Here is a 60,948-nt window from a genome sequence, read left to right on the forward strand (position 1 = left end):
CTTCACGAATATTAATTATAATATTGTGCTACTTAAGGAGTATCAACAAACTATTTCTAATAAATAGATCTTTGATTAATATTCTTCTAGAATATTAATTATAATGTTGTGCTACTTCAAGAGCAATAATATGATAGAATATTAATTTAAAATTTATGATAGAACAACACAAATATATAATCAAGTTAAAGAATATTAATTACCATGCAAATAAAGAATAATTACCAAATAGATTGGATATGAATTTATATTTTTAAATTAATTACCAAACATGTATTAAAAAAAATCTTAAAAAGATGTGTTTTATAGTTATTCTTCACCATAAACATATATTTTACATCCATAAAAATTTAAAGAATGAATTACATCAATTAATACATCTAATGCTACACGTATACATGAATTAAAACAGGGTGTTCAATTTTTTTTTGCCTCAAATTGACCTAAAATTACACGAATTCAAATTCAAAAATTGAAAATATGCAGTAGTGCTGCATAAAACCATGTATTAAAGATGAATTCATAAGCATCTAATGATTGCCATGACATAAGCATATAATGATTGCTACTTCATGAAATTGATTGCCACATATTAAAGATGTAAAATCAAAAGGTAGAAATTGATGAATTGTAGTGGACAAAGCAGCCTCCAAATTTTGATTGGTACCATGAAAAAAAATTGGACGTGAACTGGACGAAGTTGAATTAATGCATACGTATAGATAGAATTCACTTGTTGCTAAATTAATTTTGATACACATGATTATGTTTATAAAAATTATTACCTTCTAACTAATTTACTTTGATTTTGAGATAATCGTGTTGATAACATGTTATAAAATTGAAGAAAAGAGAAGAGAACAGAGAGAAATTAATAGACTTGTGTGTATTTTATTAAGGATTAAAGTCTTGTATTTATAGGGCAGAATTAGGGATACAACATTAATAATTTCTAAAGCTGCATGAATATAATTGTCATCCACCTCTAAACCCTAATAAACTTTTCTTTTACAACATATATCTATTTTTTCTCTATTTTTGATTATATAAATAAGACATAAGACGAAATTCATTTTATTTTATTTTCCTAATTTCATGAAAGGAAGGGAAACAAAGAAGCCCACAATATGGCATATTTCTTTTTACCAGAATTACACTCATCAGTTATCCAGTCATGTCCCTGAATTATTCGCCTATACCCAGTTTCATTTTGCGTCCTACCACTTATTTTCATACCCTGGAAACCAAATCAAAATCTGAGATTTTGAATCCCAAAGTCTACTACACCATTGCCATTGTAAATCCCCACTTAAATCAAGTGAACCCAATCCAATCGTCGAAGCCTTACTTGATACTAAGTGGAAGCAAGTCGAGTACTCTGCCCTAGTAAATAACATCACTTTGGTCCTTGTGCCTTAAAATGATTATATGCATGTTGTGGATTTTTCAAATTAAGCATAAAGCTAATGGAACTATAAGTGAAGGCGTTGAAAATTAAATCCAAACAAATAACTTCCTCTGATTTCTAGTTGACCTTTTACATGAAGTGGTTCGACAATTGTTGAATCTTTAAACTAGCATTTCGTAATTACCGATTAGAAGGATTTATTCTTAGTCCCACAAACACTTCATAGTGGGGTGCACTTTCTTCCAAAATTGATTCAAATCCTAGAGAACTAAGCAGCCAGCGTCTCAAGAATCATATTCTTTGCTTAATATCTACATCTTTTCATCTTTGAAAAAGCATCTTCTTGATGTAAAAGCTTGTAAATGTCACATCAGCACGCAAAATTAAAAGAATATGGACAAATTCCTCCCAGATATGTCAGCCTCAAATACGTAAAAAACCATATAAAAAATCCTCAGGCCTTCATTTCACCTTCCAGGATTCTGTTTTGTTAATCATCTGATAGCACCATGAGTGGCACCTATGGTAATTTTACGCCACGAGAAAATCAGCAGCGTGGATGGGATGAATGGAACGTTTGGCAACCATATCTAAGTGACTCTCGTCCAGCATGGAGATCTCCGGTTAGTGCTCCCACAAATTTGGATTTTTTCCTTTCCAGAATTTTCTTAGCTACATTTATCATGGTGTGATGATGATTTTCTCAAAATATATACAAAGAAACTAGTAATAGAAAAATACTTGTATCCATTTTATACGGTCATTTTATACAGACTCTGGTCTGGCAAGAAGAAATCTGTTTAGTATCCTACATCTTTAAATACTTTGTATCCATGAAGCAGCTAGTAAAAAAACAATTGTTATTGATTTAAATTCTTCCAGCGTGTTTGCTCTAAAGCAAAGCTTCATTGTTTTGATCTGTATCTAGTATCATCAAGCACCTGCACCAGATCCATGGTGGTTGATTGAGGACAGACCGACAGGACGACCTTCTGGCTTAGCCAGGTATGATCCCCTGCCTTGTGTACCAAGTTTAGGATTTAAGAATAGGAATAATCGTCCTTTTTGTGTTAATCAATAATAAAGATGCAACCTGGAAATGTCGTAATTAATCTTGATTTGTTGCAAATTTCCAGAAAACCAGAAACAGTATATTTTTTTTTAATTTTTTTTTTTTTTGGTTGGAAGATCGTGCACCAACATTTTTTCCCCCATAGCCTCAATACAACTACGACTGTTTTACACCATAAATGAACTAAAAATTCTGTTCAAAATTGTTCAAATAAGTTTATCTGAATCTGATTAATCAGTACTCAAAACTAGATTTTAACAAAAAGAAAATCAACCAGAATGAAGGATAAAAGCATAAGAGGGTGATCGAATAAAGATAGATTGATGCTAACAAAAAGTCCACTTCCTTTTGCAGTTCTTCATCACCAGCGCCTACGCATTCTCCTGATTTATTTCTAATTGGGAATGGCACATCAAGAAATACCTATTCGACGCACAGACAGCCAGTACCTGATTCTCCTCCAAGCTACTACGAACCACGATACTCACCAACCTCTGAGCTGGAGTCGAACTTTACAAAAGAAGAACAAGAAAAGGCCTTGAATAAGCTGAGAAAAGTAATGATTAATCCGCATCTGAGTAATATAGTGAGGAGAATGGAAATGAAGTATAAAACCGATGGCAAAAACCAACCCAGCGGAAGTGGTAACTTTCAGGACGACGATGGTAAAAGGTGCGCCATTTGCTTGGATGATTTCGACTCTAAACAGTATGTGATGCTCACTCCGTGCAATCATATGTTTCATGAGGAATGCATTGTGCCATGGGTGAGGAGCCAAGGGAAGTGCCCTGTTTGTAGATTTGTGATTTCTGAACGAAATGCATCGTCCCAAAACAATAGCAGGCGCGTTGCACTTGAACGGGATTTGATGTCAATTATATGGGAATTCAGAGCTCTTTAAGGAGAAATCGCAGACAACCTAATGACGAACTGAATGTTCATCTGAAATGAAAGGAAAAATCGATAAAAATGTCTGATACATATGTTAAAATACCGGCTAGTTGCCATTGTGATTCCTGTCAAAGATTTACAGCTCCGAAAAATATGAAAGTAGTATAAGCAATAATTATTTTCAGTGTGATTTTCACGAGCTTTTGAACCACCTCATAGAAAAACTTAAACTGCTAAGAGTGAAGACAAACTTATTTATCTAAATGATGTCTTGAGCATGCCCCTCATGTGCCAAATCATTTTTATTTTTTCAAAGATTTGATAGCTAGCAACACTCTTATTCTATGTTTAACTACCTTATGCAAAATTTAAGCTAATAGATGGACGATTAAATCCATCACAAGATCGTTGTTGATACAATTTGTTGAAACTAAAACGGTGTCCGCTTGGAAATCCAATTCGGCAATATCCAATTTGATCCCGTTCCAATAAAAATAGATCCGACCCAAGTAACAATGGAAATTCTACGGAAGGAATCGAAAGATTCCATTTACAGTGACATAATCAAATCAAACCTGACTCACTGGTCGTGCCTCGCTCCAATCTTGTTCCTTTTCTACTTCAGGAAAAAGTATTTGTAGTATAAATTTTCTTGCTTCACTTTCATGCTTTCTTTTCCGGTTTCAAAAGTATTTAAATTTAAATTCAAATAAATTATTCTAATTATTGATTTAAATGATTGAATATAAAACTAAAATCCTAAAATCAAATTAAAATTTGGCTTTATAGCTAGACTAGGCAACCAGTTAAATTTTTAATGAAATCAAACTCAACCAAATAGTCGAGTCCGGATCTAGTCGAGTTCAAATAGTTTGTGAATATATATATATAGTAAAACCCTATAAAACAACAATGTTGGACCCGAAATTTTTTACTAATTTATCGATAAATGAGTACTTATTAATTTATAGAGTATTTTATATTTTTATAACTTGTATTTATATTTAACCTTAATACATGTAGAAAATTTAACAAAAAGAACATTGAATTTGGTGAAATTAAAAATTTGGTCTTAGAGAAAACATACAAGACATGCACACACGTGCTGTTGACCTCAGAAAATATTGCCAACAGATGTCGGATCCACTCGCGCACACGTGAGCGAAAGTCCAACACATTAAGACACGTGGACTGTCTAAAACGGAAAGATCAAGTGCGTGGGAGTAATTCAACGGCGTGGGACGAGAGCGTTTGGAATCCGGCGGGATTGTTCGTGGATCGATTGTACAATAATTACCAATCGGTGTTTGTGAATGTGTATGTAAATATGCGTAAATTCGTATTGTGTTGCAAGATAATAAGAAAGAGAGAGTAAAGTGTGGTTTCTTGTATTGATTCTTGCATTAGCCCTTCTATGTGATACATGGGGGAGTATTTATAGTGGTACATGTAAAATGGTAGCCCTTGGACGAGGTGGCACGTGGCCTCATCTCTTTAGCTTAAACGTCTAATTCTAGACATCATCCTTGACTAGCTAGCTTGCTGCGCATTTATTGCCTATGTAGAACCCCCATACTAGTGATAAGACTTAACATTTATACTTATGACAAACGTCCTATCAATTATTCAAGTAAGATCTTTATGCAGAAGATCTCTTGGGAAAAGTGATCATGGAAGATGCTCCTTTATGGTTCCGAGGCTTCTGCTTCGGCTTTAGGGCTTTGGCTACTTTCACATGGCCTCGGTATATGGGTCTCGGAAGCTTCAGAAGAGGCTAATATATATGAGCCTCAGCATATATTGGCATAGGCATCTGTCGACCATGGTTGGAGGGCCTCGTTTATGCAAATCACCTCGGCTCCAGTGCCACATGGTTCGGCATGAGTTGGCTGTGGGCCCTGATGGGTTACCCAAGTGTGCAAACACGTAACAATAGTCCCCCAAATCCAAGTATAGTCATTTATGTAATACGAGGACTTCGGTGAAGTAAAGTTAATTAGTTAAATCGAAAGAAATTTTTGAACCCTAAATAATAGTCCCCCAAGTCCAAGTATAGATATTCATATCATGGTTGGAGTTAGAAATATGCTATGGTGTTCTGCTGAGGAAGCCGAGGTGGTTGAGAACTGAACCTGCGAGGCTTGATGGCTGAATGATAAAGAGAAAGCTGAGGTGGTTGGTGGAAACCGAACGGGGCTTTATGGCTGAATGATGAAGAGGAAGTCGATGTGGTTAAGAATCAAACATGGGAGGCTTGATGGCTGAATGATGAAGAGGAAGCTGAGGTGGTTGAGAACCGAACCTACGAGACTTGATGGCTGAATGATGGGAGGAAGTCGAGGTAGTTTGGGAAACCGAACTTGCGAGGCTTTGTGGTTGAATGATGAAGAGGAAGTCGAGGTGGTTGGTGGAAACCAAACCTGCGAGGCTTGATAACTGAATGATGAAGAAGAAGTCGAGGTGGTTGGTGGAAACCGAACCTACGGGGTTTTATGTTTGAATGATAAAGAGGAAGCCAAGGTGGTTGAGAACTGAACCTGCGAGGCTTGATGGCTGAATGATGGAGAAGAAGCTGAGGTGGTTTGGAAAACCGAACCTGCGAGGCTTTATGACTGAATGATGAAGAGGAAGCCAAGGTGGTTGGTGGAAATTGAACCTACGAGGCTTGATGACTGAATGATGAAGAGGAAGTTGAGGTGGTTGAAAACCGAACCTACGAGGCTTGATGGCTAAAATCTGAGGCACGTTGACAATAATTGTTCCTCGACAGTTGTGCCAATGATTTGATGTTTTACGCATATTTTCGAGGAAAGGTGGCTGAACCGTTAAACTTCCAAGGCGCCTGCTGTCGTCGAACTAAAGTTGTAATCATGAGAATAGCTGGAGCTTCTAGAAGCAGACGCATTGGGGGAGGTGTGTGGGAGACACGCTTAAATCTGAGGCATAGGTTTGAAAAATCATTTGAATACTATGCCTCGAATTTGATTTAGAATGAAGGGTCTAGATTGGATGGGCTTTGAACAAACGGTTGGAGTTCGTCTTGGCCCTTTATAAAAGGCGAGAGACCCCCATTTTTCTGGATTTTCTACCTTTGCAATCTGATTTTTCTTCCAAAGCTTAAGTTTTCCAGCGTTGAAGCTGTTTGTTCCCTGATTTTTCGTCACCATTCTGTTGGCGTAGTTATTCCCGTAGGTATTTTCACAGAAAATCCCTTCTATTGCGTTAATAGTCCTTTCTGAAATGGAGTCTACCTCGAGTAGGAAGTTGGTCACTGTCGTGTCATTCGGTCAGGGGGCTAGTTACAGGGGGACTCTGAGATTGAGCATTATGCTATGATCGAGGAAGTAGTATACTACAGTGAAGAGTGGGGGACGTCTAAAGTCCCTTCGAATATGACATGGAAAAGGCTGGAGAAGATTAGGGAGAGGTACTCTGTACCTCATTATGCAGAGATGTTAGTACCTGAGACCCATGAGTGAGCTTGCTATCCGAGGCCTGGATGCGTGGCGGTGAGCGAGTACCTGTTTAAGGTAGGTATGCGTCTTCCTCTGCACCCCTTCTTCAGGGCGGTGCTGAGGAACTTTATATTTTCATCGACCCGGGTTCTACTAAATAGGTGAAGCCAATTGGTTGGCTCGTACTTCCTATGGAAGGAAGTGTCACTTGGGGAGGACATGCCTCTCCACATCTTCATGACCCTATTCCAGCCTAGGGTAATAGGTAAGTAGTCAAGGGGGTAGTATTACTTAACTCCTTGGGGGGCTCATGCACCATTTGTGGTGGGGCTGCCTTCTTCCATTAAGGGGTGAAAGGAGTCGTGGTTTTGGGTGAGGGGCAGGTGGCAAGCGGTGGAGGAGGACACAGCCCTGGATTGCACAATATCGACCGAGTACTACGAAGCTCATGAGTCTCCCAGCCTAAGTAGTTTGCATTTTGTATTCAAATTTCTTTTTCTAACTATTGAGGCTTCCTTTGCAGATAGCAATACGAGGTTTGAGTTGAGCAAGGAGGAGTTTGAATTGATAGAGAACATTTACAAGAGACCTCTGAAGCTTCGCCACTTCAACCACCTCATCGATCGAAGTCGCTACTTCCTTGATTTTGAACTGATGGCCTCCAAGGGTAAAAAACTCCTATACTTGTGTATTTCTTGCTTTTTGTTTTGATACTGATGCATTGACATGTTCTGCAAACAAATTCAAGAGGAGAGAATACCCAGCCCCTGACATGGCCTCTATACTTAAGGCCACATCCACTGTGGAGGCGAGGCCCCTAAAGCCAGGGTCGACTGGTGCCAAAGAGGTTCGGGGCAGTGTCGAGCACCTCTCTAAGGACAGCAGTTCAAGGGCTCCCAAAGAGGGGACACCTCAGTGGTCGAAGAGGGCCAAAGAGCTTTGGGGGAAGGAGAAGGTCCCCGAGGAGCAGAAGAAGAGGAAGCTGGTGCACGTCACCAGCTCGTCAGGAAATTTCGGGACCTTTGTGTCTTATGAAAGCAAAAAAGTCACTCAGCCAAAGCTTCTTGAAGCCGCCTCGAAAGCGGTAAAGATTGAAATGGTTCGATGAGCCGAGGATGAGGAGGCTAAGGAAGAGGCTGAGAGGTGGGAGGGACGAGGTCACCAAGCAGAGGCCTACGAGGGTGCAAGGAAAGTCTCCGAGCTTCCTTGCTGGAAGAGAGGAGGTTCTGGCTCCACCTTTGGTGGAGGCTCTACCACCTAAGATCCAAAGTGCTACAGAAAGCTTTTACAAATTCTGGATGGATCAGTGATAGTTGCATGCCTCCTTATGTGACGCTATGGACTTGACAAGGGTCCTCGTGAGCCAAAGTGTGAGGACCTTTATCCTCGAATTGGAGTGCAGGGAGGCTCTTACTGACTTTCAAACGAGGACCCAGTCCTCGGAGAAGAAGATGTCCTCCCTTGCAGAGGAGCTAAAGGGAGCTAGAGCCGAGGTAGAGGAAACGAGGGCCCAAAAATTTGAAGATGCGGCCAAGCTGGAGTCTGCCTTGGCCCAGATCGAGGCGTTGAAGAAGGAGGTGTATGAGTCCTAGTGTGAGGTGGCCTCCTTGACTAAGAAAGTGGAAGCTTCCAATGACCACCAGAAGGTGATTGCCGAAGCCTTGGAGAAGGCAAACTTGGAGCTAGCTGGGGCCCAAGATGCCTACAAGTTCTTGGAGGGTCAGATAAATTGGTATGTTGATGAAGTGACCAAGGCAAAGGAGGAGGACAATGTGGCGAGGGAGGAGGTGGTGAAAGACTAAATTGCCAACTTTCACAATACTGAGGAGTACAAGGGCTTCAGCCCCTGCTGGAGAAATTATGCTTATGCCGAGATGATGGAGAGGGCTGAGGAACTCTAACCAAATCAAGAACTGTCACAGCTGAGGTCGGAGTTTGTGGATGAAGTGCCTCAAACCCCAGCTGATGAAGCGGTGGAGATGAAGTAGCAGTGGCAGAAGAAGGAAGTTCTGATGCTCAGGCTGCGGAGGCCTCGGCTGCTGAGGCACCTCCATCATTGTCCCAGGCTTAGGATAGTTTTCTTTTCAGTTATTTCTGATGTACTGGCGTCAGGGCCCCCCCTTTTGTAATCTTGATTGAAAATCAATATAATATCTTCTTTCATTTAATGTTGTTTTTCTCCTAAGTGCATTGGCCTCGTCAAACAATTGAATTTAATGTTGATTGAAAAACTAAATAACTTTAACTTGGTATCCTAACTCCAATCACTTGAGCAAGTAAATTGTACGCAAGCCTCATGAGCCATGACCAATATTGGACTTAAGCAAATGAATTGTACTTAAACTTAATAATTGTAACCTGAATGGATCCTAACTGGACCGTGTTTCAGCCGAACTGGGAATATTGCCGTCTGATTCGAAAGGTAGTTCCGTGAAGCTAGTAGTGGTTGAGCCTTGTGAATCAATGGGTATAAAAGTTTGTTTTGTTGAGGCCTTCCAGAGTCTCGGAGTTCAAACGAGGTGGCTCAGAGATGAGACGCTGGCCTCTTTTCCGAGGTGACGACGCTTCTCAACATGGTGGATGGTTCAGTCTTGCTGAGGCTTCTCCCAGTGGCGTTCAACCTCGCTAAAGGAAGGCAAGTGTATGCTCCTCGGAGTTCAAACGAGGTGGCCCAAAGATGGGACGCTGGCCTCTCCTCCGAGGTGACGACGCTTCCCAACATGGTGGATAGTTCAGCCATGCTGAGACTTCTCCCAATGGCGTTCAGCCTCGCCAAAGGGAGGCAAGTGCATGCGCCTCGAATTTTAAACAAGGTGGCCTAGAGATGGGACGCTGACCTCTCCTCCGAGGTGACTACGCTTCCCAACATGGTGGATGGTTCAACCATGCTGAGGCTTCTCTCAATGACGTTCAGCCTCACCAAAGGAAGGCAAGTGCATATGCCTCGGAGTTTAAACGATGTGGCCCAAAGATGGGACGCTGGCCTCTTTTCCGAGGTGACAACGTAATGCGACACATGAATTCAATCATGGATAATTTTATTGAATCATGGAAATGTTACATAAGCTAGGAAAGATCATCTAGCGAGGTAGCACATTCATTGATAATAAATTCAGGGGTGCTTAATGTTCCATGGACGGGGTTGTGCCTTGTCGTCCATGTCTTCAATCCAGTAAGTCCCGGGTCAGATCTCTTCTCTGATTTTATATGGACCTTTCCAGTTCGGGCCCAGGGAACCGGTACCAGGATCCTTTGAGAAGAGGAAGACTCTCCTAAGGACCAGGTCATTGATTCGAAATGACCTTTTCTTTACCTTTGAGTTGAAGTACTTCGTCATCTTTCTTTGATTTGTGCTGAGCTTCAGCTGGGCATCATCTCTCCTTTCCTCAATGAAGTCGAGGTTGCACCTGTGAAGCTCATCGTTTGTTATCTCACTGAAATGCAGACGTCGTGGAGATGGAAGTCCGACCTCGACGAGGCTCATCGTCTCAGTCCCATATGCCATGAGGAAATATGTTTTCCCTATTGGAGTTCTTGCAGTGGTTTGGATTGCCCAAAGAGCCTGTGGTAGCTCATCCACCCAGGCCCCTTTTAACATATCAAGCTTCCTTTTGAGGACGTGCTTGATTGTCATGTTCACAGCCTCAACCTGGCCATTTGGTTGTGGGTGGCAAGGAGTGGAGAAGTGCTTCTTGATACCAAGTTCTTCACACAAACTTCTGACTTTCTTATTGTCGAACTGTTTACCACTGTCTGAGACGATCGAGTAGGAAATCCCAAACCGGCATATGATATTCTTCCACAAGAATTTGGAAGTGTTGGCTTCTGTAATTTTTGCTAGGGGTTCAGCTTCAACCCACTTCATGAAGTAATCAATGGCCACAATTTTGAAGCTCGCAGCTCCTTTGCTTTTTGGTAGAGGACCTATGAGGTCCACACCCCACTTCGAGAAAGGCCAAGGACTGCAGACCAAGGTCAAATCTTGTGATGTTGTCATTAGATAGAAGAGAATTGTTGGCATTTGTCACATTTTCATACAAACTCGAGGGCATCTCTTTTCAAGGTAGGCCAGTAGTACCCCTGCCTCAGTATTATTTTGTGCCAAAGATAGACCTCCAGAGTGGTTTCTGTACGCACCCTCACGGACTTCTCTTAATATGTAAGTAGCCTCTTCTCCTCCGATGCATCATAAGAGTGGATAGGAGAAGCTCCTCTTATAGAGTACATCGTCAATGAAGAGGAAATGGGCTGACCTCCTCCTTAGCTTGTACGCCTCATGCTTGTTAGTGGAAAGTACCTGGTCCTTGAGGTATGCCATGATAGGCTGCATCCAGGTAGGAGTTCCATCGACCCACATCACATTGGGGGCCTCAGTTGACGGCATGAGGAGGTGTTATATAGGGACTACTGTGAGTAGTTCGGAATCTTTGCTACTTGCAAGTTTGGAGAGTGCATCTGCATGTGCATTTTCGATGCGGGGGATCTGGATCAACTCAAACTTTTCAAAGAATGGGATGAGGTTCATCACCATTTTCAAGTAGGAGGCCATTGTTTTGTCCCTGGCTGAGAAGTTACTGTTGACCTGGCTAACGACCAGCTGGGAGTCACTACTGATGAGTAGTCTCTTTACTTGCATTTCTCTGGCTAACTTGAGGCTTGCAAGAAGTGCCTCGTATTCTGCTACATTGTTAGTTGCCTTAAACCCGAACCTCACTGTCGAGTTCAGCTTGTGACCTTTCGGGCCGATGAGGACAACTCCGGCACCTAAGCCGGTGTCCCCAGCCGACCCATCAATGAATAAGTTCTACGTAGGGGGCTCGGCTTGTTCCATGATTTTATCTACCTCGGGTAAGTTAGCGAATTTTGCCACAAAATCAGCCAAGGCTTGGCCTTTGATGGCTGCCCTAGCCTTGAACATGAGGTCAAATTCACTTAGCTCCATAGCCCATTTCAATAGTCTTCCTGAGGCATCAGACTTTTGGAGTACCTGCCTTAGGGGAAAGTTTGTCAGCACATGGATGGTATGGGCTTGGAAGTAGGGTCTCAACTTTTTGGAGGCCATGATCAAGGCCAAAGCAAGCTTCTCCATATCGGGGTAGCGGGTTTCCAACGATTGGAGTGCTTTACTTGTATAGTAAATGGGGAGCTGGGTGGTCCCCTCTTCTCAGATTAGAACCGCACTGATGGCCTCATTGGAAACGGCCAGATACAGCTGTAGAATTTTATCGGGCTTCAGTTTGGAGAGGAGGGGGGCCTGCCCTAGGTGCCTTTTCAAGCCCTGGAAGGTTTTTTCACATTTCTCATTCCATTGGAACTTCTTCCCAGCTTTTAACACTTTGAAAAATGGGAGGCATTTCTCTGAAGCTTTGGAGACGAAGCGGCTAAGTGCGGCCACTCGCCCAGTCAAGCTTTGCACCTTCTTTGACTTTTGAGGGGACCTCATCTTGCATAGGGCCTCAATCTTCTCAGGGTTGGCTTCGATCCCATGTTGGTTGACCATGTATCCTAAGAATTTTTCGGAGGCGGCGCACTTGAGAGGGTTGAGCCTCATCCTATATCTTCTCAAGATTTGGAAGGTGCTGTTGAGGTGCGTTATGTGGTCCCCAGCTTCCAAACTCTCTACCATCATGTCGTCTACGTAGACCTCCATTGTCTTGCCGATGAGGTCTACAAACATTTTGTGATGAGCCTTTGATATGTTTCTCCAGTATTTTTCAACCCAAAGGGCATCGTCTTGTAGCAGTAAAGGCCTCGGTCTGTGATGAAAGATGTGTGTTCTTCATCGGCCGAGTGCATGAGAATTTGGTTGTAGCCAGAGTATGCGTCCATGACGCTCAATAACTCGTGCCTAGCCGTGGAGTCTACTAGTTGGTCAATCCTTGGAAGTGGAAAGCTGTCCTTCGGGCAAGCTCTGTTGAGGTTAGTGAAATCGATACACACCCTCCACTTGTCGTTGTGTTTCTTCACTAAAACTAGATTGGAGACCCATCTCGGATAGGTGGCCTCTCTGATGAAGCCATTTTGGATGAGCTTCTGAACTTCTTCCTTCAGGGCCTCGCACCTCTCAGGATTGGGGGCTCTCCTTTTTTGTCTATGCGGGGCAACCTTAGGATCAATTTTCAGGTGGTGGCAACTGACCTTGGGGTTTATGCCTACCATGTCCTCATGCCTCCAAGCAAAGATATCGAGGTTCCTACTTAGAAAATCCTTGAGCTTTTCTTTCAAAGTGCTGGATAAGCCCTTGCCCACCTTCAACAATTTGGATGGGTCTTGAGGGTCCACCGAGAAGCTCTCAAGTTCCTCAACTGGGTATGCTTAAGGTTATGCAGGGATCAATCACATCAATGACCAATATTTTCGGATTGGGTGGTGCGTCAATCATTTCGACATCTTTCGGTTCGACGGGAGCATCACCTGGGACATCAGCCATGACAACGTCGGCGATAATTACATGGACGTCTTGGGGCTCTACATTTCTGATGGAGTTTAGATAACACTCTCTTGAGCCTTTTTGGTCGCCTCTCACCATTGCCACCCCATTTTTCGTTGAGAATTTCATGCGTAGGTGGTGAGTGGAGGTGATGGCTCCTAATTCTTTTAGGGCTGGCCTACCCAATACTCCGTGGTAGGCCGATCGACTGTCGACAACGAGGAATTTCTTGAAGTTCATTGTGGTTTGGGGAGACTCCCCCATCTCTACTACGAGTGTGATTTTTCCTCTAGGAGTGATGTTATCTCCGATAAATCTGTACAAAGGAGTGGTGGTGGATATTAACTCATGGTCCAGTATCATCTTGTCAAAGGTGGATCCGAATAGAATGTTAACGGAGCTACCATTGTCAACTAACATTCGTTTGAGCCCATTTCGGGCTATGACTGCTCTTACCACAAGTGCATCGCAGTAAGGGTAGTTAACTCATTCGGTATCCTCCTAAGTGAAAACAATAGGTGGAACTTGATTCCTATGGGAGCTGTTGTCCACAATGTAGCTTGTCAGATGGAGGTGTTTTGCCTTTCGGGCATAATTCCTTTTGGCGTTTCGCGTTTCACTGCTAACATACAGACCTTCGAATATGGTATCCACCTTGTGGATAGGGGCCTGATCTTGAACTTGTCGATTTCTTCAGTGTCTGCACCCTTTCCTGGGCCTTTCTGCATCACGCTCCCTTCGTCGCGGAGAAACATCCCTTTGACGAGGAGTAGCCTCTTCACGCCAGGTCAATTATCGTACCTAGGCAGGGGCCTGTTCACCTGGGGTGATTCATTTCTGTCCCTAGGGGGTTCCTGCCTAGAGCGGTGAGCATAGTCTCGGCAATCTGTTGTGTCGTGTTCATAAGACCAGTGGTATACACAGTATCCAGTTAGGTTATGATTTGACCTATTTCTAGGTCTCGAATCCCAACCTCGGCCTCTCCCCCTACGTGATCCTTACGGAGTTTTCATCTGTTGGGTGTCAATGACTGGGTTGATATCTTCATGTGCCAGTGTAGGAACGGCGTTAAGAGTGGTGGTGACAAGTGCTTGCCCAGAACTCTCATTACCAGCTTGGTTCATTTGGTAGTCCATCAAGTGGGAGGTCGGCCCTTTAGCACGCTGCCTTTGAGGAGGTGGGAGACCTCTACTTGCCCTGTTCCTATACTCAATCAATTCTTCATTGATAATCTCCCATCTCATCATCTCGAGTAGGACATCATAGGTGGTGGGGTCTTGATTTTGCACGTCCCTCCAGAACAAGGTGTTTATGACCTCCTCTCAATGCAGATAACGCCTCACGGTCGGTGACTTGCACACAATATATCATCTCATCGGTGAAACATGATAGGAAGCTTTTTAGGGACTCCCCATGTGCCTGTCTCATGTCTTGAAAACGTTAGATGGGGGCCTCTCCCTCTTTGCTCACAACGAACCTCTTCAAGAAGGTCGTCTTGAATTCGGGCCAACTTCTTATACTCCCAGGTGATAACCTACTATACCAAATTTCAGCTGCTCCGCTAAGTGTTAAGTGGAAAGGTCTGCATTTCACAGCTGAGGTGGTGCCCCTTAGGCTCATGTGAGTTTTGTAAGCATTCAGGTGCTTCTCTGGGTCGCCTCTTCCATCATACTTTGGTATCTTTGGCATAACATAGTGGTTCGGGACCTGTGCGCTCCTTAGTTCCCTTGAGAATGGCAGGTTTTCATCGTCATTGTCCAAGTCACAGGACCTCTACTGCTCATCTAAATCATTTTCATCGGCCTCATACCTTAGTTGTTGGTATGAGATTTCGGGACGGTTCCTAGCCTCTTCCTCCCCTCCTTTGGCGCCTATTTCTAGGCGGAGCAGCACGGGGGGCATTTTCATGCCTTCCTTCCGACTGTTGAGGCATTGGAGGTGGAGGCGGTGGCCTTGTCCATGGCTTGTGATGTTGTTGTTGTCTGAGCCTCGGTTCAGCGAGGCTAATTCTGTCAAATACACTGTCTAACCTCCTATGTCTTTGCTCTTGCTCATACGGAGGTGGAAGTTATCATTGTTCAAAGGGACCTTGGTGGGTCAGCCAGAAGCGTAGTTGGAGGAAACATCAACTTCCACTTCCCTTTCAAATGGCTTTCTACCTCGGCTATAGTCCGGCGAGGTAGCCCTATGGCTTTGAACTTCATCTTCTGCCCTTGAGGGGCGTATGGAGGAATAGGGAAGCCTCCTTGGCCCTGCATTTGGGCCATGAGTTCCTTCATAGTCATGTTTTGGCTAGTAATATCCCTCATATTAGCTGCCATGGCGGCCATTTCTCTTAACAGCCGAGCGTCGCACACATTCCACCCCTTCTATGGTTGTGGTGGGGTGTATGCCAAGCTATTGGGGCAGCTGCTGGACGGGGGCACATCAGCATTTTCTTTTACCCTCCTAGGGGGTGTAACTTCCTTTGAACTCATTTTCTTTGTGTCTTACCCTTCAGATTTTGCTAAGTCGTGGGGCTTCGTCTTTTTCTTTTTCAAGGACAAATCCTTTTTCAAGGGGGATGCCCAAATGCTCCTCTTTAATAAGCTTTCACCACAAGGTTGTTCGTGGTTATGGTATAGCTTCCCACGGATGGCGCCAATCTGTTGACCTCAAAAAATGTTGCCAACAGATGCCGGATCCACCCGTGCACACGTGAGCAAAAGTCCAACACACTAAGCACGTGGACAGTCTAAAACGGAAAGATCAAGGACGTGGGAGTAGCTCAACGGCATGGGACGAGAGCGTTTGGAATCCGACGGGATTGTTCGTGGACCGGTTGTACAATAATTACCAATCGGTGTTTGTGAATGTGTATGTAAATATGCGTAAATTCGTATTGTATTGCAAGATAATAAGAAAGAGAGAGTAAAGTGTGGTTTCTTGTATTGATTCTTACATTAGCCTTTCTATGGGGTACATGGGGGAGTATTTATAGTGGTACATGTGAAATGGTAGCCCTTGGATGAAGTGGTACGTGGCCTCATCTCTTTAGCTTAAACGTCTAATCCTAGGCATCATCCTTGACTAGCTAGTTTGCTGCGCATTTATTGCCTATGCAGCACTTCCATACTAGTGATAAGACTTAACATTTATATTTATGACAAACGTCATATCAATCATTCAAGTAAGATCTTTATGCAGAAGATCTATTGGGATAAGTGATCATGGAAGATGCTCCTTTATGGTTCGGATGCTTCAGCTTCAGCTTCAGGGCTTCGGCTACTTTCACATGGCCTCGGTATGAAGGGCCTCGGAAGCTTCAGAAGAAGCTAATATATATGGGCCTCGGCATATATTGGCATAGGCATCTGTTGACCTTGGTTGGAGGGCCTCGTCTATGCAAATCACCTCGGCTCCAGTGCCACGTGGTTCGGCATGAGTTGGCTGTAGGCCCCGATGGATTGCCCAAGTGTGCAAACACGTAACACGTGCAATAACGAGGAAACATTAATGTGCTTGCATTGACTTCGATATGTCAAATGAAGCATGTGCATTGTAAAAAATTTACTTTGTACAAATTTTAAAAAAGGAAAAAAAAAATATATAGATATATATATATATGTCAAGTGTAGTACGTGCATTGCAAAAATTAGGAATGAAATTGAGTTTAGTTTGAGTGCAAGGAAAAAACAAAATTTTAGATGCATATTTTTGAAAAATAGGTGAATTCAAAAAATAAATATTGTTAAATTAAAATTTTGTTAATTTGTATTAGTATAAATTTTTATGAATTTAAGCAATTATTATATTATATATATGTTGGAATTATAAAGGATTTCACAAAAAATTATTATCTTATGCATTTAACGTAATTATTAATTTAGTAGACTGATCAAAGTTAGGATCGAAGAATTTTATTATTTAAGTGATATTATTAATTTATCAAACATTCATTTATCAAATTTTATTGTATATATAATGAAAAAAAAAAAAAAAAAAAGATTCTTGACGTGGCCTCGTTCCACCTGCAAAAACCTCAAACTCTATCCACAATCTTGATATCAAAAAAGCCTTCAAATCTCATTCACCGCTCAATGAAACATTCAATTGACTGACAAAGTGAATTCTCTTAATTTACTAAAAACTGAGAGAAAAAACAGTGCACAATGAGTGCACTTTCAACACAAATTCATCTTCTCAATCTCCCTTTAAGATTAATTCTTCATGTGAACTGGTCAGTAGTCACTCCATATCTGTGTCTCCTTCAGGTAACTTATAATGCCTTTTTCACGCAGTACGAAACTGTGTAATTTGATTTCCATTTTTAGTGTGCTTTCAATTGGATTATAATCTCCTGCAGTTCTTTTCACCCAAACAGAGTTCATTTGTTAGAGGCCAATTTCGGAGTAGACACTTCCTTAAACTCAGTCAAGCTCGCCGACTAAGAAATAATGCAGGTAAACTGATTTTGTGTATTCCTGAATAGTATGACTGTTCTTCTTTTAAGTCATTATCAACCTTATACTTGCAATCTTAAACATAATCTATATAAGCTTTAGTCGTTTGTCAGTGCACACGAATTTTGCCTTTATGCTATGTTCATTGCTTTATAGATAAATAGAGAGGTTGGTTCAATTCTAGGGCTACTTAGATGCTGCCTATAAAAGGTGAGCATAAGTGCCCTTTAGGACCATCCTAAGGCACTAAGAAATTTTTATTCCAGTCTTGGGTGATACTCTGGTCTCGGTCAAGAGCACATATTTTGTCCTCTTCTCATGGTAGTGAATTGATTCTGGAGTTTTTGTGAATTTAGTTATTGTGCTGATTTAGAGAGTTTGTTCCAGCACGAGTTTTGATTGCATTACAAAAATAGGACCTGCCATGATTGGCCATAAGACAATTGTCCATAAATTTGAGTTTTCTCAATTCTTCAATAGTTCTTGGTATTCTTTATGAATTAACGAGTCTCGTTGCCCAGTTTTCAGGTGTTGTTTAGAATCGTCAAAAAATTAGATGGTTGTTTGTGTATTCGTCGTTTTCCTAAATGCCACCATGCATCATACTTTGATTTATGCATAGCATTAATGTTGAACTTTCTGATGACTTTAGGCGCTGTCGTTTCACCAATTTGTGTATTGCCACTAACTGAGGATAATGTTGAGAAGGTATTGAATGATGGGAGGCCTGGCCTAATGGCTGATGGAGGGAATGTGGTTCTACATGAGTTCAATGGTATTAAAGCTCCAAGGAGCTTGTCGGTCGTGCCCAAGTTTCAACAATGACCCTGAAAATGGGGATTGAAATCGACCGCGTGATAAGATCCCAGAAATAGAAGCAGCAGAACAGATAGTTGACACGGAAACTGGTCTCGTGTTGAATGAAGAAAACGTAGAGAAGGTAACGGAAGAACTCTCCCTAAATTTGAAATATTTTTTCAGTTTCTAGGGGAAGATAGACAGTGCTAAGAGATTAAAAGAATACATTACAATAAAAGAAAGCAGATTGTAATGCATAATTGCATCATAATTTTTTTTACTGAATTGAGGATGTCCCCAGGATTGAAAAATCACCATATTTTTCCTTCTGTCTTTTTAGATTCCGATAATTGAATGGAATTTTGTGAAATTCCTTAGCCTTATACAGATAGCCAGGGCAAGCATGTCGAAAGTGACTTGAGCTAGTAGAACTAATAAGTCTGACCATATCAAAATAAGTAGCACAGCCAGTGGCAGAGCCTCACTCTTGAATTTATACTAAAGGTTGGGTACCAAGAAGTCCGATGTATTTTGCAACGGATATCTAAAGATTAAGATGAAGTTGGAGAAAAAAAAAGTGGTTAGAATTATGTAGAAAGGACAAAATATGAAAATAATACTGAAGGTTGGGTACCAAGAAGTCCGATGTATTTTGCAACGGATATCTAAAGATTAAGATGAATTGTGCAAATTTTACACAAAAAAGGGTGGGGGTGGGTGGAGAGAGAGAGTGTTTTCCCTGTTTAGTTACTGCTGCAAAAACAAAACTAGACACTTCATTACAAATGCCATGTTCTATCTTGTGGGGAAAAGATTTCAATTGCAGGAAAACAATAAAACGAGAACTGATTATTTTCTTAGAGATCAACTTTTACTAATTTAGCTTGAATGTTGAATAAAGGATTATTATTTTACTGTTCACTTAGATTGTGATTTGTATTTTACAAACAAAAAAGTTGTACAAATGCTTATGATCCTTCTGGCGTTTCTGTTTTGATTATATTAAAGTCGTAACATAACTTACTCAATATCCAGATTCTATCGGAGATTATACCTTATCTGGGTGGCACAGGTGGTGGAGAACTGGAGCTTGTTCATATCGAGGATTTTATCATAAAAATTCGCCTTAGTGGACCGGCAACACGAGTGATGACAGTCAGCGTAGCTCTAACCCAGAAGTTAAGAGAAAAAATACATGCTATTGCAGCTGTCCAGTTGATATACTGAAATAGTTTCATAAGAAATGAATATTATGAACGAGTAAATTCAAACATTTTCATAGTATCTGTAAAGTTAAGAAGCAGTTCTTGGAGGATAGTGGCTGTGATCTCAATCATCAAACTCCTACACAATTAGTTCTTAAAAACAGTTTGAAAATAGATGTAAATTAAGTCACCAGAAGAAGGTCCATTGCCTTGAAGAAATGAATTCTTTTTGCATTGCAAGATAATTGGCAAACATCTTATACTCTTTCCTCTAGTTATGTCTAGCTCAATGTACCAGTACCAAACATATATATGATGCTCGTACTTGCAACACGAGACTCATTTTGTTCCATTATGTTACTCAGTACTATTTAGTCGAGCATTTTGTAAGCATCAGAGAGATTAATTAGCAGGGCAATTTCAAATATTACTTTATACAAAAGATATTCAGATGGAGAGTTCCTTCATTTTAAGCTCTTTCGCCGGCCTATTCTTCCGTTTCACTATATTTGAGAGTTAGTATTGCACTGCCTCGATCTAAATTTTAAGAGTATGGCCACCAGTGGGCCAAGCCGAGCTTCCCATTAGACGAGAGGGATTGGCTCATTGACCAAGGGCCTGCCCATCACGAGCCAAGCTAGGCTTGCTCTTGAGCATTTCAATTTTTCATTTTAAGAACCCGTTCAATCCTTTTCCGAGGAAATAGTGGCCAACAGCCGGTTGACCTGGCCAATTTTTCAAAGAGGCCTTTGACCAGTTAAAAAAAAAAGGAAGATTATTTAAACCAGTGAAACCAACAAAAATCAAGAGAAACCCTATCTTACCCCTTGCAAGGAAAAGGAAGCAGAAGGCGAGTGGAAAAGTACTGTAGCACAGTCGACCCAGTCACCGACAAAGAAGGAAAAATAGGAGACCCAATTGGTCATTTCTCTCTGAAGAAGGTAAGATTTTTATACAAAAAAAAACCATGTTTTTATTTTTATTTTTGGAAAAAAGTATGATTTATATATAAATGTGTTGAGAAATCCTTATGTAAATGTGGAATTTGGGTTGTTATTGTTTGGGAAGGGGTGGAGATCGCCGAAAATGGAGTTTTCCAACGATCTCCATGGTAGGAGACGGAAGGGGTCGGCTGGGCACGACGTCTGGGCACGCCCAGCCGGCCCGGTCGCCCAGTCAACTGGGCACTGGGCCGGTCGGCCCGATTGACCCAGTTGACTGGGCCGGCCGTTATTTTGGGCCGTGGGCCTTTTTTTTTCCTTCCGTAATTATTGAAGTTAATTAAATAATTATTAATGGCTTATATTGTGTTCTCTAATATGTAATTATTTATTTGAATTGCTTAATTTGAATGTATATTATGTATTTAAAATTATTTATTGTAAATATAAGATGTAAATGTTATATTATTTATCGAAATATTTATTAGTTGCTAATTTAGATTAATTAATTATTTTATATTAAGTAATAGTAAAAAATTAAAAGAAATAATATAATATTAAATAATTAATATATGTAAAGAATTTAAATAAATATTTAAACATTTGTAAAATAATAAAAATAAGCAATTAAATTTGAAAATTAAATTAGCAAAAAAATTAATTTTTTGAAAAGCAATTAAAATAAATTTGTAAATATGAAATAAGCATTATGCGTAAAGAATTAAAATTAGTATTTAAACATTCATTAAAATTAAAAAACTAAATAAAGTGTTAGAAAAATAATTAAAATATTAAAATAAGCATTTAAAAATAAGTGTTACTAAATTAATTTTAAAAAATGAAATATTAAATAAGATATATATAAAGAATTTAAATACATAATTAAAAATTTGTAAATAATTAAAATAAGTTTTAAAACTTCCTTAAAAATAAATAACTAAATTAACTGTTAGAAAAAAATTAAAATAAACAATCAAAATAAGTGTTATTAAAATAATTAAAATTAAGTGTTAGAAAAATAATTAAAATATTAAAATAAACGATCAAAATAAGTGTTATTAAAATAATTAAAATAATTAATTACATGTTAAATAAGTAATATGCATAAAGAATTTAAATAAATATATATACATTTGTGAAATAATAAAAATAAACAATTAAATTAGGATATTAAAATATCAATTAAATTAATTTTTTACAAAGCAATTAAAATAAATTTGTAAATATGAAATAAGCAATATGCGTAAAAAATTAAAATAAGTGTTTAACATTAATTAAAAATGAAAAAGTAAATTAACTGTTAGATAAATAATTAAAATAAGCAATTAAAATATTAAAAGAAACGATCAAATTAGCAAATTAAGTATATGGAAAATAGTAATTTACGTTCATTTTGTTTATTCCGTTATCGGTTGGTTATTGCATCTAGTAACAGTGTGTTAGTATATATTTTTAATATTTTTGTTTATCGAACATCATTTGCATAGGGTTCTAATATTTGAAATTTTGCAGGATGGAATATCATCTGGACGACGCTGTCAGACAGATCCCTGGTAAAGTTACGTCGAATTGTAACTTTACCAGCTTCGCTTTGGTATTAGATTTGTTGGATGACGATCACGCAGACATATTACGTCGATCATGCTTATGGCCATTGTATTCGTTGCATGATGTATAGTGGTCTGGGCAGCTGCTCAATGCCCTGCTATGTCGCTTGTTGAAGTTAGTTGACGGAGACGTCATCCATTTTGATATTGGGGGCAAGGTAGCCACGTTCTTCATATTTGAGTTTGTCCTCGTCACTAGACTGTGATGTACGGACGATGCAGAGGCGAGTGCCTGTGTTCCGAGGAACAAGAGGCTGTTGAATGAATATTTTCATGGACAGACGACGGTTACTCTAGCGCAGTTAGGAGATGCATTAAGGAGATGTGATCGGATGTCTGATAGGCTGAAGTTGGGCTTGGTGCTTATCATCGAGAGCATACTCCGGTGTCATCATAAGAAGACATCGATTGACATTTTCCATTTGGAGGTTGTTGATGATATTGATGCCTTCAACAACTACCCATGGGGCTGGAGATATTTTCTTGATACATTACACGTGTTTAGGAGAGGGTTTTCAATGCCAAAGGGGGATAAGCCCGAGCGCAAGTACGATGCATATGGACTGCCGTTGGCGCTGTAGGTATATGTTTAAATTAATGAATTACCTACAATTTTTTTATTGAATTCTATACATAATAATTGTAACTGTTTCAGATATGGGTGTACGAGACTGTCCCCATCTTGGCCAGTCGGTATGCGAGGAGAGGAGAGACACGCTATCCTCGGATGCATAACTGGCGAGCACAAGACAAACCGCTTGCCAGACAATTATCGGCTCTCCTCGACGATCCTGAGGTACGTATTATACAATTGCTATTTATGTTGTACGCCCTTTTACAATCTGAATACATAGTCATTAACTGTGACATATCAAAATGATAGCTTGAAGTTCTCACTGAATTGGCACCGTCGATCGAGGAGGAGAGTCAGTTTTATATTCGCGAATTGCCTCTTCGTACTGCGCATGACGATCGGATGCCTGAGTCCAGGACGGATCGAGATAGGGTATGTTACTGTGCAGGCCAAGGGTGCTATCACAGTACGTTCTTTCTCCCTTTACCACGGAGGCGAAGAGGAGAAAGTTCGTCGATGGGACGCACCCGAATTTATTCAGGGAGGTGGACCACGCCAAGTGGAGAGCCTTTGAGACAGAGTGGAGAGCACTGCAGCCTGGGTAAGTTTTGTATTTTATATAATTAGTATAGTACGCAGACGCTGACACATGTATACTTCTTATAACTAAAAATTATGTTCTTATTTTTTCAGGGCCAGCAGCACGATTGCTGAGAAGACGATCTCAAATGCTTACAAGTGGTTCCATGGCATCACCACTTCGGGGGTTTGGCTCGCCGACGATGTAAATGAAATAAAAATATTGTTATTTATTATGTACGTTCAAAATCAATTTTTTGAATGAAATTCATAGATTAACTCCTTTCTTTATTGGTGTTTCTTGATGTAGCACATCGACATGAGCATGGATTTGCTACGAGATCGTGCTGAAAGACATCTAAAATCATTCAACATTCCTGGCAGACTCATATTGAACACCGAGTTCATCCGTGCCGTTGACATTGAGTACCAGTCGTTCCAAGCTATGGGTCGCGAGTACACGGTGCCGGAATATATGATAGAATGGGTCGTAGGGATGTGGCCGAGTGTCGGTGGAAAGCCATGGGATGGCTGTACGCATATGTACATGCCAATATGTGTGAATCATCACTATATTGCAGTGGAAATCCTATTCGCTGACTCCACGATGTATGTGCATGACCCCGAGCATTCATGCCTGATACAAGACCAGCTCGAGTAAAATCTAGAGTCGGTGTCTGTGATCGTTCTCATGATGGCTAGACGAGCGAATATCACTGTACATGACAGATTGGCCACCGTGCGGAACACGACGACGGCGAGGCAGCAAATATTGTAAGTGTTTGTAATTTTCTTTTTGCCATTTACATCTTAGGTTCTAACTAAATTTCGATGTGCTAATACAACATTGTTTAATTGTAGGGGTAATTGCGGCATGTTCGTCATCAAGTACATAGAATTTTTGAGTGTGACACATAAGGTTGATGCAATCAACCAGGCATGGATACAAAATTGGAGAAATAAACTAGCATGTGATTTATTTGAATTTAATGGGAATCCGTAAATAATTGTACATATTTTTATATTTATTTAAACATTGTACAGTTCATTCATTTATTTGTAATTACGAAAGAATTGTAAAATGTTAATTATTTATGTAATATTTAAATATTTATTTTACAATGCAGCCTACCGTATAATGCAGTATCTAGAAAAAGTTTCGATTTCAAATAATTAACATAAATAATATGCATAACAAATGAATGTAATGAATGAAATGTTTAAAAAAAATACTAAATCTAATAATTCACATAATTAATATGCATAAATAATTAATGTCAATGTTATAAATAATTACATTGCCAATAGTTATTAAAATTATACATCCGTTACATTGTCATGCAGAGGAATCTGACTTGTATAATATCTTCTAGTATGCCCTGTTTCACCGCACCTACCGCACTTACGAGGCTGGGAAAACTCTTCGATAGATGGTATTCTAGACGTACGTGTACATCCAGGAGTACGTGATCCAACTGCTGGTGGCAACAAGTTATTCAGTGATAGAATGTGGTCGGGCACTTCCACTCGACTTCATTTGGCACAGGAAATATTGTTTCCGCATATGCTGCTCTCCAATAATCAGTCATGTAATACACACTGCATAAGGTGTGTGGTGGTAATCCTCCATGCATAGCGACTGCCACTGCATGTGTACATGGAAAACTCTCAAACTGAAACCGTCTACACGTGCACGTGTTATCATTCAAGTCCACAATGTATCCAAAATTACGTGCACATCTCACGGAGAAGCGAAATTGATCCAATGGTTCTACATATACCTTTCTTGCCACATCTAGAGTCTTAAAGAGCTTATCTTCTTGAGTCGGGGTTAGTACACTTGCACAACTCTGTGATTCCTCACGTCGATCATGAAACCATTATTGTAGCTTGTCACGAATGTTCTCAATCATTGCAAGAATTGGTGACTCTCGATCTTTCTTGAATAAAGCGTTAAGCGACTCCGCATTGTTCGACGTCATCATGTTGTATCGACGTCCTGAAAAATGTGATCGTGCCCAATGTTCAATCCCCATCTCTGTTAGGTACTCCCATACAGCATGCGATTTACTGTCTATTTCGACCATGAACTTATCAAACTCTTCAAAACTGTAGGCCTCTGCAGCTCTCCTAAACAACGCAACGACGTCATTGCCTCGATACCGGGTCTTCAAGTTTCCCTGTATATCGTACATACAATAACCATGATGTGCCTCTGGGAAGACTTCGACGATACCATTTATTATTGACTACCCTCGATTAGTTACGAATGCAAGATTTTCGACATCTCCAATTACTTCCCTCAACTTCGTGAAAAACCAACTCATCGCTACATCATTTTCTCCGTCGACTATGCCGAACGCAAGAGGGTAAATTTGGATGTTCGCATCTTGACATGTTGCAATAATCAACTTGCCCCCATATCTCGCCTTAAGGGTTGTACCGTCGACTAAGATTAGGGGTTGCATTGCATTTCGAAATCCTCGAACACATTGTCCAAGGGCCATAAAGAAATATTTGAAACGATTTTCGTCATCTTTCTCAGTAAAAAATGCTGACCCAGTATTAATTCTTCCCATGTTATAGCAATACCTGGCCAATGTAAATAAAAATAATCATAATTTAGATAATATATTAAATATTAAATGAACAGAAAAATAAACAATTCAATTAAATAATTAATTACATATAAATAAACAATTGAAATTAAATAATTAAAATTTAAAATAACAAAGAAATAAACACTTAAATATTGAAATACCTGGCTAATTTAGCATAACTCTCCTCGGTCAAACCCATCAAATCCTCCAATGCACATTCTTTAGCCTTCCAAGCCTTCTGATAGCTCATGACCACCTCGTACTCTCATTGAACGTCATTAATGATGTCCGAAGGTCTGTAGATCGTTCGTGGATCCTGGAACTTGTGCATTATTTCTCGACCAATGAACCATGATCGGGCCTGCCTATGATCATTTCGACGAATACCCACTTCGCAAGTATGTTCCTGTGTATACTTACGGACTACAAAGAACTCATTCGTGTCCATCTTAGTCACTCGCAAACGCCAATGGCAACTGTCGTTAGCGCAGATAATTGTGTACGTCAACTTGTTTGATTTCTTCACTTTAAACTCGAAGTTATGTTTTAAAGCAATCCGGTGCATAGCTTCTTGCAATTCTTTCTTTGATTCGAATTATTGCTCGACATATACATCTTCATCATCGGGAACTACACGCGAACAATTAGAGGACCGGTTCGGCCTGTGAGCTCCCACCCAACTCATGTCTCCTACGGGATAAAGCAATCAAATCCTCGTTTGTAAATGTGTTTTCATTCTCGTTGTCTTCAACTATCGATGGAATTCTGTGCGTAACAGTGTGATCATGGTGAGTAGCAGTGGTCTCAGGAATAACCACATCATCTTCATGAACAATCATTTACATTATGATTTTCTTCATTTGAAACTTCGTGTTCACCTTCGTGGACATTCTTCCCCAATAAAGTTACGCAAATAGGAGTCGACTTTCGGCCTTGGTTCAATTTAATTAGATGTTTCATTTCTACTTCAGAAGTAACTTTCGTAGGTGAAATTGGAATGATTGAATGCTTATGAAACAAAAATCTCAATTTCATATCGTACTGAGAGGGATCGACGTTAAGTATGTTTTGTATATCACTGTACATTTCTGCAAACGATGTACTCATTGTTATAAAAATTGCTTTAACCCCATCTTCTTCACTCGTCCATTTCCATTCCCACTGAGCTTTTTCATTCATTTGAAATTCACTAAAGTAACAAATTGGGACACATGCTGATGCCATATTTGCCACAAATTAAAAATAAGGAATTAATATATAATTTTTAAATTGTTCATTTCATAATTAATTTAATTTTATACTTTAAATAATTCATTGATTATTTTAATTGTTTCAAAAATATTTATTTCAATTAATATTAAATATTCATTAATATTTATTTCAATAAACATATATTAATGAATAAATAAATTCTAAAATCTGAAAGGGGAGGAGAGGGGAAAAAATAAAAAAAAATAAGCCGGCTCGGATAACTGGGCCGGATGGAAACATTTGGCCCAACTTTTTTTGTCCGTTTCATCTGGAATTTACGCTCAAATTTTTTATTTTTCCCTTTTTCAACGAAATAATGTCTAAATATTTATTTTACAGACACCTATAAATTTTTTTCTGTAAAATATATGCATACAAAGATAAATTTTTTTGTTGTTTTTGCTATAAAAAAATTATACATCTGTGTTTAAATATTGTAAAATTTATCTGCCTTTGTCAAAAAAAAAAAAGATTTAAAGATTCAAACAGTAAATTTAACTAAAATAAAATTAAAAATACGTATTTACACTAACCAATTTTCAGTGCTGACTGTGAGTATTGTTTCTTTGTTGAACCTTTGATAATTTTGAGAGATTTCAATATTCTAGCAGATGGAAGGAAAAAAATTCTTTTTTACTGTATTGGAGAAACTGATAAGTAAAACTGATTTTGAAATTTACGTATGAGAGTAACTGAATTTATTTAAACTTTTAAGGGTATTATTGTCTTTTCAAAAAATTGATATACTTTTGTAATTGTGAAGCATAAATAAGGTCACAATTGTCTTTTTATTGACAAGAGGCCAATGTGGTGAATACAAAAAAAAAATAAAAAATAAAAATGGTCAAACTGGAAAATTGGTTGTTTGACCAAGCCAATTTAAAAAATACCCCATTCTTTTCCTGTGCCACTCGTCGCTCTGAATAATCAGCTCTATATAAGTATGTTTTGGAATTTGTAGAAAAAATTTCTAATTTTATTATTATTATTATTATTGAAGTTAATTTTTTCAAATTGTATGTTTAATCATAAAATTAAGCTCAGTTCTGTTGCTGAATTAGTAAAGATTGATATTTAATGTCATTGGCACTCAAGTTTTTTTGTGGTTTCGACTACTCGGAGATTATAAAATAATTACACAATTTAGTTCGATTTCATTGTAATGAAGTTAATTTGTTTTGATTACTCGTGTAGTCGTTTTTTTTTTCGCACAAGAATTAGTATCAGTTCTGTAGCTGAATTAGTAAAGCTCGATAATTTGACGTCATTGAAACTCAACTTTTTTCGTGGTTTCCGCTAATTGGAGATAATTATAATAAATAAAGCATGTAATCGTTATCGGGTATGCTTGATTCAGCGGTTGGCACAAGAATTAAGTTCGGTTTTGTGTTTTTTTCTTTTCTTTTTTTCTTGCTTTTGGGTGTCTAAACAGTAGAACAGGTAATATGAGATTAGCAGGAGAGGAAATCGATGTTGATTAATTTTTACATATATATATATATATATATTTTAGTTTTTAATTTTTTTTTAATTTTCCCTTTCTAATATTATAGTAAAAAATAATTAGTAGATATTTATTTATTCTTATTAATTTTTTTTGAGTTGGGAACTATGAGGAATTTCTGTATTTGTATTTTAAGGTGGAGATCCAATAATTGTGAACATTATCGTTGCATATTCAATCTAAGCCTTTGTTTTCACCCATTATTTGGAGAATTAAAGAGCATTGAATAGTATTTTTTTTGGAGAACATGTGGTTAAAAAGTAAGGAAACTTTATTGGTTTGTGTGTAGAATATTTTATTATGTGAATGTGTGGTGGAGAATGATAATATGCAACTATAATGTTCACAATTATTGGATCTCCAACTTCACCACGATTTGAATGTTTTGTTGGCCATAAGTTGCTTGATTAATATGAAAGATTCTGAAATATATATTTTTTTCTATCTTTCCATGCTCTGTAGATCATTGGTTTTTATATAATTTTAAGGACGTATTGACATTCAAAAGTTTGTGGTTAATCAAATATAGTGTCTTGGTGCCTTTTCATTTTGGCATTGACATTGGACCTCATAACAAATATATCTGCAAAATATTGTGAAAGGTTTAATTAATGATCTTGTGATGTATGCCTTGAGTATTTTTATGGATTTCAAAAGTTTATATTATGTAGAGGAATTTAAAATGGCTGCAACATCGGCATGTGTAGTATGAAATGGTTTATTACACACAGTACTCGAACAAGTTTGAGCAAGGAAATTTATGGAAAGCAGTTTCTCCAATCGACTCACCTTCCATCATTGAGCAAGACATCGAAAACAGTCACAGTAAGAGCATCAACGGATCAAAGGCCAAATGAAGGAAGAAGAGCCTTTCTAAAATTGTTGCTTGGAAATTCTGGACTTATTGCTTCTGCATTACAAGGCAATGGAAAAGCTTTTGCTGATGAGCAAGGTGTTTTTAACTCAAGGATGTCTTATTCGAGATTTTTGGAGTATCTGGATAAGGATCGGGAGACAAAAGTAGACTTGTTTGAAAATGGAACCATGGCAATAGTTGAGGCTATCTTTCCAGAGTTGGGCAATCGAGTGCAGAGAGTTCGTATACAACTCCCAAGACTCAGCCAGGAGCTCCTTCAGAAGTTCAGAGAAGAATATTGACTTTGCCGTCCACAATGCTTAAGAGGACTCTGGTTCTCTTTTATTCAACTTGATTGGAAACTTGGCCTTCCCTCTTATCTTGATTGGGGTCTTTTCCTTCTCTCAAGATGCTCCTCTGTAGAAATGGGTGCCCTGGTGGGCCAGGTTTTTCCCTTGCCTCTGGTCAATCAAAGGCTAAGTTCCAGATGGAACCAAACACTGGTGTAACATTTGATGATGTAGCTGGAGTAGATGAAGCAAAGCAAGATTTTATGGAGGTTGTAGAGTTCCTGAAGAAGCCTGAGAGGTTTACTGCTATGGGTGCACGTATCCCTAAGGGAGTTCTGCTTGTTGGTCCTCCAGGTACTGGAAAGATGTTGCTAGCCAAGGCAATTGCTGGGGAAGCATGTGTTCCATTTTGATGAGGACATCCCAGTTTTAATTATTTTAGTTGGACTTTTATTTCTTAGTTGGACTTGGGTTATTTTATTTTTATAAACTTGTGTATTGGGCTTGGCCCTATCTTTTAGGTTTGCAATATTTTCAGTATTTAAACCTATTTTACATTGTTATTGAGACGATGAATTAGTTGAATAAAAGTTGGCTGTAGCCTCTGTGCTTTCTTCCCCCGGTTTTCCCTTCTTCTCCTCTCCCCTTTCTCCTTCTTATTTTTTGTTATTCATTCTACATCAAATTGGTATCAGAGCCAAACCTGGTTTTCAATCTCATTAACAGAAAATTGGAGTCAAAATTACCATGGACGTGATGCAAGATGTGCTGTTCAACACCATAACTCCCTGTCCAGAAGGTAACCCATCCATCCTCTCCAACCCACACACAAACATCTAACCCAATACATCATCACACCACCCAACCGCTTTCTGCAACTGCAAATCCCCATAAACCATCTGCAGCAATTCGCCAACGGCAATTGAACTCCCCACATCATATTCTCCACACCTCAAACCGGCTACCGCAAAATCCAAAAACCGTCATCCTCAGACAAAAAAAAAAAAAATCAGCCGCTTTCTTCATCCATTACAGATACTTCACCCAATCCCTAACCCAACTGTGGCAATCAACTGCCGAGTTTTTCCAGTAATGGCCATCCAAGCCCAACTGCCGAAAACAATAATACCGTAACCGCCTCCTCCAAACCCGACCCGATTATCTACGTCTCATCTTCTCTACTAAACCTTAACCCTACAACCGCTGCAAAATAAACGCGACACCCACCTGTAGTCAACCACCATATTATCTTCATCCAAAACCAGAAACGGAACCATCTCTCTAACTACGAATTCTGACTTCTGCTAGTAAATCGGCGCCCCACATCGTTGAGATTCTCCTTCGAGCTAGCCAACATCCCAGACGCCAACTCCCACAGCTTTCAATCGGGTTGGTTTATGAGTTATGGGTTTGGGCTTGATTGGTTTATTAGTTAATCGGGTTGGTTTATTAGTTATCAATTGGGTTTGGGCTTAATTTCAATCGGGCTGATTTATTTGTATCACTTGGGTTTGGGCTTGACTTCAATCGAGTTGGATTTATTAGTTATTGCTTGGGCTTGGGCTTGATTGAGATTTTGAGTGTGATGTAGGCCCAAAATTTGTGAAATGGGCTCATTTATTATTTTGTTGTTCTGATTTTGTATTATTTAAAACAAAGAAAAGAAAAGAAAAGAAAAGAGCAAAAAAAAAATAATTTTGAGAATTTCCAGACATTCTTTTACATGTACATTATTTTCTCGACGAACACGGAATTTTCTATCTTGGTATCTCAGTGCTTAACAGTTCAGAAAGTGGAGGCATTCGACGCTAGGACGACTCAGGCCAACTGAACTCAAGGAGCCTTTGCGCCTATCTATTTTCAGTGACACTGTTACTATATTTTAGAATTGCATCATTTAATTCTTTGTGTTGCTAATATTTTGATAATTTAGCCTTAAATCTATTGGATTGAAATTCACGAGCCGACCCCATTGTTCACTCTTTTACCTCACGTGACTAGACCTAGCATTTGTATCTTTGCTTTTTTATTTTATTGGCATTAGTAGTATTAGCTTGCGATCGAGCCATACGTAATCCCTACAATAAAATAAAATAATAATAATAACAATAGATAAATTTCAGTCACTATTTTCCCTACTGGCACTCGTTGGTTGTTGATCTCAGTAGGCACTTCACCTAACTTGTGTTACCGTGTATGCAATTGCGTAGTGGTCGCGTTACTGCCTCTAGCTCTAGTACTCTTGCCATGGACCCTTCCCACATTGAAGCTATCACCCGACAGTTGGCACAATTACAAAATCAATTAACGGCTGTCCAAACTGAGTTAGCCGCTACTCGTGAGGAGAATAGAGCCCTAATCGCTAGGGTAAACACTCTTGACCCAACCCAATCTCTCCCTCGCCACGAGGAGCGCCTTTTTCGAAATATTAAGTTAGATGTCCCTACATTTGATGGTTGTCTAGATCCTAGTGTATTCAATCAATGGGTTAGAGATATGGATCGCTTCTTTGCCTGGTATGGGGTCCCTGGAGATCGGAGGGTACAATTTGCCAGTTTGAAATTAACTGGCACAGCTCAACTATTTTGGGAAAGTGTTGAGGACCTCCTAGAGAGGTGTCATGCTCCCCCTGTTGGGAACTGGGATGAAATGAAGTGTCGCCTTAAAGAAAAATATTTACGTCAATCTTACAAGGGCAACTTGCTGGATCAATGGAACGCACTTACGCAAGGCAGTCGACCTGTGACCGAATATGTTGCTCAGTTTGACGAGTTTAGAATGAGATGTCAGGTCGTTGAGGATGAAGTCATGACTTTGAGTAGGTTTAGGCAAGGCCTACGGGATGATCTTAGACGTGAGCTTGTTCTTAGATGTGTCACCACTCTTGACCACGCCTACTATTTCGTTCGAGATTACGAGTTAGTGACTAGGACACTGTACAGAAGTCGTAGTGACTCCCCCGCTACAACCTCTTCTGCATCCGCTCCATCCCCTAAGTCTATTCTAGGATATCCTCCTTCTAATACTACCCCTACATCGGATAGTAACGGTAGAGGTTCTGAGGTTTCAAGAACGTCCTCTCTTTTGCAATGCTTCAATTGTAAGGGTTTTGGTCACATTGCTTCTAAGTGTCCTAGCCGAGCCCTAGTTTTGAAAGAGCGTGAAGGTATAGTTGACGAGCCACTAAAGGATCAGGTTTATGAGCCTAAGTTAGAAGAGTTTGATGACTTGGAGGATAGTGAAGATACCTTCTTGGGTTGTATCCAGGCTAGTCCCCTTATCCCACATACGCCTAGAGTCGGTGTCATCCGTTGTACTCTTACCCAGCCTAGGGATGCCGATGATTGGCGCCGTCATGCCATCTTCCACACTTACATCAAGATTAATAATAAGGGCTGTAAAGTTATCGTGGATAGTGGCAGCTGCATTAATGCGGTTTCGATGGCTACTGTATCCCGTCTAGGGTTGAAGTCTGTTCCTCACCCTCAGCCATACAGCGTCTCTTGGGTTGATACCTCCTCCATAGCTGTCAAGGAGCATTGTTTAGTCCCTATCCAGTTTCTTGAGTATAAGGACAATATATGGTGTGACGTCATTTCAATGGACGTCGGGCACATCATCTTATGACGACCTTGGTTATTTGACCTAGATGTAACCATCTATGGTCGATCCAATTTCTCTTCCTTCGTGTTTAATGGAAAGAAGATTCACCTTAACCCACTGCCTCCGAAACCTGTTGGCCCACTAAAAATGAAGAAAAGTGTGGAACGAAAGGGATTGCACATCATTAGTCCTACGGAGTTTGAGCATACACTTGTTGGTGACTCAGTTGTGTTCGTTTTGGTGGTCATGGAGGTCCCATCACACTCCACAATAGAGAGCCCTGTTGAATTCCTATCGATCCTCCAAGAGTTTCGAGACGTCTTCCCGGAGGACCTACCTGATCATCTACATCTACTAAGGGATATTCAACATGCCATAGACTTTGTTCTAGGGGCATCCCTCCCAAATTTGCCTCATTATAGGATGAATCCTACCGAGCACGCTGAACTTCAAAGGCAAGTGGATGACCTCCTTCACAAAGGATTCATTCGTGAGAGTTTAAGCCCGTGTGCTGTCCTCGCCCTATTGACGCCCAAAAAGGATGGTTCTTGGAAGATGTGTGTGGATAGTCGCGCGATCAATAGGATTACGGTGAAGTATCGTTTTCCCATTCCTAGACTTGACGATATGTTAGACATGATGGTTGGTGCCACAATCTTTTCGAAGATTGATCTAAAGAGTGGATACCATTAGATTCGAATTCGCCCACGTGGTGAGTGGAAGACCGCATTTAAAACGAAAGATGGTCTTTATGAATGGCTGGTCATGCCTTTTGGGCTAAGTAATGCACCAAGTACATTTATGCGGGTAATGACACAAACTCTCGACCTTTCATGGGAAAGTTTCTTGTTGTCTACTTTGATGATATCCTCATCTATAGTAAGTCTAAGGAGCAACACCTTGACCACCTCACACAAGTCTGCTCTACCCTTCGTGCAACTAATCTATATGCTAACGTCAAGAAGTGCTCTTTCTTCACCAATATAGTCATTTTTTTGGGTTTCATTGTCTCTTCGACAGGAGTATCTGCTGATCTTGCTAAGGTTCAAGCGATTATTGACTGGCCTGAGCCTAATGCTATTCATGATGTCAGAAGCTTTCACGTCTTAGCTACATTTTACCGTCGCTTTATTAAGGGGTTTAGCACTATTATAGCGCCTATCACAAAATGCATGAAGAAAGGAGAGTTTCGTTGGACACAAGAGGTGGCTAAGGCCTTTAAGTTAGTCAAGAAGTGAATGACGGAGGCTCCTGTTATGCGCCTTCCCGATTTTCCAAAGTCTTTGAAGTTGAATGTGATGCCTCCAGGGTAGGTATAGGCGGAGTCTTAAGTCAGGATCGTCACCCTGTTGCCTACTTCAGTGAGAAGTTAAATGAAGCCAAACAGCGGTACTCAACTTATGATAAGGAACTGTATGCAGTGGTCCAGGCTTTGCGCTATTTGCGCCACTATTTGTTACCCCAAGAATTTGTCCTTTATTCGGATCACGAGGCTCTCCGTTACCTCAACTCCCAGAAAAGATTACGTTCTAGGCATGGTCGTTGGGTCGAATATTTGCAGGCCTATTCATTTGTTTTAAAACACAAGAAGGGCGTAGAGAACCAAGCAGCTGATGCATTAAGTCGCTGTGTCTCCCTTTTGTCGATCATGAGTGTCAAGGTCATCGATTTTGAAAGACTTAAGGAGGATTACGAGGCGTGTCCCGATTTTAAAGATATCTTTCTTGATTTACAAAGGGGACAATCAGGCGCCACAGATGACTTTCGACTTGAGGAGGGTTATCTCTTTAGAGTTAATAAATTGTGCATCCCTCGAACTTCAGTGTGAGATTTCATCGTGTGGGAAATTCATGCGGGAGGATTAGCCGGTCATTTTGGACGTGATAAGACCATAGAGGAAGTTGAACGTCAATTCTATTGGCCTAGCTTAAAGAAAGACGAGGCTAAGATTGTTAGTACTTGTAACACTTGTCAATTGAGTAAGCAGAAGAAGCAGAACACGGGTCTATACACCCCTCTCCGTGTCCCTAATTGTCCTTGGCAAGATGTTAGTATGGATTTTGTGTTAGGAATTCCACCCACCCCAAAGAAGCATGATTCTATTTTTGTGGTTGTCGATTGCTTCTCAAAGATGGCTCATTTTATCCCCTTTAGCAAAACGTCAGATGCGTCCAAGGTTGCCCTGTTATTCTTTAATGAAATTGTCAAATTGTATGGGCTTCCCAAGACCATCGTGTCTGATAGGGACGTTCGTTTCACTAGCCATTTTTGGAGAACTTTGTGGCATAAGATGGGTACCAAATTGAAATTTTCTACGGCCTACCATCCTCAGACTAACGGTCAAACTGAAGTAGTTAATCGAAGTCTTGGTAACCTATTACGTTGTCTGGTCCGGGAAAACTTTCGAAATTGGGATTTGATCCTTCCTGTAGCTCAAATTGCGTATAATAGCTCCATAAATCGTTCATTAGATATGAGTCCATTTGAAGCCGTTCATGGGTACAAGCCTAGGAAACCGTTAGATCTCATCCCTATGTCCCCACAGGCTAGAGTGTCAGTATCAGCCAAATCATTTGCACAACATCTTCGTGACTTGCATATTGAGATCAATAAACAACTTGAAGCTAGTAATGCAAAATATAAACTCCAAGCTGATTTACACAAACGACATATTGAGTTTAATATTGGGGATTACGTTATGGTTCGCATTAGGCCAGAGCGGCGTCTACATGGACCCGCCTCTAAATTGCAAGGTTGTAGTGCTGGTCCTTTTAAAATTTTAAAGCAGGTTGGTCCAAATGCATATATTGTTGACATTTCACCACACCTTGGTTACCACTCTACTTTCAATGTTGAGGACCTTGTAGTTTATAAAGGCCATTTCATTCCCTCGGATGATCCTCTGTCATCTCCTTTTGTAGACCTTGATCCTGATTCTTTGGCTCCTTCTAACCCACTACCACCTCTCACAGCACACAAAGAAAAAATTGATGCTATTTTAGATGAAGAAACTGTGCTCACTAATGATGGAGAGGTTCAGCGCTTCCTTGTTCGTTGGGTTGGTCGACCAGATTGTGACTGTGCATGGATCTCCAGGGAGACACTACAACAATTGGATCCAGATTTATTAGTTTTATCGGAGTCAGCAGGATCTTCATTGGCCCATATCGCTTCCCGTCCACCCGAGGGGAGTTGGTGAGGACACCAGGTTCAGACCGCCACTGACGCATTTCTACAGATGCCGGAAGAAGCTTGCCCAGCCACTCAGCCTATGGTTGGGAGATTGACGGATGCTTATGATGATATAGCCACTCGACAGGGTCGAGTTTTCTCTCCGACCTTGGGAGAATTGATGAGGACATCCCAGTTTTAATTATTTTAGTTGGACTTTTATTTCTTAGTTGGGCTTGGGTTATTTTATTTTTATGGACTTGTGTATTGGGCTTAGCTCTATCTTTTAGGTTTGCAGTATTTTCAGTATTTAAACCTATTTTACACTGTTATTGCGATGATGAATTAATTGAATAAAAGTTGGCTGCAGCCTCTGTGTTTTCTACCAACGGTTTCCCCTTCTTCTCCTCTCCCCTTTCTCCTTCTTATTTCTTGTTATTCATCCTACATCACATTTTTCTCAATTTCAGGTTCCGAGTTTGTTGAGATGTTTGTTGGTGTTGGTGCCTCAAGAGTCCGTGATCTTTTCAAGAAGGCCAACGAGAATGCTCCCTGCATTGTATTTGTCGATGAAATTGATGCTGTTGGGCGTCAAAGAGGAACGGGAATTGGTGGTGGAAACGATGAAAGGGAACAGACTCCGAACCAGCCATTGACGGAAATGGATGGTTTTCAAGGGAACACTGGTATTATTGTAATTGCGGCAACCAACTGTGCAGATATTCTTGACTCTTCATTGTTGAGACCTGGAAGATTCGATAGACAGGTAAAGATACATTTTATGTTTGTCTATAATTTTAATGTTCTCATACTGATGCACTTTTTAAACTTCGTACAGGTAACTGTTGATGTCCCAGATATTCATGGGAGAACAGATATCTTAAAGGTCCATGCTGGAAATAAGAAGTTTGATTCTGATGTATCTGTTGAAGTGATAGCCATGAGGACACCTGGTTTTAGTGGAGCAGATGTTGCTAATCTCTTAAACGAGGCTGCTATTCTGGCGGGTCGACGTGGAAAATCTGCAATCTCATCTAAACAAAATGATGATTCAATTGATAGGATAGTAGCCGGAATGGAAGGGACAGTTATGACAGATGGCAAAAGCAAAAGTCTTGTAGCATACCATGAAGTAGGCCATGCCATCTGCGGGTAAGTACTGTAAAGAAGTTCATCTATGGAATTAATTTTTTTTTTTTTTTTTCATACCTTAGCAATTTGGCATTTTTATCGTCTTGCTTTTTAGATATAATAGTTAAATCTTGAATCAATCTTATGCTGTGGTTTTTGTCTCATGTTGTTTGTGAATTGTGAGCTGTAAACTAAATTCTCTGGCTGTCTTAATATCACAAACCGGGCCACACCCTAGGCTCCTTATGTTACAGTTATTGCAAATCATGGCTTTCTCACACCTGGCAAACATCTTACTGGACCAAACCTACACGCTTTTCGGCACAAGCGTTTGCTTGGCTGAATACTTGAAAATTTTGCTATTATTATTTACTAAGCTCAAAAAAAATTTATTTCCTATCTTGGGTAAACAATGTCTGGGCTTAATGCATGTGGCAGCTTAGTATCTGAAATTTAAATAACACTCTATCGTTATGTTAGTAGAAGTATAAACGAGAAGTTAAACATGCTTTACTTGGGAATGCATGTGATCACACTTAAAATATAACCATTTATACGTTATTCTTCCTTCAGCTACAGCAACAAACTTGGCGTCAAATAAATTTGGGATAAGCTATAGGAAACCTTCTTGGTCATTCCAGTTTGTTCGTCCACATCTACCGAGAGATTAAGGTAACTATTATTAGAAACCGCTACAGGCCAAGATAATTTTTAATCTACACCTTTCTCTCCTAATTTTCTATACCAAAGTGTCATCACTCATATGAACGAGGGCCTCTTTAAATTGGTGCAAATTACGACCCAAGCAAATTCTTCCTTCTTTGTCCTCGACATCACCTCCACTTGGTGTTATATATTTCTCAATTCTTATCTTATCCATTTTATTATTATGACCCGGCATCCTAGCATCCTCATTTCTGCTATATACATTATATGAACATCTCTACCCTTAACAGCTCAACACTCAGAGCCGTAAAACATAGCTGATCTAATTAGTGTTCTATATAATATGCCTTTTAACCCTAGCTAGTGTTCCGGAATAAAGCTGTTTTTTTTCCCCCAATCATGTCCCTCTGAGTTGCGTATAATATGAAAGTTCAATTCATATACTTCAGGATATAGATTCTAGATTTTTTTCCAAAAGCAAGTTCGGCATCCTATATTCTTTGTTTTTAATATAATCAGGGTACAAAATTATCCAAGTTTTGCTTGTGTTGTCGTGCAGAACACTAACTCCAGGGCATGATCCTGTTCAAAAGGTCACTCTGATACCACGTGGTCAGGCTCGTGGTTTGACCTGGCTCATTCCTGCAGATGACCCTACCTTGATATCCAAGCAGCAACTCTATGCCAGAATTGTTGGTGGGCTAGGTGGAAGAGCTGCTGAAGAAATCATATTTAGTGAGCCTGAGGTGGCTACTGGAGCAGCTGGTGATTTACAACGGATTACGGGTTTGGCCAGGCAGGTAAACATTCTATTTCTACTCCTTGTGGTCTAGGATTCTGGAATAAATCATTAACTTTCTGGATTATTAACTTGGTCGCTTTATTAAAACGTTATGTTTCCTTGGTAGATGGTTGTCACTTTTAGCATGTCTGAACTAGGGCCATGGTCGCTCATGGACTCCTCGGGTCAAAGTGCTGATGTCATAATGAGAATGATGGCAAGGAATTCAATGTCAGAGAAACTTGCTGAAGATATTGATGCTGCCGTTAAGAGGATTTCAGGTAGTGCATATGAAATTGCCTTGAGGCAAATCCAGAACAACCGTGAAGCAATGGATAAGATAGTGGAGGTCCTCCTCGAGAAGGAAACAATGAGTGGAGATGAATTTCGAGCAATGCTTTCAGAATTTTTTGAGATTCCTGCTGAAACTGGCGTCCGTCCTACACCTTCTCCTGTAACTGTATAATATCCTGAATATATATGGTAACCCCAGAGCAAATTCCAATTACACAGCCCTAATTGATGCTCTCTCTCTGTCTCTCTCTCTCTCTCTCTCTCTCTCTCTCTATATATATATATATATATATATATATATTTATTTATTTATTTATCTATTTCTATTTTTATTTTTATTTTTTTGCTGATGATATAGCAATTCCCACAGAGAAAAATTTATGTCCAAAGATTTAGATTTATAGCTTTGTATTTCATATGAAGATTAATGTAGTCAATGGAGTGTCTTTATTAAAATCACCAGTCTTTAATTTACCATCTTGTGATAAATTGTGTTGAGAATGACTTTGCAAGTGGCCGGTTATGCATTAGTGAATTTTCTCAGTCATTGGAGCTCAAGTAAATAGATTCTATGTTCACCTATAGATTCTGATGTGGTTTCATAATAGAGTACTTTTAAATAAAAATTGTTAATAAAAAATCAGTACGTTTTGCATGTGAAAGTGTGTGTGTATTGAACATTAGATTTAAATCAATAAATGTTCGTTCTCTATCCGTTGGGTTTTTAGATGAGATGGTTCGATATAAGACAATTGTGAAAATTATAAATGTGACATATATTGATAACTTGATGTTTGGATGTTGCATGAACACTGCATATTCTTTATATTGTCGGCAAAATTCATGTTGTACAGTTTATGAAAGTTGATGTTGCAATATAGGGGGAAAGAAATTAAATACTGATTTATTGATTTACTAAGCTTATGTTAGGCTTACGTTTATAAATAATGGTGTCTCATGGAATCTTGTGTGGTAACACTAGTTAAACATTCTAAGACAAGGCTAGATATGCCTCGAGCAATTTTGGGAAAATCAGAGAAAACATCTAAATGAACGATTTGAGGATAGTGATTAAATGCAGTATCACTAATATACAATTTTTTATTACCAATGAAATATATTTTCATCAGTAAAAGATGATTACCAATGAAAATTTAACAGCTATTTTTGAAGTCAGTAAAAGTTACCAACACGTATTAGTTTTTGTAAATCATATTTGACAGAAATCCTACCGGCGATTACTGAACTCAACATCATCGGAATGTTGTAGGAGGCAACACAAACTGAAAATTCAGCGAAAAACGGTGAAAGAAAACATGGAACAGACTCAGCAAATCCAACACAGCTTAAATATCATCCCTGTACTTGCATTTATAGTTGTGAACGATTTTGCAATAAAGAATTTAATTTATTTATTTATTTATTTTGTAAATGATTTTGCACTGATGTATTGTATATATTTACATTTATAGTTGTGAAAAATTTTAATTTAAATTTTTTTTTCATTAGTTATAAGAAATAATCACTGTTATTAATAAATATACCAAATAATCAGTGATAATGGTTGATAATTTTACCAAGTGATTTGATAAACACTTACTAAGCCAGCATGTTGTCACGGGCCTAGTTTCGTTACACCCGAACAAACTAGAACCGTGCGGCCTTAATGTTCTCCAATTCCCGCACCTCACGAGAAAACGTTAAGTTAGCCTTTCCACGCCCACAAATAATTTAACCAAGGAGGCTAAATTATAACCACGTTGAGAAGAGAATTTTGAAATAAGTAATATATGAAAAACGAGTAAAGATGGGGAAACTTTCTTTGTATAAATGAAAGGAAAAACTTTACAATCTCTCCAATGAATAAACTCTCTTCACTCTTATATTCTCTACACTTTCTAACCTCTACTCCATACCCTTTACAAATGAGATTACCTCTCTATTTATAGAAAACTTAAACCTCCTTAATCTTCCACTTTACAACTTGCGCTTGGTTGTCGCCACCTCGTGCTTGGTTGTCGCCAACTCATTCTTAGTTGTCTTCAAGTGGATGGTATTACAACTTGCCTTGCAAGTTGTCACCAACTCATGCCTAGCTTGCATACAACTCGCACCTAGCTTGCATCGTTGATATTTATCCTTGCCAACTCGCGCTTAGCTTGCATACAACTCGCGCTTAGCTTGCAAGTGGCACACAAGTGGACAAGTTGTGCAAGTTGCCCACTTGCATCCTCAAAATATCTGACTACGGCCCATGTATTTTTCCTCCCCAAAATGGCTGGGTCGGGACTTAGAAAAACCTCATTAACGCCCTGGAAAACTACACGATCTAGGCAGCCTGCATTCTGTCACAAAATCATCTATGCATCCCCAGCCCGAATCTACCTGCGACCTTTGCCGAATCTGCCTGCGTCCCCTATCGCAAGCTGTTCCGTCATGCTGAAGCGTGCTGTCCACGTTGTATTGCGGCTGCTGCCGGGACGGATCGAACGCGACCGCGTGGGGTAAGTTACTCCCCCACTGAATTTGGCGACGCACTCATCGCCTTGTACCGCCGAAACTTAGACCTTATTTCCCATAAGTCTATCTCATTTTCCCACTTGGTGCCATGACATTCCCGTGTCATGCCAAGCCTTAAGTTATGATCTTGCGATCCGTGACAATGTGCTTTATTGCATTTTGTCATTTGAACGTGTTCTCTATGATCCTTTATGTTGATATAGAAGTGATGCCAAATCCGAAACCCAAATTTTTTATTTTTATTTTTATTTTATTTTCAGTCTTTTGTTAGAGAATTGGGTGACACCATAGTTCTATTTTTCGAATGAATTAACCTATGTTGACAGAAATGCATGACAGTAACATTGGCTTACACTTCTACTGCGTGAGGGACACGCGTACATTAAAAACTCTAAAAAAAAAAAGGGTGGGCCCTCCTATTATGAGTATTCAATCAGGTTCTGTCTACCATTTTTTATCAGTGTAACTTGATTGTTTTCGAGTTTAGCCAGCTGACACAAGGAGTCATTATTATTTTCACATTTTCCATTCCCATTTTCATAGTATGTGGTCCCCACTCCTGAGATTGTTGTATCATTTTGACCAAGGCAGCTACCGTTTTTTGACTTTTTTATGGAGCACTCACATCATTCTCCAAAATTGCCCTTGACATGTTATTAGCCCTTCTTGATCCCTTATCTTTTTAAAATACATTTCTCCTTTTTTTTTTAATCACAAATTATTAAATAAAATAGTATTACACGTAAACATAAAACTCTTTTTTAATATTTAACAATACATTTTTCATCAAAATACTATTTTAAAATATATTTTTAACTAAAAATGAGACTCAAACAGTATAGGTAATGGCGTCAATAGACTTGGCTAGATGAGGGTAAATGCGTCCAACGGTCCAATAAAGGCAATAAAAGTCTGACAAATCAGGTTCAATTTTGAATTGTTTATTTGCACTTGTCAAGTATTTTAGAATAACGTGCAATATACGTTCAATTTTGATTAATATAAACAGAAAGTTGTAAAATATTTTATAAGAGATATTAAGTACTAATAATGAATTTATTACCATTGAGCTTAACATTTTAAATTAAGTGTTTTTAGCAATCACAAAAACCTTTCTTCTGAATATCAAAAAAATATAACAAAAATAAAAGAGCTTTTGGAAACGAAAATTCAGGCCATATTTCATAAGACTGGCTAAGATTTACACTTTTATGTTATGCACACTTTAACCTATTTTTATTTTCTTAGGAAAATCTCGGCATTATACTAGAAAATGGGAGAGTATTGGTGGACAATTAAGTCTCCCAATACTAATTAATTATTTTGGATCATTTGAAGATGAAACCTCCATTTGTGTTAAATTTCCACAATTTCCACAATAAAAGATAAGGAAAAATCTAAACATCCAATGAAATAATTTTTCGAGTTTCATGGTCAAGCAAAGTTTGTTTTATTTTTGGAAAAAGTGAAGTTCATAATGGTGTGATAAGCACCACTCCCTTGAGATAAAACCCCAACCAACACGTTAATAATAAATTACCACATCAAGTTAGAATCATTTTTTGGACGATTTTAACCTATTACAATTCATTTGATTCAATAATACTTTACTTTTCGTTTATCAATATATAATAAATACGAAAAAATCCTAATCATGGATGAATTTCATGTCATTTATTCCCTATTAATTAACATTCATACTAATCTAGACTCAATGAATCTTGACCTACATAAATCTATAGTTATTATAGATAAATTTATTTCTATTCATGTATCTATAAATTTTAATAGAATTTTAAATTCATTATTAGCAATTAATTCTTATGTACAAAAGGTAGTATAAAAAGGTTGCTCATTTATGGTGTTTCATCATTTCAAGAAAATTAAATCATAGAAATTGAGTTTTAAGAGTACAATTTTCTTCTCTTAAACTTATATCCTAAATTTTATTTTCTTTATATTGGTTGAGACTCATTGAATCCTCCCAACAAATTGGTATTAAATATTACTTTTACAGTACTTGTAAAGTATTTCAGAATAACGTGCAATGCACGTTTAACTTTAACTAGTATAGACCAAAAGTTGTAAAATATCTTATAAAAGATATTAAGCACTTCTAATAATGAATTTATGACTGTTGAACTTAACATTTTAAATTAAGTGTTCTTAGGAATCACAAAAACCTTTCTTCTGAATATCAAAAACATATAGTAAAAATAAAAAATCTTCTGGAAATGAAAATTCAGGCCATATTTCATAAGACTGGCTAAGATTTACACTTTTAAGTTATGCACACTCGAACCTATTTTTATTTTCTTAAGAAAATCTCAGCATTCTACTAGAAAATGGGAGAGTATTGGTGGACAATTAAGTCTCCCAATACTAATTAACTATTTTGGATCATTTGAAGATGAAACCCCCATTTGTGGAAAAACTTCCACAATAAAAGATAAGGTAAAATCTCAATATCAATGGAATAAATTTTCTAGTATAATAGTCAAGCAAACTTTGTTTTATTTTTGGAAAAAGTAAAGTTCATAATGGTGTGATAAGCACCACTCCCTCGAGATAAAACCCCAACCAAATCATTAGCCATAAATTACCACATCAAGTGAGAATAATTTTTTGGATGATTTTAACCTATTGCAGTTCATTTGATTCAATAATACCTTACTTTTCGATTATCAATATGTAACAAATACACAAAATCCTCATCTTGTATGAATTTCTTGCTACTAATTCTCAATTAATTAACATTCACACTAATCTAAACTCAATGAATCTTGACCTATATAAATCTAAAGTTATTATAGATAAATTTAATTCTATTCATGTATCTAGAAATTTTAATAGGATTTTAAATTCATTATTAGCATCTAATCTTTTGTACCAAGTGTGGTATAAAAATTTTGCGCATTTGTAGTACTTCATCATTTCAAAAGAAAATTAAATAATAGAAATTGAGTTTTGAGTGCACGATTTTCTTCTCTTAAATTTGTATGTTGAATTTATTTTCTTTAGTTTGGTTGAGATTCATCAAATCATCCAACAAATTGGTATCAAATAATACTTTTACAACACTTGTAAAGTATTTTAGAATAACGTGCAATGCGCATTCAACTTTGACTAGTATAAACCAAAAGTCGTAAAATATCCTATAAGATATATTAAGCACTTCTAATAATGAATTTATAAGCATTGAGCTATATAATTTAAATTAAGTGTTCTTAGCAACCACAAAAACCTTTATTTTGGATATATAAAAATAAAAATAAAAATAAAAATAAAAAATTTTTGAATATGGAAATTAATGCCATATTTCATAAGACTTACTAAGAATTACAATTTTAAGTTATGCACACTTTAACCAATTTTAATTTTCTTAAGAAAATCTTTGCATTCCACAAGAAAATGGGAGAGTATTGGTGGAAAAAAAAAATAACTCCAAAAGTTAATTATTTCTTTTGGATTATTAGAAGAATGGAACCTTCATTTGTGGAAAAACTTCCACAATTTCCACAACAAAAGATAAGAAAATTTTCTACATGCAATGGAATAATTTTTTCAATTTCAGAGTCAAGCAAAGTTTGTTTTATTTTTGGAAAAAGTGAAGTTCATAATGGTGTGATGAGCACCATCCCCTTGAGATAAAACCCCAACCAACACGTTAACCATAAATTTCCACATTAAATGAGAATCATTTTTTGGACAATTTTAATCTATTACAATTCATTTATTTTAATAATACCTTACTCTTTATTTATTAATATGTAATAAATACTACAAAATCCTTATCATGTGTGAATTTCTGATATTAATTTTCAATTAATTAACATTCTCACTAATTTAGACTCAGTGAATCTTGACCTATATAAATCTAGAGTTATTATACTAATCTAGACTCAATGAATCTTGACCTATATAAATGTAGAGTTATTATAGATAAATTTATTTCTATTCATGTATCTAAATTTTTTTTAAAGGATTTTATATTCATTATTAGCTATTAATTTTTATGTACCAAATGTAGTATAAAAATGTTGCACATTTGTAATACTTCATCATTTCAAAAAAAAAATTAAATCGTAGAAGTTGAGTTTTGAGAGTAAGATTTTCTTATCTTAAATTTGTATACTAAATTTTATATTCTTTAGTTCAGCTGAGATTCATCAAAATTGGTATCAAATATTACTTTTACAACACTTGTAAAGTATTTCAGAGTAATGTGCAATACACGTTCAACATTGACATGTATAGACCAAAAGTCGTAAAGTATCTTATGTAAGATATATTAAGCACTTCTAATAATGAATTTATAAGCATCGAGCAATATAATTTAAATTAAGTGTTCTTAGTAACCACAAAAACCTTTCTTCTGGATATAAAAAATAAAAATAAAAAATTTGAAAATAGAAATTCAGGCCATGCATATTTCATAAGACGGTCTAAGATTTAAACTTTAAAGTTATGCAAAAATTTACCTTTTTTCTTAAAAAAATCTATGCATTCTACTAGAAAATGGGGGAGTATTTTGGTGGACACTGAAGTCTCCAAAAGCTAATTATTTCTTTCGGATTATTAAAGAATGAAACCTTCATTTGTGGAACAACTTCCACAATTTCCACAGTAAAAGCTACTGAAAAATCTCAACATCCAATGGAATAATTTTTCCAGTTTCATAGTCAAGCATAGTTTATTTTGGACAAAAAATGAAGTTCATAATGGTGTGATGAGCATGACTCCCTAGAGATAAAGCCCCAACCAACATGTTAACCATAAATTACCTTGTACACTTATCGTACTTAAGCATTAATTTTTTATATATACCCACACAGACACACACTTGCATCAAACTCGTCATTACCAACCCCCTCCCAATTATGTTTTTGCATTTAAAATTAGCCATGGGAAAGAATGTCATATTTATGTTGCTGGCAATGGTCTATTTGTTTATCAACATTGTTACATCTCTAAATAGCTCCACTGATGAGTATGCTCTTCTAGCTTTCAAATCTCAAATAACTTCCGATCCAAATAAAATCTTGGAAAAAAATTGGTCACAAGGAACCTCGTTCTGCAATTGGATTGGCATTACTTGTGGCAGGAGACATCAAAGAGTCAGGGGCTTGAATCTAGCAGATATGGGTGTAGGAGGTACTATTACTAAAGAAATTGGAGAACTCTCTTTTTTGAGATCCTTAATTATTAGCAATAATAATTTTCATGGGTTTATCCCTAATGAAATTGGTAAGCTCAGACAGCTTCAAGAAATAGAGATGCAATACAATGTGCTAACTGGTTCCATTCCACCAACTTTTGAATTTCTTGAAAGTCTATTGAAGTTAAATATCTCCCATAATGGACTCACCGGAAATATTCCTAGCAGGATTTTCAACCTCACTTCTCTGATTGAAATTAGTTTTTGGAACAATAGTCTCTTAGGAAGTCTACCTATGGATATTTGCTTCAATCTTCCAAAGCTAGAGAGGCTAAGGATTTCAATGAATCAATTGGGTGGTAACATTCCTCCAAGCTTGGGAGCTTGTATGAGTCTTAAACTACTTTCTCTGTCGTACAATAATTTTGTCGGAAGCATTCCAACGGAAATCGGGAAGTTGTCAAAGCTTCAAAAACTCTATCTCAGACGAAATAATTTGACAGGCAAGTTTAAAACGTTGTTCACATACATATCTCCCACTCCATAATGTATTCCAAAAATTTTGACAGTTAACTAGAATTGTTGTCCAATAACATCATAAAACATCTCTTACATGCATAGTGATATGCGTGTTTATGCTCGTAGAGTATGTCCTTTAACGTAGCTTCACTAAAAGTATGTGTGTATAATCCCTAAAACATCGATTGTGCATTTTGAAAAATGTGTTTCATCATGCATAGCATTTTCCAATAAATATTAGAAATATATCGTAATAACATCAAATCCAACATACCCAATCAACTTTTATTGGAGATCGATACGGCTAGTGGCTAGCCACATTACAATGTTTAGTCAGTATTTTATAATCTTTTCATTATTAATTGGATTTTTTTTTTGGAGGACATAGGAGATGAAATTTCAGTTATAAAAACACTAAATTTAAAATGGTCGTATGTAGCATCAATTGTTATGTTGCTAGAAAATCTAAATGAACTTTTAGTGACAACCTAGATATTTTACTCTTCTGACTAATATACTCCATATGTGTAGCATTTTTCAAATAATTATTAGAAATACATCATGTAATAATAACTTGTACTTAATTATTGAAATCGAATTAGTTGGTACTTCTTCTCTTTCATTAGATCTATATTGTGTTAATTTAGCATTTGATATTTTAAAATTTGCACGTCCTTTAAATGGATAGACAATAAATATTCCAAATGAAATTGGAAACCTATTGGCACTTGTATATTTAGATTAGTGGCACAACAGTTTCTGTGGTACGTATCAAGATCTCCTAAACTTATTATATATATTTCAACATTATAAGAATCATAAAGTGTAACTAGACGTCAAAGCTAAGTTTCAAGCCATTATGAGCCTAAAAGGGTTAGACGGCTAGGGCTTGATTCATGCCTAGATGCACTTTTTGCTTTTTAGAGTATTGGTAAAATTTATTTTAATTTATTTGTTGTCCTAATGAAAAACTTATACCAAAGCTTAAATTGTCATATATAACAAAGATCTTTATGCTGGTGGAAAATCTAAATGAACTTTGGGTTACCACCTAGGCATTTTACGCACCTTTGACAAATAATTTTCAACATGTACACATTTTCCAAATAATGATTAGAAATACATTATGAAACAATAACTTCATGGGTACTTAATTATCGACTTCAATGTACTTCGTCTTTCATTAGATGTATTTTGATTTAATTCAACATTCGAAATTTTTAATTCTATATATTTAAATGGAATGAAAAAGAAAAAGAAATTGGAAACCCATGGCACTTGTATTACTAGATTTGGCGTCCAATGGTTTCAATGGTACGTAACTAGATCTTCGAAATTGTATTATATTAAATTGAATGTTCCAAAAGGCGTAAAATATGACTAGATGTCAAGGTTAAGCTTCGGAATTACACTATCCTAAACGGGCTAGGCATACAAAAACGTACCATGGGGCTAGGTGATATGGCCAACTTCATGCCTAAATGCACCTTTTAGAACACTTATTAAATCTATTTCAATTTGTTTATTTAGTTTTGTGACAAAGATTTATATCAAGATTCTAAATTTAAAACTTTCATATCCAACAAAGATTTTTAATGTTGATGGAAAATCAAAATGAACTTCAGGTTACCATCTAGGCAGTTTACACTATTTTTCAAAAGGTATACCATCGTCCAAATATTTATTAGAAATACATCATGCAACAATAACTCTAAGGGCACTTAATTATCGAATTCAAATTAGTAGGTACTTCTTATCTTTCATAAGATCTATTTTGTGTTAATTTAACATTTGATATTTTAAAATCTATATGTCTCAATGGATTGACATGAAATATTTCAAATGAAATTGGAAAACCAACAACATTGAATATCTGGATTTGTGGTCCAACAGTTTGAGTGGTATGTAAATACATCTCCTAAACTTGTATCATATATTAAATCGAGTGTTTTAAAAATCAAATCAAAACTTGACTAGATGTCAAGGCTAACCTGCTAGCTTTTACGAGCTCAAATGGGCTAGCGTATAAAAGCATAAAGTGTGGCTTTCTAACGGCTGAGCTTTCTGCTTAGATGCACTTTTAAAACACTAATTAAATCTATTCAACTTGTTTATTTAGTGTCTGGAAAAGACTTACACCAAAACTTTAAGTTCAAAATTGTCATTTATATTGAAGATTTTTATGCCGGTCGAAAATCTAAATGAACTTTTTGCATTTACACTCTTTTGGCAAATTTTTTTCAAATTGTGTGGTACTTATCAAATAATTATCAGAAATACAGCATAATCTCCTCAAATCCTAAGTACCTAATATGATTATACTTCCTAAACTTTTCAATATTAATTGAATTGATTTTTTTTTTAATTTCTTAGTTTTAGGATCTAGGACACAATATCAGTTACGAAAATTTAAATTTAAAACGGTCACCTTTAACAAAGACTTTTATGCTGATGGGAATCTAAATGAACTTTAGGCTATCTCTTAGCCTTTTTTACAATCTTTTTACAAATAATTTTCAGCATGTATGACATTTTTCAAATAATTATTAGAAATATATCATAAAACAATAAGTTCATAGTTACTTATTCATCAACTTCAAATTAGTTGGTACTCTCCTCTACCATAAGATCTATTTTGTGTTAATTTACCATTTGATGAACTTTAGGTTTCCGCCTATGCATATTACACTCTTTTGACAAATTGTTTTAAAAAAAAATACGGTATCTTCCAAATAATTATTAGGAAAATATCATGCAACAATAACTTCGTAGGTTCTTTACATCGAAATCAAATTAGTTTGTACTTCTTCTATTTCATTAGTTCTATTTTGTGTTCATTTAACATTTGGCATTTTAAAATCTATATGTTTAAATGGATTGACAGGAAATATTCCGAATGAAATTGGAAACCTATCAACACTTAATTATCAACTTTAAATTATTTGGCACTTCTCATTAATTAGACCTATTCCGTGTTAACTAAACATTTGATATTTTAAAATTTATATGATTAAATGGATTGACAGAAAAAATTCCAAATGAAATTGGAAACTTATTAGCACTTATATATCTAGATTTGGGGGACAACGGTTTCAATGGTAAGTAACTAGATCTCCTAAACTTATTTTATTTATTAATTTTAGTGTTCCAAAATGCGAGCTTTTACAACCTTAAATGTGCTAGGCATTACAAACATAAATTGTTGCTAGTCGTCAAGGTCCATATTCATGCATGGACGATCTTTTTAGAGCATTAATTAAATATATTTCAATTAGTTTATTTAGTCTAGTCCTGACAAATATTTATTAAAAAAAAAACTCTAAATTCAAATTCTCACATATAACAAAGATTTGAATGTTAATGGAAAATCTTAACGAAATTTAGGTTACCACTTACGCATTTTATACTTTTTGAAAAATATTTTTCAACATCTATGCACTTTCCAAATAATTATTAGAAATAAATCACGTAACAAAAACTTCATAGGTACAACATTTTCAAATTCAAATTAGTTAATACTTCTCTTCTTTCATTAGATCTATTTTGTGTTAATTTAACATTTGATGTTTTAAATTCATTATGTTTAATGGATGGACAAAAAAATATGCCAAATGAAATTTGAAACCTATTATCGCTTGTATATCTAGATTTAGGGCCCAACGATTTCACTGGTATGTAATTAGATCTTCGAAAATATATATACTAAATTTAATGTTCTAAAAAGAGTAAAATGTGACTAGACATCAAGGTTAAGCTTTGGAGTGTCACTAACAGAAATGGGCTAGGCATACAAAAGCATACTGTGTGGCTAGGTGATATGGGCAGCTTCATGTCTAAATACAGCTTTTAGAATGCTTATTAAATCTATTTTGATTTGCTTATTTAGTTTCGTGAAAATGATTTATATCAGAATTTCAAATTAAAATCTTTCATATACAATGAAGATTTTAACGTTGATGGAAATCAAAATGAACTTCAGGTTACCACTTGGGCATTTCACACTATTTTTCACAAAAGTTTTTCAAAATGTATGCCATATTCCAAACATTTATTAGAAATACATCCTGCAACAGTAGCTCCATAGGTTCTTAATTATTGACTTTAAATTAGTAGATACTTATATTTCAAAATCTACATGTCCAAATGGATTGACAGGGAATATTCCAAAGGAAATTGGATACCTATCAGCAATTGAATATCTGGATTTGGAGTCTAACTCTTTGACTGGTATGTAAACTTTAAACTTATGTTATTTATTAAATCAAGTGTTTTAAAAATTAAAACTTGACTAGACGTCAAGGCTAACCTTCTAGCTTTTACGAGCTCAAATGGACCAACATATAAAAGCGTAAATGTGTGGCTTTCTGGCAAGGCTGAACTTTCTGCGTAGATGCACTTTTGAAACACTAATTAAATCTATTCAATTTGTTTATTTAGTGTCCGGAAAAGACTTACACCAAAACTTAAGTTCAAATTTGTCACGTATATCGAAGATTTTTATGCTGGTCAAAAATCTAAATAAACTTTAGGTTTCCACCTATGCATTTTACACTCTTTTGGAAAAGGTTTTTCGAATTGTGTAGTAGTTATCAAATAATTATTAGAAATACAACATAATCACCTCAAATCCTAAGTACCCAATATGATTATACTTCCTAAACTTTTCAATATTAATTGAATTGAATTTTTTTTTATTTTTAATTTCTTAGTTTTAGGATCTAGAACACAATATTAGTTAAAAAAATTTAAATTTAAAATGGTCACCTTTCACAAAGATTTTTATGCTGATGGGAATCTAAATGAACTTTAGGCTATCTCTTAGCCTTTTTACAATCTTTTTACAAATAATTTTCAGCATGTATGACATTTTTCAAATAATTATTAGAAATATATCATGCAACAATAACTTCATAGTTACTCATTCATCAACTTCGAATTAGTTGGCACTCTCCTCTACCATAAGACCTATTTTCCTCTACCATAAGACCTATTTTGTGTTAATTTAACATTTGATGAACTTTAGGTTTCCGCCTGTGCATATTACACTCTTTTGACAAATTGTTATAAAAAAAATATGGTATCTTCCAAATAATTATTAGGAATACATCATGCAACAATAACTTCGGAGGTTCTTCACATCGAAATCAAATCAGTTTTTACTTCTTCAATTTCATTAGTTCTATTTTGTGTTCATTTAACATTTGACATTTTAAAATCTATATGCTTAAATGGATTGACAGGAACTATTCTGAATGAAATTGGAAACCTATCATCACTTAATTATCAACTTAAATTTTCTGGCATTTCTCATTAATTAGACCTATTCCGTGTTAACTGAACATTTGATATTTTAATATTATATGATTAAATGGATTGACAGGACATATTCCAAATGAAATTAGAAACCTATCAGCACTTGTGTATCTAGATTTGGGGGACAATGGCTTCAATGATAAGTAAATAGATCTCCTAAACTTATTTTATTTATTGATTTCAGTGCTCTAAAACGTGAGCTTTTACAACCCTAAATGTGCTAGGCATTAAAAACATAAATTGTTGCTAGTCGTCAAGGTCCAGATTCGTGCATGGACGATCTTTTTAGAACATAAATTAAATATATTTCAATTTGTTTATTTAGTCCCGACAAATATTTATTAAAAAAAACTATAAATTCAAATTCTCACATATAACAAAGATTTGAATGTTAATGGAAAATCTTAATGAAATTTAGGTTACCACTTACGCATTCTTTATACTTTTTGAAAAATATTTTTCAACATCTATGCACTTTCCAAATAATTATTAGAAATAAATCACGTAAGAATAACTTCATAGGTACAACATTTTCGAATTCAAATTAGTTAATCCTTCTCTTCTTTCATTAGATCTATTTTGTGTTAATTTAACATTTGTTGTTTTAAATTCATTATGTTTAATGGATAGACAAAAAATATGCCAAATGAAATATGAACCTATTATTGCTTGTATATCTAGAATTGGGGCCCAACAATTTCATTGGTATGTAATTAGATCCTCGAAAGTATATATATTAGATTTAATGTTCTAAAAAGAGTAAAATGTGACTAGACATCAAGGTTAAGCTTCGGAGTGTCACTAACTGAAATGGGCTAGGCATATGAAAGCATACTGTGTAGCTAGGTGATATGGCCAGATTCATGTCTAAATACAGCTTTTAGAATGCATATTAAATCTATTTTGATTTGCTTATTTATTTTTATGAAAATGAATTATATCAGAATTCCAAATTTAAAATTTTCACATACAACGAAGATTTTAATGTTGATGGAAATCAAAAAAAACTTTAGGTTACCACTTGGGCATTTCACAATGTTTTTCACAAAAGTTTTTCAAAATGTATGCCATATTCCAAACATTTATTAGAAATACATCATGTAACAGTAGCTCCATAGGTACTTAATTATCGACTTCAAATTAGTAGGTACTTCTTCTCTTTCATTGGATCTATTTTTTGTTAACTTATCCTTTGATATTTCAAAATCTATGTCCAAATGGATTGACAAGGAATATTCCAAAGGAAATTGGAAACCTATCAGCAATTGAATATCTGGATTTGAACTCTAACGGTTTGAGTAGTACATAAACTACATCTCTTAAACTTATGTTATTTATTAAATCAAGTGTTTTAAAAAATCAAAACTTGACTAGACGTCAAGGCTAAGCTTCTAGCTTTTACGAGCTCAAATGGACCAACCTATAAAAGCGTAAATGCGTGGCTTTCTGGCAAGGCTGAACTTTCTGCTTAGACGCACTTTTAAAACACTAATTAAATCTATTCAATTTGTTTATTTAGTGTCTGGAAAAGACTTACACCAAAACTTAAGTTCAAATTTGTCATGTATATCGAAGATTTTATGCTGGTCGAAAATCTAAATGAACTTTAGGTTTCCACCTATGCATTTTACACTCTTTTGGAAAAGGTTTTTCAAATTGTGTGGTAGTTATCAAATAATTATTAGAAATACAACATAATCACCTCAAATCCTAAGTACCCAATATGATTATACTTCCTAAACTTTTCAATATTAATTGACTTGAATTTTTTTTTTTTTCAAATTCTTAGTTTTAGGATCTAGGACACAATATCAGTTAAGGAAATTTAAATTTAAAATGGTCACCTTTAACAAAGATTTTTATGCTGATGGGAATCTAAATGAACTTTAGGCTATCTCTTAGCCTTTTTACAAATAATTTTCAGCATGTATAACATATTTCAAATAATTATTAGAAATATATCATGCAACAATAACTTCATAGTTACTCATTCATCAACTTCAAATTAGTTGGCACTCTCCTCTACCAGAAGATCAATTTTGTGTTAATTTAACATTTGATGAACTTTAGGTTTCCGCCTGTGCATATTACACTCTTTTGACAAATTGTTTTCAAAAAAATATGGTATCTTCCAAATAATTATTAGGAATACATCATGCAACAATAACTTCGGAGGTTCTTCACATCAAATCAAATTAGTTTTTACTTGTTCAATTTCATTAGTCCTATTTTGTGTTCATTTAACATTTGACATTTTAAAATTTATATGTTTAAATGGAATGACAGGAAATATTTCAAATGAAATTGGAAACCTATCGGCACTTAATTATCAACTTTAAATTTTCTAGTATTTCTCATTAATAAGACCTATTCCGTGTTACCTGAACATTTGATATTTTAATATTATATGATTAAATGAATTTGACAAGAAATATTCCAAATGAAATTGGAAACCTATCAACACTTGTATATCAATATTTGGGGTACAACGGTTTCAATGGTATGTAACTAGATCTCCTAAACTTATTTTATTTATTAATTTCTATATTCTAAAATGCGAGCTTTTACAACCCTAAATGTGCTAGGCATTAAGAACATAAATTGTTGCTAGGCATCATGATGTAGTATAGATAGATTTTTCAGCAGAATTTAGAATTGTACCAAAAAGGGCAAAGAAGAAAAAGAATAAGAAAGCAAAAGGAAGAAGCCAGCAGAAGAAGATGACCAGGAGAGGGGAAGAATTAGGGAAAAGGGGAAATTGTGGGCAAAGCCAATCTTAATTCATTTCATTCATCAACTAAGTTTTGTTTTCAATTATAAACTATATAAATAGACAAAACAACAAATCTAAAGCTAAGGGCTTGAGCCAGCCCATTAATATAAATCCAACTCTAAATAAAATAAAATAAAATAAATTATCCAATAATAACAAAAGGGTGATGTTTGCATCAATTCTCTCGGAGTAGAAGAAAAACTCGACTTTGTCAAGTGGACAAATCACAAATGGCTACAGTCGAGCTCCTAATCATAAGCAAGGTGGATGTACTCATGCCATGGGAGACGATCTTTCTTAAGAACCAAATATAAAAACTCCATTATTGATAACAATCATAACTGGAGCTTATCCCCAACAATATGATGTAACCAATGTGATCCCGACAAAATCCTGCTTATTCCAATAAATTTGGATCAAGATATTGAAGTTTCTCTCTGGACTCTGATGTAGTACATTCCTACTACAATTAATAATTTTCTACTATTCCTACTACAATTATGTTTCATCGTTTGTAAGAGTTTATCTTTTCAATTTGTTTATCTTTTTAGTTTTCTTGTATAGTTATGATAGAACTTTTTATCTTTTACTTAATTATGATTGTAGTTTCAATTTCCTAATACTATTAGAAGTAGGGAATAATTTTATCTATAAATATAGGAGCATTATACTTTTCAACAACAATAAACTATTATTCAATATATACGTGACATGATTGTTCAAATATCATTTTTATATATTACATAATTCATATTATAAGAATTTCGTTACGCTTCCGCACCAAAATTGGTATCAGAGCAAGGAAATTGCCTTAATCTAATGGTTGACGATGGTCCTAGTGGTAGTCGAACCGTCGAAAATGAATGGAGGCTCGACAAACTAGAATAACGAATCGATGAAACCCTTCACAACATCACGTAGATGCTACTGTGTTAAGTCTCGAAGGGGATTGCAAGTTCATAGAGAAGCAAGCTTACAAAAATTTGTAAACTTTAACTACTGTGAATATTAGTTATTTCAACAAGAATAGAACACGACATGTAGCTAGAGAATTTCCTCGAGTCCAAGCCAAGTTTTAAAAAACACAAGTTATCAAGGATTCCTTTTTTCAACAAAACTCAAGGATGAATTTTTTTTCAAGTGGAGGGGATTGATGTAGTACATTTCTATTACAATTAATAATTTCTTACTATTCCTACTACAATTATGTTTCATTTTTTCTAGGAGTTTATCTTTTCAATTTGTTTATCTTTTTAGCTTTCTTGTATAGTCATGATAGAACTTTTTATCTTTTATTTAATTAGGATTGTAGTTTCAATTTCCTAATACTATTAGAAGTAGGGAATAATTTTTTCTATAAATATAGGAGCATTATACACTTTTCAACAACAATCAATTATTATTTAATATATACGTGATATGATTGTTCAAATATCATTTTTATTTATTACATGATTCATATTATAAGAATTTCATAACGCTTTCGCACCAGACTCCATGTACAGTGAAACTCAAGTTGATTAACCCAACAAATAAGGAAGCACTAAATCTTTCCATCATTGGTCAACACAATCCGTTAATCTAAAATAATATCAATTTTATTTTTGGGCACTGTAGAAGGTGGTATTGGAGTATATATAGCAAAAGATTTAGTGTGGAAAGTCCCAGGTGGGCATAGAAAGTGATCATTAAAGGGATTAAAGTAGCCTTTCTACGCAACGAAATCCTTAATAGTTAAAATTGAATGGTGGTCAAAATGTGATGAAAGGTGAATGATATATGTGTTTGGACCAACATGCTTTAAAATTTTTAAAGGACCAACACTAAAGGCTTGCAATATAACATAAGCCCCAGTATTAAATTCAATATGTCGTTTATGCAAATCAGTTCGAAGTTTACATGATTTATTACTTGCTTCAAGTTGTTTGTCTCAATATGCAAGTCAAGAAGATGATGCAGAAATACCTTAGCTGACATCGACATACTAGTATATAGGAACATGGGAATAAGGTCTAAAGGCCTCCTAGACTTATAACCATGAATAACTTCACAGGGAAGATCAGAATTATCATATGCAAGTTAAACTGGTGGAAGGATCAAACCCCAATTCCTAAGATTTTTCGGGACTAGACACTTTAAAAAATTGCCAAGACTTTGGTTAGCAACATTAGTTTGACCATCAATCTTGGGTGGTCTACAGTGGAGAATTTCAATTTAGTGCTAAAAATAGGTGACATGGTTCTCCAAAAGTGACTAGTGCAATCATTAGCCTCTTTGGGTTGGGTAAGAGTACAACATACAACACATAATTGAGAGGTGTCGAGAATAAGGGATATAATATCTAGTTTCTCCGGAAGAGTGCGGATACCACCTAAGGAGATGTATTCACTATCATCCAAATTATTAAAATCTTCAAGTTTAGGTTCATAGACTAGATCTTCTAATGGCTCATATATTACATTCTTTCGTGCTTCAATAACTAAGGCTTGAATAGGACATTTGGAAGGAATGTGGCCAATGCCCTTATAGTTGAAGCACTGCAAGTGAGAAGAAGTCCTTGAAATTTTAGAAATTTTACTCTTATTTTCCAACACATGAGGAATATTAGATGGGAAAGGTCTTCTAATAGACTTAAGACAAGGTGGCGCTGATAAGATGGATACATGGTTGGCACCACACTGTCCATATGGAGTACCAATAATCAACTTGTAATCTCGGGCTAAAGAGTAAACATAATGAAGAGTAGTGACTCCCTAAAGGAAAAGCTCAAGCCTAAGATAATATCTTAGACCTTCTTTAAACTTACTCAAAGTTAGGTCCTTATCCTTAATGATATGACATTTTATTCGAAATTCTTCAAACTGAGCAATGTACTCAATCACTAGTCAATTCCCTTGTGTAACGGTATTCCATTAGATAAAAATTTCAGGATTTAAGCAACCATCGAAAGTAAGGGCATCTAATTTAATGTCCCTAAAGAAACACTACTTATGATGAAGGAGAGAATGAGTATTGTGACGATTATAGCCTCGTTCTCGCTTACGAATCTGATCCCTATCCCTACGATCGTGCCGAAAATTCTTTTGATCACCTTGTCAACAATGATATTATCTATTGTAGGACATTTCAGAATTATCAATATCAATCGAATGAGGGATTTTGTTAAAATTATTCAAACTAGCAGCTAGCCCCCTACTCTCTTCAAGAGTAGCAATCATTTAGGATTTGATAGCAGTTATTTGTCAGGTAAGTGCATCAAATTGTGAAGGGTCCATAGTTAAGGTACTAACACTAAAAGTGATAAAGACGATCACTATGAAACTGCATGCAATGTATTAGTAACTAAATGACTTCGTAACTAAATGACTTCAATTGAAAGATCAATGAACAATAAGTGCAAGCAATACGATATAACAACTTGAGTATTTTTTATTTTATTTTTGAATTTTGGGATTAAATAAATTCAAATATGACATGCTAATATATATATAGGTGAAATAAAAAAAACAGGGTCAATACTAATAAAAAACTGAATCATGTAAAATATGTGAAATAAAAGTAGAATTTAACGCCGTTAATGGATCCAATAAAGTGATTTTAGATATAAAAAAAAATAAAAATAAAAAATTAGAATAACAGCAATAAAAAATTTAATCGATGCAATTTAAAATAAAACAGGAATATAAACCAATAATAAACAAAAAATAGTGACTCCCTTTTTTTTTCTTTTTTTCTTTTTTGGAAGTAATTGTGCCAATCGATCGGACTAAAAGGTACCTGCAAGATAATGTTAGAAAATTCACCTTTTTTTCGCCTTTCTTCTCTTCTCTTTCTTTTATTGAAATCAACTATTTTATTTGAATGAGATCCAATCAAATAATGGAAGAAGTTGACAATAAAGGATTGGTTACTGTATGGGTTGGGCTGGGTAAAATAAACTTTATATAGGGGGCTTGGGTTAAGTGAGTTTGAATCTGGGTAAGTGGATCAGATAAAATTTTGGATTATGGGTATTGGGCCGAGGAAATAGTGGCCAACGGCCGGTTGACCCGGCCATTTTTTCAAAACAACCTTTGACCAAAAATTTAAAAAAAAATGCTGAAAATGCAAACAAAAGCCAAATAGTCGAAAATACCCTCAAATAAAAAAAAAAGAGAAGAGAAAAAGAAGAGAAAAAATGAAAAAGTAAAATCTCATTACTGACCCAGATCGAAGCATCGCCGGAGATCGCCATTTCTCAAAGGGTTTAGTTTTTTTCTTATTCTACATTGAAATATTTTTTGTTGCTGTTAATGTTTGAAATTTGAAAATTTGTTTACTGAATATGTTATGGATTAAAAACAAATTTTGAAGTTTATTTATACTTAAAATGGAAGAAAATATCGAATTTGAGGTTGAAATGACTCAGAAAAATGAAAAAAAGGATTGAAATTTGTCGAAAATGGAGTTTTCCGACGAGCGGTGAGTTCTCGTCGAACTGGATCTGGAGCGTTCGGATCCGGACTATCATACAGTCCGTAACGGACCATATGGTCCGTTTCGGACCAAAGGTGGTTTGTAACAGACCATATAGGTCCGTAAAATTTAAATAAGTAATTAAAGTAATAATTAAATAAAGAATAATAAACAAAATCAATTAAAATAAATAAATAATATACACAATCAATTAAAATAAATAACTAAATAAATAAAGCAAATAAATATTAAATAAACAAATAAAACAAGTAATTAAAATAAAAACATAATAAATATTATACATAATCGATTGAAATAATTAATGAAATATTTAAATAAAAATGAAATCAAATGTTAAATAAACAATTAAAATAAGTAATCAAATAAAGTAAATAAATATTAAACAATAATCAACTTTGTGATTTCTCACGTCGATCATGAAATCACCGTTGTAATTTGTCACGAATGTTTTCAATCGTTGCGAGAATTGGTAACTCTAGATCCTTCTTAAATAAAGCATTGAGCGACTCCGCATTGAAGAACCAAGATATCGCTATATCATCTATTCGAATTGGTAACTCTAGATTCTTCTTAATTAATAAAATACTTAAAAGAATAAATTAAAGTAATTATGATTTAGGGAAATGAAAGTTTATTTCGA

The 60,948-nt window shown here is 36.4% G+C and overlaps 2 protein-coding genes and 2 pseudogenes across 2 annotated transcripts; all 4 read left to right on the forward strand.

Annotated features, from left to right (window-relative positions):
- The first annotated feature begins 1,814 nt into the window (after positions 1–1,814).
- LOC111373737 (E3 ubiquitin-protein ligase RING1-like) lies at positions 1,815–3,567 on the forward strand. The gene is made up of 3 exons (XM_022996306.1): positions 1,815–2,031; positions 2,337–2,413; positions 2,835–3,567. Exons 1-3 carry the CDS (start codon positions 1,918–1,920, stop codon positions 3,379–3,381), a joined length of 738 nt encoding a protein of 245 aa, XP_022852074.1. The 5' UTR covers positions 1,815–1,917; the 3' UTR covers positions 3,382–3,567.
- Positions 3,568–18,309: 14,742 nt separating this feature from the next.
- Positions 18,310–19,896, forward strand: LOC111373726 (annotated as a pseudogene).
- Positions 19,897–29,439: 9,543 nt separating this feature from the next.
- LOC111373738 lies at positions 29,440–39,773 on the forward strand (annotated as a pseudogene).
- A 7,233-nt stretch (positions 39,774–47,006) lies between these two features.
- On the forward strand, positions 47,007–53,206 carry LOC111373764 (LRR receptor-like serine/threonine-protein kinase EFR). The gene is made up of 4 exons (XM_022996327.1): positions 47,007–47,730; positions 50,773–50,844; positions 51,902–51,973; positions 53,127–53,206. The coding sequence occupies exons 1-4, from the start codon at positions 47,007–47,009 to the stop codon at positions 53,204–53,206; spliced, it is 948 nt and encodes a 315-aa protein (XP_022852095.1).
- Positions 53,207–60,948: the final 7,742 nt, after the last annotated feature.

Source organism: Olea europaea, unplaced genomic scaffold, assembly GCF_002742605.1.
Source record: "Olea europaea var. sylvestris unplaced genomic scaffold, O_europaea_v1 scaffold116, whole genome shotgun sequence".
NCBI classification, from domain to species: Eukaryota; Viridiplantae; Streptophyta; class Magnoliopsida; order Lamiales; family Oleaceae; genus Olea; species Olea europaea.

What these genes read in the sequence shown, in the direction of transcription:
- LOC111373737 (XM_022996306.1), top strand. Translation starts at nt 1,918, where the DNA reads ATGAGTGGCACCTATGGTAATTTTACGCCACGAGAAAATCAGCAGCGT. An exon ending in GTCCAGCATGGAGATCTCCG is followed by an intron (nt 2,032 to 2,336) that starts GTTAGTGCTCCC and finishes ATCTGTATCTAG; the next exon opens with TATCATCAAGCACCTGCACC. An exon ending in CGACCTTCTGGCTTAGCCAG is followed by an intron (nt 2,414 to 2,834) that starts GTATGATCCCCT and finishes TTCCTTTTGCAG; the next exon opens with TTCTTCATCACCAGCGCCTA.
- LOC111373764 (XM_022996327.1), top strand. Translation starts at nt 47,007, where the DNA reads ATGGTCTATTTGTTTATCAACATTGTTACATCTCTAAATAGCTCCACT. An exon ending in CAGACGAAATAATTTGACAG is followed by an intron (nt 47,731 to 50,772) that starts GCAAGTTTAAAA and finishes ATGGATTGACAG; the next exon opens with AAAAAATTCCAAATGAAATT. An exon ending in GGGGGACAACGGTTTCAATG is followed by an intron (nt 50,845 to 51,901) that starts GTAAGTAACTAG and finishes ATGGATTGACAG; the next exon opens with GGAATATTCCAAAGGAAATT.